General features: G+C 34.8%; 3 protein-coding genes and 1 pseudogene across 4 annotated transcripts; 1 reads left to right on the forward strand and 3 right to left on the reverse strand.

Annotated features, from left to right (window-relative positions):
* Positions 1–1,786: 1,786 nt before the first annotated feature.
* Positions 1,787–8,659, forward strand: LOC102667144 (glycosyltransferase BC10). The gene is made up of 2 exons (XM_006605650.4): positions 1,787–3,376; positions 8,359–8,659. Exon 1 carries the CDS (start codon positions 2,365–2,367, stop codon positions 3,364–3,366), a length of 1,002 nt encoding a protein of 333 aa, XP_006605713.1. The 5' UTR covers positions 1,787–2,364; the 3' UTR covers positions 3,367–3,376; positions 8,359–8,659.
* Positions 5,132–34,495, reverse strand: LOC121174341 (phosphatidylinositol-3-phosphatase SAC1-like; annotated as a pseudogene). The gene is made up of 15 exons (XR_005890387.1): positions 34,429–34,495; positions 32,678–32,766; positions 32,347–32,440; positions 31,232–31,332; positions 26,635–26,867; positions 26,358–26,519; positions 25,429–25,616; positions 24,553–24,665; positions 23,749–23,973; positions 23,505–23,626; positions 23,205–23,315; positions 22,837–23,049; positions 22,051–22,230; positions 21,363–21,474; positions 5,132–8,909 (listed from the first exon to the last, which is right to left on the reverse strand). The product of XR_005890387.1 is annotated as a phosphatidylinositol-3-phosphatase SAC1-like (transcript).
* Positions 34,496–45,693: 11,198 nt separating this feature from the next.
* LOC102662241 (protein SMAX1-LIKE 3) lies at positions 45,694–49,432 on the reverse strand. The gene is made up of 4 exons (XM_006606737.2): positions 48,663–49,432; positions 48,290–48,518; positions 48,096–48,194; positions 45,694–45,837 (listed from the first exon to the last, which is right to left on the reverse strand). Exons 1-4 carry the CDS (start codon positions 49,430–49,432, stop codon positions 45,694–45,696), a joined length of 1,242 nt encoding a protein of 413 aa, XP_006606800.2.
* Positions 49,433–54,439: 5,007 nt separating this feature from the next.
* On the reverse strand, positions 54,440–56,019 carry LOC102667284 (CENP-B homolog protein 2-like). The gene has a single exon (XM_006605651.2). It carries the CDS (start codon positions 56,003–56,005, stop codon positions 54,440–54,442), a length of 1,566 nt encoding a protein of 521 aa, XP_006605714.1. The 5' UTR covers positions 56,006–56,019.
* Between the last annotated feature and the right edge of the window lie 9,418 nt (positions 56,020–65,437).

Below are 65,437 nucleotides of genomic sequence, written 5' to 3' on the forward strand. Positions count from 1 at the left end.
GTTAAGCCTTTCTCAACCAACCAGAATTGTTTTTAAAAAAATAGAACTGAAAAAAAAAAACATGTTAATAATTTCATATTTTTAAAACGAATTGACTACTTTTTAATTTCTTTCCTTTTAATACGTTCTCTTCTAAAGCACCAATCAATTCCATCTCAGTCCCCACTATCAACTGCCCACCACCCTCCTCCCCTTTTCCCTTCCTGTCACTCATGCTAAAAAAAAGCACTTGTTCTTGTCGTTCCACACTCTTTTCTTGCATTTCACTTCTCTATTCCAAGAAAGCAAAAAAGAGAGAACAGAGACACAGCAGAACCTCACGCTTTTATAAAGAAAACTTTCCTTATTTTACTCCTCTCTCTCATCCCAACACCTTCATATATGTGTCTTATATATTCATCACACTTTGTTCCCTTGCATTATTCTAATTGGTTCCCCAATATCATTATTTTATTCGTACACCCCAACACACTTATCCACTTACCCTAGAATAATTGTGGTCCTGTTTTGATTTATGTGCATTATGGTAACACTATTCTAGTAAAACTGCATCATATCTTTGAAAATCAGCACTCCTACTACCCATAAATTTTCTCCAAAAAGAATCCGTGTAGCGGTGTTCAGTAGGATGAAAGGCTAATCTAATCTAATCTAGTCCTTTAATTTAGCATCATTGATTCATTTTGCTTTTACATTATAAAAAAGGAATCTAGCTTTAATTTTGACAACTTTTGATTAATCTATAACTGCAATCTTTCCTGCAAGAGGGTAAGTAAGCGAGATAATGAATTTATTAATTCAGTTTTTAGCATTAATGCCTATTTCGGTTTTTTTTCTTAGGTAACATTACCTATTTTAAAAAAATTAGATAAAATTTACAAAATTTAAAAACTAATTAAGAGCATGTGAAATTTTTTTGGACGATTTCTTAAATGAAAAAATTGATTTTTATAATTTATTTTTCATTAGAACAAATCTACATGACAATGAGGGTTTTTCAAAAATAAAATTTATATTTTTTACAAAAAATTTTCTTATCAATAAAAAAAAATATTTATCTAATTATTTTTTCTTTAATATCATTGTGTTTAATTATTTAATAATTCAAAAAATATAAAAGTATGAATTTTTTTAAATTTCTTATCATTGAAACAAAATTGTCTTATCATTGAAATAAAATTGTATATAAATTTTTTTATGAATGACATGAGATTCTAAGAATAAAAAGTAACTTAATAAATTCTAATGCTTCAAGTCTTTTTAATTTTAGGAATTAATTTGATTAGTTATTATAATTTTATGAACTAAATTAATTAATTTAGAGTTTTAATACATTATACCATTTATTTATTTTAAGAACTAAATTAATAATTTGATAAATAATTTTTAAAAGAAAATTTTTAATCTTTAGAATAAAAAGATAAAATTGTTTGTAGTCAAAATTTAAAGAATTCTTAATTTTTTTCCTCACAAATTTAAAATCTCCATAATTTTAATTTTGTAATTTTAGTCTATTTAGTAATTTAACATCTAATTACTAGTATTTAATAAATAAATAAAAACGAATGAACTTATGACTAAAATGAGAACTTAAGACTCAAAATGTCCTTCGATTTCAATCTGGCATGTGTTGATCTTAAAAAATAAAATTTTTTGACAAAATAAATAAATCAAAGTATTGAACATCAAACTAGTGAATATATCCAATTTTTTTGAGGCGGTAGATATGTCAAAATTAAACAATGAAAAGTAATAAATAAACTAAATACATAAAAAATAAGGAAGCAAAACTTGAGTTTTTATTGTAATAAGAAGTAAAAAAATGTAATTAAATCCACAATTAAATTGACATTATAAAGCATCTAATCTTACCTTTTTTGTTTTGCACCAAAAATAAAATCCTATCCTACAGTTTCTTCTTCAGTCCCCCTCCATTCTATCAGATTCAGCAAAAACGTCATTTCTTGTCCAAACACAGACCCACTGACACCATCATCACCAATGTTCTCATCGACACAACAATTGTCCTTATCCTCTCCTCCCCCATTCTCCATCCCCAATTTCCTCCATCTCTTCTCCCACCACCATAAAAAATGAGAGAAATCTGAAAACCAAATTCGAACGCACGTTACCATACTAGTTTCATCAAAATGAGAAGAAACTAAAATTCCAAAACCAAATTCGAAAGCACGAGCACAACCAACTTTATTATAATCATATGAGTCGATAATCAAATTGTACCATCGACTATCGACTATACCAATTGTTATACAATCTAGGAGTAAACAAGTTTCATCAAAATGAATAGAAACTGAAAATCCCAAACCAAACCAAAGCAAACATTTCTCTCGTTGTATTGCACTCATGGTTTCATCTCCATTGCTAGTATCCCTCACTCTTTTCCTTTCTCTCCCTCTCTTGTTGTTTCTATCTCCTCATATTTTGTCCCCTCCCGACGCCGACGACCTCACCCTCTTCCGCCGCGCCGCCGCCCCCCACACCACCTCCCACCTCTCCGCCACCCCTAAAATCGCCTTCCTCTTCCTCACCAATTCCAATCTCACCTTCTCCCCCCTCTGGGAAAAATTCTTCTCTTCCTCCGACCACCACCACCGCCTCTTCAACATCTACATCCACGCGGATCCCACCCAAAACATCGCTTTCCCCGGCGGCGGCGTCTTCCATCACCGCTCCCGCCTCGTCCCCGCGAAACCCACCGCCCGCGCCTCCCCCTCCCTCATCTCCGCCGCCCGCCGCCTCCTCGCCGCCGCCCTCCTCGACGACCCCCTCAACCACTACTTCGCCCTTCTCTCCCAACACTGCATCCCTCTTCACTCCCTTCAATTCACTCACAACTTTCTCTTCAAAAACCCCACTCACCCACATAAAAGCTTCATTGAGATTCTCTCCAACGAACCCAACCTCTTCGACCGCTACACCGCGCGTGGCGAACACGCGATGCTCCCAGAAGTACCCTTCTCCTCCTTCCGCGTGGGGTCGCAGTTCTTCATCCTCACTCGCCGCCACGCGCGCACGGTGGTGCGTGATATAAAGCTTTGGAACAAGTTTCGGCTTCCGTGTGTCACAGAAGAACCTTGTTACCCCGAAGAGCATTATTTTCCCACCCTTTTGTCCATGCAGGATCCGAATGGGTGTAGCGGGTTTACACTGACCCGGGTCAACTGGACCGGGTGCTGGGACGGGCACCCGCATCTGTACACCGCTCCGGAGGTGTCTCCGGAGCTGGTTCGCCGTCTGAGGGAATCGAATTCGAGCAGCTACCTGTATCTCTTCGCGAGGAAGTTCGCGCCTGAGTGTCTTCGGCCGTTGATGGAGATCGCCGATGACGTCATTTTCCGGGAGTGAGAGTGAGCCGGTGAGTGAGGACTTACTTTCTGGTTTCTGTTCTAAACACACACTCTACAGTGACGTCACTTTTTCTTTTTCTGGAAAGCAGGAAAAAAACCTTTTTTTTTATCTATTTTTATTTTTATGGACCTTAATTATGCCTTATGGTGATGTCGTGTCGCTGTAGAACTTTAGCTGGGTTTTGGTTTTCGCTGGTTATAATTTTATCTTTGACATTTTTGTGAAGGGATAAGGGAAATTCCACGAGATTGAGTGTAGGGGTCATGTATATCTCAACTCTCAACTTTGCTCTGGGAAGGAGGAAATTTTCAATTAGGATTTTGAAATTAACACCACTTATCAAGTTGGCCATGGTATTAGAGGATAATAATTTAGTTGGAATAGGGTAAACATCTAACTATTGAAAATTATTAGTTTCTATAACAATAATAATTATTATTCCTCTAAAAAGTGTATTTAGACTGAAGTCTAGTTAGTTAACATAGGTCCTTTATTGATAAAATTCTCTAGAAGCATATGAGAAGAAAATGAAAAAAAAGTAAAATAAATTGAATAATTGGTACCTCTAACTTTTGAAAAAATAGGATGAGAGAAGTTATGTGCATAGGTTGATTTTATGAAAGTTCAGATTTTTTTTATTTTTTCTATTTTCTTTTACTGTATGTAGTTGATCTCATTTGGTGGGAGAAGATTTTGTTGTTGTTTTCTTGTAATTGTTTACGGAGTAGTTTATAGTGTATAATTAGGCACCCCCATCACCAAGTTTATGAGTAAAATACGTTATCCTTATGTCAAGAATAAATTGACTCATAGAGAGTAAATAATGTAATTAGAACTTATTGAAAGTGTAAATATTTTCTTTATATTGTCATCTAATAATAGATTGTAATGTTAGATAAAATTGTTTATTTCTACAATAATTACCTAAATTATCATATTTAGGGTGATTTCAATAGAAATAAAATTGAATTAATGTTTTATTCAATAGGAGCCGTATGGTGTATATATAAAAATAGAAAAGGATCAGTTTTTCTTCAGATTTTTATCCAATCCAAATAAGTTTTTGAAGTTTAAGGGTTACCTAACTGACTAATGTGACCTGCAGTGTGGTTTAGTAAAACCCCTCCAGTCAACTCCTTCACAATTTATTTGGTTCCACCATTTTAGCTTTATTAAGCTTTCATGGTCGGGCAATGTACATTCAATTAATTTGAAGTGATTCAGAATGTAGAACCTTATAGTTTGATAGATAGCAATTAACAAGTCTTTTAAGGTATCAACTCTTATTCTTGTAGAATTGTGTGAATAATATTACTTTATTTAGTGGCAAAAGCTGGTCACTAATTATACTTATTGGAGAAAGCCATAAGGGGAGTATGTTAGACACGACTGATCCACTTATCAATTATAATTTATATTGAATAGTTGGTACTTGGTTGCTGTGATGTGACCAATTTTACTCATTCTCTATTTTTGCTTTTCATGTTTGTTACAAGTAATGGGTTAGGGGAACCTTATTTAATTTTTCAAGGGTTACTTTGTGGCTAAAAAAGTGTTTTTGTTGGTGTGATTGAGATCTAAGATTAGTGATGGGGTAGGTATTGAGCATTTGTTTTATTGCCAGTCATGATCTAGCCTGAAGAGGCGTGGTTCAATAATTAGTAGAGAAAAAGACACCAAGGAGAATTTTTAACATCCGAATAGGGAGATGTTCATTTAAAAGATGTTCACCATTTGTTTGTTACATGGGGTACATACATGCTTGTTGTTCCTGATATGCTGTGTGATCCTGTCTTTCTATTCATAATGTAAGGTTTCTTTCAGTTAGTTGGAACATGGGACAAGTTGTCTCGTAGTAACTTTGATCTTAATATAATAATAAGAGAATCCTACAGAAAAATTCTGTAATGTCATATAAGTCACTTTCTCCCTGGTTACTCCTGCCTCATATAATTACTAGATTTTAGTACAGCTATGCACAAATTTGGTTAGCATAAATTAGACCGGGACCACCAGTTTTAGCTAATTAAAAAATGTGAGCAAAATTATGAGTATGTTACCTTTACCACTCTTATAATAAAAGAAGATCAGACAAGCTGCAAATGTGAGTTTGATTATAACATCTTTCTTGTTTTTATTTACATGATAAAGAATAATTCTAGTTTTCTTTTAAAAAAAAAACAAAAACTGAATACTGTATATGTTGAGGTGGAGTCCTATGTTTCACTGAAATTACCAAAGAAATATCGTGTACAGGCACCCCTGGCCCCCAATAAAAAAATCACAAGTCTTAAAAACTAAAGGGTAATGAGTCCATTTTCCCTGCAATAAAATCAATAGAGGCCCTTAGATTGGATCTTTATTTTGCATTTTAATTTCACCTATAATGTTAGGAATAGTATTATGTGCCCAATAGAGTATTAATAGTGTTATGCAATCTTAGGTCCATTGTTAGTATTAATATCCTTTATTTGTCTTTTAACAATAATAGATAAATGTAGATAATAGTATTTTATTTAGGTAGATTCTAGAAGGAGTTTGTTATAATTCTGTTAGAAGAGATTATGAGTATCTCTATGTATATACTACGTAATCATCACGAAAGGATATCAATGAACAATGAGAAATATTATGTTTATCTCTTTTAGTCCTAGAATTAGGAGTAACGGTAGAATAGCTCTTCTCTTGATAATGGTGCTTTTGTTAGCCCACTCCCCTCCCAGGTACACCCCACTATCTCCTATGGACATTCCGATGTCTAACAATTGGTCTGACCTGCTTGCCTCTCGTGGCTGCTTCCCACCTCTCTCCCTGGTGGCCACCACAATCGCCGTTGCAGCCTCTCAAAACAGCTATCCACCACCAACCACCCTTGCAACACCTTTTCCCTGCGCTATTGTGCCCACTCCCATCATTACCTTCTCCGTTCAATGCTTACTGTGACCCATTCCTTTCGCTTCAGCACCCATGTTCTTCTTATGTACATCTAGCTCTATACTATGGGGTTGATTTTTAGAGCACCTGGAACCGATTGCTAAGCTTGTTCGGTATCGTGGAAACTCTTCATCCATCATCTCCCAAATCACTCCCGCTTCACTTACACGTCAATAACACGAATCTGCCACCTGTGGAGACCATGAAGTCCCCACCAACAAATGAATCTCAAAGGTCACCTATGGCTTCCACAACGACAACGACAACGATGGAGCATCAAAGTACAGAAACCATGCCGCCAATATCTTTAGAGAAGAAGTTGGCGGCAAAACTCACTCCAATGAAGTCACAACCATTGTCAGAGTCGTCATGGTAAATTATCGCCACTTCTACGATGTGCTCTACAACCCCTTCTTCGGTGTCGCCAATGGCCTTCAAATTGCCCTAGTTGTCAGAGCCGTCCAGAAAACCACCCACAATACCTCTTTCGTCCTTCAAAAGCATTCCAATAGCATCAACCAGATTTCTTTTGCATCCGCTGGAATCACAAACAGCCTTGCATGACTCTGAATCCTTACTATGCGCGTAAGAGCACCCGCCATGATTGGGGTCACATTTGCCATCGCCGTCGTAATCATGGGGATAAGCCCTCTACAACATCCTTCTCCAAACGAGGGTCGTCCAACTTCACAGTGTTCGTGTGGTGCACCTCTTCCCACACGACATCATCTCCGTCCTTTGCTTTTGAAATCTTCCCTTGTTTTGAATCTCAGTCGTTGCTTTAAAGCGCAGTCTGTGTCAATCCAATCCTCCAATCACCATTTGCCACGTTAACCCCATTCACTCCTCCAATCACACTTTCACGTTTTATTTTTTTATTCCTCAACAGAGACCACACACTCCAATGCCCACCAAATTTCCAAAGCTCCATCTACATCATTCAATACCCACTTTCTCATGCCTTTGGATCCCACTTTGTTAGCACGTTGCACATGCACTTGCAAGTGCCTTTTCATCTCTCTTGCACCTTTAAAAACAAAAAAGTCCAAGTCTCACATAGCCTACAATAATTCCCCAGCCCAATTCTCAAACTTTATCCTTTTAAATTTGCTCTCCAATTACTTTCGATACCCTTTTTTCTTGCTATGGATCCAGATCCTACTTTTGAAGCCTCCTTGAAACCATGGTTTGAAGTCCCTCTACAACCTTGAGGACAAGGTTGATTTTGGACGGGGATAGTATTGTTACAAATAGTTTTATGTGGCCCAATAGAGTATTAATAGTGTTGTGCACTCTTAGGTCCATTGTTAGTATTAATATCCTTTATTTTTCTTTTAACAATATTAGATAAATATGGATAATAGTAGTATTTCATTCAGGTAGATTCTAGGAGTTTGTTATAATTCTATTAGAGAAGACTGTGAGTATCTCTATATATATATACTATGTAATCATCATGAAAGGATATCAATGAACAATTAGAAATACTATCTTTATCTCTTTTAGTTGTAAAATTAGGAGTAATGGTAGAATAGCTCTTCCCTTACTTGGCAATGGTGCTTTCGTTAGCCCACACCCCTGCCACATACACTCGACCACCTCCCATGGACATTCCGATGTCTAACATATAACCTCTTTGTATCATCTAATGAAACTATTGTGATGACTTGGAAGTCATCCTAGGGAATGTCAATGACTTGTCCATGATAATCTTAGTTTAGTCCCTTGAAGCCATGCTATTTGCAAGGTTCCTGCAGGTACAGGATATGGCCAAATCTTAAGATACCGGTCACAAAATTCTAGCAACTTGCATCTAAATAGAGCATATTTTCTGCATTGGTCATTTTCATTTCTATAATACTGCCAAATGGTTGAAATTCTGTATTAAGGTCACGTGGTAGAGAATGTGATCTTCATTACATGCAGCCATAAAAAAATATGCTAGTGATTGATATAATATATACACTGTGCATTTATGTGCCTTCTTAACTGGACCTAACCACTGCATTGGACTATTTCTCTCACGTGAATTTCTGTTTTATATTCTTTCTTCAGGGCATCTTTGATGATGATATTGGGAAGAGGAAACCTTGTGTTGATGTTCAATGCAAATGTGTACAGAAATTCTGATTTCTTTAATTGTAAATTTTAGTATGTAGTACAAAAGTCAAAGGTGGTTTCCAAAGGAGGCCACAGGTCGAATATTGAGAATTGTAGTTTGAAAAGTCTCATGCAAAAGTTCCACTATGAAGGGAGTTGAAAAGTTGTAAGATGGATAAATAGATTATGTATGATGTGCTAGCCAAATTTTGAGTGCAACACAAAGAAAACAAGCAATAGTCAATTTTTTTTCCCAGTTCTTTCCCTCTTTTTTTTCGTCTTGTCTTGAGGACTTTCAACTTCAATGTAATTCCCAAAAGGTTTGAAAAACAAAAAACATGCTTGGAAAACGAAAAATCATTTATGCAAAATGCATAACCAGTTCTTGCAGTTGATGTTGTATCTCCCCTTCTCATCACTTTTCTTTCTCATCCGAGAATTATGTTATGTGGCAACTTTTTTTCTCTGTTCCTCTTATACTGTGTAAACTGCCACATCATTTCACCCTATGAATTATGAAAGTGCGATTAGATGAACCATATAATTAAGCATTTATTCAAAACTTTGATCAGAAAGCTTAACAGAGTAGTAAAATATTTTAATTAGCATTTTTATGAAGTTTATTTCAATAAGCAGACTTGTTATCAAGTCGTTGGTGAGTATTGGATTCGATTTTTTTTTTAATGTAAAGTCTTGAGTTGAATGGAAAAAAATGTGATAGGAAGAAAAAAAATTATTAAAGGTTATCAATTAGATTCTCTAATAAAGATTGATTATCCATAAAGTCTATTGATATTCTATATCCATGGAGAATTATGTGGTGAAATTTAAGGGTATATATAGGGAATGGTGACATGGAGCTATTTACGGATATAGTTCTCATTAGCAAGACTAGTTAATTTACATTTACCTTAGGCTTTGTTTTGTGCACTCAACTATCTTGTGCATCCAGTAAATTTTTGAAATTCTAAAAATATCCCTGGTGACTTTTTCCTTTTGCTTTCTTCACGCACCATTCATTTTGTTGTTTTCTTCTTTGCATTCATTCATTTTTGTGAGAGGTGGTCCTTCGTTGTTGTGTCCGTTTTGGTCAAGGTGCATTGGTTATAGTGGTGGTTGGTGTGGTGGTTAACGACAGAGGTAAGATACTACAACTTCGATCTAGTTTGCATTCTGTATAAAACTTACGGATTGATAATCCGTAAGTTATATAAAATTTATGAATATAAATCCATAAGAAACTAACGGATTGACAATCCGTATGTTTCTTATGGATTGACAATCTATATGGTTCTTATGGATTGTCAATTCGGAAGAATCTTACATATTACCAATTCATATAGTTCTTACGGATTGTCATTCCGTAAGAACATTTTTTTCAATTTTTTAAAAAATTTGTTTTATTGTTTTTTTGTAATATAATTAGTTTTATTATTTAAAATGTTTTTAAAATACATGTAGTTTTATAATTTGTACCTTTTAGTTTTTATAGGTTGAGAGTGGTATTTATTTTTAAACAATTTATACTTTTATTTTATTTTAGTCGTTTTATTTTAAATTTATTTTTTTAGTCCTTATAATTTTATGAATTACAATTAAGTACAAAAATATTAGCAACACATTCGTAGGTAATTTATCGCAATAAATTTGTAATAAAAAAGTTGATATTTATAACTAATTTGTAGGTAATTATTTATTTATATTTTTTGTAACAAGGACTAAAATGTAAGTCCCTAAAAGAGTTGATAATTTTTTTGGTAGCTAATACTTGATGAATATTTAAACATTTATAATATTTGTGTAAATATTATTAAGTTAACTACTTTTTGGAAGTCAAAAAATAATTATATTGTGTCATATTAGTTTATGCATGTCTAAATTTTAATATATGTGGTTATGAATTTTAATGTAATATATTATTAAATGCAGTAAAAAAATTAAAAAAAATTGTGTGATAGTATATGTAAGGTGTTGTTAGGGGTCGTTTGTTTGTCATTGAATTTTTTAATGTTTTGTTAAGATGTACGAAGATTAGTGGATATATGATAACATAATGTTTGAAGAAATTGATATGAATGAAGAAAATGAAGAGAAACCTGGTGTGAATGAAGAAAATGGAGAGAAACCTGGTGTGCATCAACATGTTGATTGTTCGGATGCCTTCAATACTTCTCATGTATTAATATGATTTTTTTGTTAAAGTAAGTAAATGAATGTCCCTTGAATACTAAACATGTATGAATTGCATTGCAGGTGTTTGCTACCCCTGATGATGTTTTGCATTAGGCTCGACTTGTTGCGTATGATATTAGTTTTGTGGCAGTGATTATGAGATCAAACACAAATACTGGAATTAAAGGAAGGATCTCATTTGTTTTAATTGATTGTGAAAGGAGTGAAAAATATAGGGCCACAAAGAAAGATTTAGTACAAATAGATTGACAGTAGAAAATGTAGGTGTTCCTTTAAGCTGTGAGTGAAACCAATGGTGGGAGGTGAATGATGGATGTTGAAGTTAATATGTGGGGATCATAATCATGCATTGGTTAAGTCATTAGTTGGACATTCATATGTCAGTTAACTGACTAAGGATATGAAGATTATTATTGGTGATACGCCAAAGTCAATGGTCAAATCAAGAAATATTCTTTTAACATTGAAGAAGCACAATGACAACAATCCAGTAAGTATACAGTGCAAGATATGTATACTGTTCTTCTACAAGAGGCAATAATACTAAAATTCAACAACTAATGAAACTTCTTGAACGGGATCAGTATATTCATTGGCATAGATTGAAGGATGAAGATGTTGTATGTGATATATTTTGGAGTCATCCTGATACAGTTAAATTATCCAATGCATATAATTTGGTATTTATCATAAATAGTACATACAAAACAAACAGGTACAGGTTGTCGTTACTTGACATTGTTGGTGTGACACCAACAGGGATGACATTTTCTACTACTTTTGCCTATTTGGAGGGAGAACGTCTAAATAATGTTGTTTGGGCTCTAGAATGGTTTCAAGGTATTTTTCTGATACGTGATGCACTCCTTGGAGTTATTGTTACCAACATAGATCTAACATTGATGAAGGCAATGAAAACTATTTTTCCCGAGTCAAACAATTTGTTGTGTCGGTTTCACATTGATAAGAATGTGAAGGCAAAATGTAAAACCCTTGTTGGTAAAAAAAAAGTGTGGGATTATGTCATGGAAGTCTAAGGAAGTCTGGTGGATTGTCCTTCTGAGCAAGAGTTTGATGACTGCCTTATGAATTTTGAAATTGCTTGCTCACTATGGCCAATGCATGTTGATTACGTGAAGCAAACATGGTTGATTCCCTATAAAGAAATATTTGTTATAGCCTGGACGAATAAGGTGATGCATTTAGGAAACACAACAACTAACAAGTATGAAAATTGTAAATATATTTTGGTGTTAGAGTTTAAGGTTTAATGGATAAAAATAATTGGGTTTGTTTACTTGTTTGTGTATTTCAAATTCAGGATTGAGTCTGATCATTGGGTCTTAAAGAGACTACTGCAAAATAGTCTTGGAGACCTATGCAGTGTTTGGAAAGCCATGAACAACATAATCACACTACAACACACTGAAATTAAGACATCTTTTGAGACAAGTACACATGTGGTTGGACATGTTTTTAAAGTTACCTTATACAAGAAACTACTTGGCATGGTATCAAGGTATGCTTTTAAACTAAATTTTTGTTGAGTTTGAGCGTGTAAATTATGTTGGTATTGGCAGCTTTCCTTGTGGATGTGTAATGAGAACTACTCACGATCTTCCTTATGCATGTGACTTAGCTAGATATGTTGTCGGTAGTATACCACTTAACGTAACTCATATGTTTTGGCGGAGGCTAAGTTTTTCACACCAAGGGTTATCTGAGCCTGAAGTCAGCATTACCGAAGAGATGAAAACCATATCCAAACGGTTTGAAGAGCTTGATGTTTGTGGCGAAGTTACTCTAAAGAGTAAACTTTCGGAAATTACTTACCTTGAACAAAAGGTGCTCAAAAGAAATCAATGACCAAACATCAAAGATCAACAAAGCGTGATCTATCTTACTGAGAGTATATTGATGCATTACATTTTGTGCAAAATAGTAATTCTTTAGTCAAACGTAATGCATCATCATTTGAACAACCAAAACCAAGGAACATGTCGATGCTGGATCAATTTCATCCATGCACTTATGATTTCATTGAAAATATTGTTGATGTCAAACTTGATGGTAACTGTGGATATCATGCAATTGCTACGTTATTAGGTATGGCTAAAAATTCATTGTCTTTCATAACCATTTGCTTAAAGAACTTGCAAAATGGTCTAATGCGTATATCAACCTGCTTGGTGGCATAGACAGATTTGAGGAATTAAAGCGGTTGCTACTTGTTGATGGATTATCCATGGTATATAAGTTTTTTTATTACGTTTTCATGATTAATTTTGCCTTAAATAAATGTAATTAAAACTTTTATATGCAGGTTACCATGGATAAATGGATGAATATAACCGACATGGGATATGTAATTGCATCAAGGTATAATGTCATCCTTATTTCTCTTTCTCTCCAACAAAGCATGATGTTTTTTCCTCTTATAAGTCAACCACCAAGAGATTGTTTTGTACATCGCGTTATATGTATCGTCCATGTGTGTGACAATCATTTTGTTCAGGTAAAATCATGATCATCTTGTTTGTATAATTTATGTAATAAAATGTGTTATGATAATTTAAATGTGTATGCCCCTATGTAACAGGTATTTCTAAGAGACGATTGTCCTTTATTGCCAATGGCTTTGTTATGGTCTATACATTGTCATTATCAAGCAAAGCAGTGGTCTACATCATATATTAGTAGAATGCAATTGTATACAAATTTGATAAGGTTGACAACACACTTTGTTGATTTAGGGGAAGATTGAACATTTAGTTACTATTAAGCCAATATTTGTAACGTGCATAGTTGTAACAAACTTATAGGGTTATCATGTAATATGATAATTAACACATGTTTCATTGGACGTTCATATAATTATTTATTTTAATTAATTATCGACTGTGCAAATAATCATTTTAGAAAAAAAAAACAAAACATTGAGGAGCGTAGTCTCCTTTTCCGCTAACATCGCGCCTGCTTCTTCTTCATTTTTTGTTGCTTTTCTCCTCGTGGTTTCCTCCGTCGTTGTTGAGTGCTTCTGTTGTCGGCATTGAGGACGTCTCCATTCATCTTTACCGCTTCCGTTGTCGAGGTAAGCTTTGTGGTCTTCGTTATTTTCGTTAATGGCTACTTCTGGTGTTTGGGGTGTTCTGATTTCATACGGATCATATGATCTGTATCCATTACATGATCTATGTAACACATACGGATCAGATGATCCAAATGAGTCATACGGATCAGATGATCCGTATCAGTCATAAGGATCATCTGATCCGTATGACTCATAAGGATCATCCCATCCGTATGTAATTTTTTTAATTAATTAAAAAAATGAAAATTAGTTTGTAATAGAAAAAAATTTATGTAAAAAGTGTTATTTTGTTTTTGTTTTTAAATATTTTTTTATGAAATATAAATATATTATTATGTTTTGATTGTAAATAGTTATTGTTATTTTTTGAAATAATAAATAGTTTATTGTTAATTATGTGTTTAAATAGTTAATTTATTTGTAATTGTAAATATAAAAATATAATTTAGTTTTAAAAATAGGTATTGTTTGAAAAATTATGTAACTAAATAGTTAGTTTATTTGTTAGTTTAGTTTTAAAAATAGGTATTGTTTGTGTTTTAAACAAAAATACTTTATATTGAATTAAGTTATGAAATAGTTATTAATTTTAATTGTAAATATATTAATTTTGTATTTGTTTATAAATATTTTATTTGTATGAAATATAAATATATTACTTGATTATTTGTTTGTAAATAGTTATTGTTTATTAGATAAATAAATAAATATTTTATTTTGTATTATGTTTTTAAATAGTTAATTATTTTAATTCTAAATACAATGAATTTGTTTTTCTTTTAACTATAAAATATTTTTTTATTAGGAATGATTGTATTGTAATTGATTTAAGTATTGTTTGAATTTTGACAAAAATAATATATGTATGTGGAAATTTGCAGATTATGGTTAGAACTAGAGATTTAGAGCATGTCTTAGGCAGAGTTATAGGAAGAGCCTTTGGGAGAGGGGATAATCGTGATTTTGATGATGTTCCCTAGTGGCGAAGGCCCACAGCATCCGTACATAGGCAACGGGAAACTGCCGCTGTTGCCGAGAATGTTCCTCACGTGGATAACACAACTGAAGAGCTATTCCAACATGCTGAAGAAACTGTTGATGATGCCGAGGGTTTTCCAGCCGAGCATCGTGACACATTAGTGCTGACTGCCTATGCTGATCACGTTGCAATCATTATTTGGAATGGAGAGGTATTTATAGTTTTTAATAAATATTATTTCAACAAGTATTTGTTATTATTGTTAAAATTATTTTTTTTAGGAACGTCTTGAATTGAAGTTATCCTCTCATGGAAGGAAGGTTCATAAATTCTGGAGGTCTACTGTTGAGATTGAAGGCTTGATCAATGTATAGAAAGCGGCTTGATCGACTGACGACTGCTAATGTTTGCTGGATGCCTTACGGTGACCACCGTGCAGTTCAGGAGTTTGACCTCATTTCATGATTTTCGGGACATATCCGATGGGGTCCTATTATCGTCATACACCGACCAGAGAGGGTGGTGCAACAATTTGGATATGTTCAGACGATTCCTCCACACTGTGCGTGTCCAAGATTGTTCTTTGAAGACATTGATGATAGATTGATGCATTTCTCTAACTACCTAGCACCGGTGGACCAAATTTGTGTTGTACTTGGACAATGTGCAGACGACTACATGGAATGGCTCTACCTAATTTCACATCCATTCAAGAGGCCGACATAGCCCGGTGATCCACCCAGACATCCACCTATCATGCAAGATGGGACATATGTGGAACCAGAGATGCCTAAGATCCTGGTGGCGCCAACATCTGTGGAGGAAGCACTTGCACAAGGACCTTCTAATGTGGAGCAGCCTAGACATGCAGCAGTAACATTTTAATTCATGTTATTCTTAATTTATTTTCATTTAATTATGAAATATGGAAATACCTTATCCGTTGTTGTTAATGTCATAGGATGCTTGTCAAACAATTGTAGAAAGGTTGGAACGATTGCTCAACCTAAGGATAGTCACTGAAGGCACAAAAGCACATGATGTGATGCAAGGCTGTATACGCATTGCTAGGAGTGTCACTATGGATGGCAATGTATATGTTAGGTCGTAATGAAGGCGGCGCATGGATCCCGCATGAACACTATGTTAATCATTTATAGACTATGTTTATCATTTAAAGCTATGTTTATCATTTATAGATTATGTTTATCATTTTATTTTGTCAATTTTATTTTGTTGCTCCTTCTCAGGGTCATTTTGGAAAAGTTCCAAGGTAGGTCCTTGCATGTATGCCAAGGATGATGAGGGTAAAAACTACATTTTGGTAGCAAACATGCATAGACAAGAATAACATAAGACATCTGTACAGTATACAATAGGTTGATCAGTCACACAACTGAGTTTTTACCCCCACCAACATGATCTGCAACAAAAAAGATAGAGACAACTGATGGGCCCACAACAACTGGGACTCCAATTAATGTATACAAGAGAAAGAAGAAAAGGATTAGTGCTTAATTGGGAATAGGAACTCTTTTTGAGAGTCAGTGGAGGCTTCTAACAGAATGGATGCAAAGGAGCGTATCAAGAATGAAAGAAATGAACGATAGTTTTCAAATTCATTCATCAAAGTATTACAAAGGTGGCTTATTTATACAAATATAGAGAATAACCAACTTGAGCAACCAACTTCTCGTAACTCCTAGTAACTAACTTCAATAACTTCTAGTAACTAAGTAACTATCATAACTAAGTAACTATTCACCTAACTTCTAATAACTCCTAGTAACTAACTTCAACCGCTTAATCATGATACCCCCCTCAAGTTGGCGAATAGATGTTAATCATTCCCAACTTGACAATGAATTTACCAAAAATCAGGCTTGAAAGTGCTTTTGTAAAAACATTTGCAACCTGGTGTTGGCTCTTGACATGGACAAACTTGACTACTTTGAACTGAACATATTCTCTAATGAAATGATGATCAATGTCAATGTGCTTGGATCGTTCATGATGAGCAGGGTTTGAAGCAAGACTTATAGCAGATTTATTATCACAAAATAACATCACAGAGGGCACATCAACTTCAAAGTGAAGAAGTAACTTGCTTAACCAAACAATTTCACTAGTAACAGAAGACAAGACACGATATTCAGCTTCAATGGATGATTTTGAAACAGTGGGTTGTTTCTTATGACACCAAGAAAGAAGGTTGTTTCCCAAAAAGACACAAAAGTCAGAAGTGGATCTTCTGGTATCAACACAACTGACCCAATCAGCATCTGCAAAGGCAGTGAGGTTGAGAAAGTTCTGAGCAGGGAAAAACAAACATGTAGGTGAGGAACTCTAGGTGCTTTCATAAACTGACTTAATTGATTCACAACAAAGGTGATATCAGGCCGTGAGATGGTCAAATAAAGCAATCTACCAATTAATCTTTTGTACATTGATGGATCAGAGAGTAAGTCTCCATCATGAAGATTGAGTTTCAGATTGGGATCCATTGGTAAATTGGAAGGTTTGCAGGCCAAGAAACTTGTATCTTCCAAAAGAGATAGAGCATACTTTTGCTGGGATAGTGAGATACCTCTGCTGGATTTGGCTATTTCTAAGCCAAGAAAATATTTCAAAGGGCCAAGGATCTTCAATTGAAACAAAGACTGTAATTTGGTCTGAACAGCTTGTACGGAGGCAATATTGGGCCTTGACAGGTTGATGTCATCTACATATACTAGTAAAATGACTAAGGAATTGCCTGAGCCAATGGTAAAAAGGGAGTAATCATGTTTGGATTGATGGAATTCATGACTAAGAAGAGTAGTGGAGAACTTACAGAACCATTGTCTAGAGGCTTGTTTTAGGCCATATAATGATTTGTTCAATTTGCATACCAATGAAGGATTGGATGACTTGTATCCCTTGGGAAGTTCCATATAAACTTCTTCAAACAAATCGCCATTCAAAAAAGCATTGTTAACATCCAATTGTAGAAGGCACCAGTTTCTAGCAGCAGCAACACAAAGTAGAACTCTCACAGTGGTAAGTTTGGCTACTGGAGAGAATGTATCAGAGAAATCGTTCCCAACTTGTTGTGTATAACCTTTGGCAACCAATTGAGCTTTGTATCTATCTACAGAGACATCCATTTTGTTTTTAACTTTATACACCCATCGACATCCTATACAATGCTTACCAAGTGGTAATGGAACAAGTGTCCAAGTGGAATTTGCTTCAAGAGCTTGGATTTCCTCATGCATTGCTCGACGCCATTCAGGATAAAGAACAACTTGATGATAGAACTAAGGTTCATAGATAAAGGAGATGTGATTAATGAAAGTTCTGTAAGGAGGGCTAAGAGGCAATAGGGAACAATGATGTTGGATGGGATATGCAGCCTGAGATTGTGATATTACATAATCAGACAAGTATAAGGGATGCTTAGAGTGGTGTGTACTCCTTCTTAAGGTGACAGAGGGAAAAGTGTGAGGATGATCTGAGCCAGGGATTGAGGATGAATCAGTTGGGTCATGGTTAAAGCGATTGGTTGGTTGTGGTGATTGGCTACTAGTCTGGTCAAGGTTAGGTAAGGTATTAGTTATGGGATTGAGAATAACCAAATCAAGTAAAGGATCCGGAATGACTTGAGGCTATGAAATGGTTTGAAAAGGAAAAATGGATTCATGAAAACAACATCTTTGGACACAAAAGATTTATTAGTGTCTAGGCTATACAATTTGTATCCTTTATAACCTTGGGGATAACCAACAAAAATGGCAGGCACTGCTCGAGGAGAAAACTTGTTCCTTGATGATGGAAGAATGGAAGAAAATGCTAAACAACCAAAACTTCTTAAGGCATGATAGTCAGGTTCCTTTTTGAACAAAATATTGTAGGGTGAGCAGTGTTGCAGTAATGGTGAAGGGTTTCTGTTGATAAGAAAACATGCAGTGGTAACACAATCACCCCAGAATGAGATAAGAACTTTAGACGGAAAAAACAAAGCTCTTGCTACATTGAGCAGATGTTGATGCTTCCTTTCCACTATTGAATTTTGTTATGGCCTTTCAACACAGGAAAATTGATGAAGAGTGCCCATGGAAGCCAAAAATTGAGTGAGGGCAAGTTCCCTAGCATTATCAGACCTGAGGCATTTGATAGATACACCAAACTGAGTCTGAACGATGGTGAAAAATTGTTGCACATAGATTGAAGCTTCAGATTTGTTCTTAAGCAGAAATAATCAAGTGAATCTTGAGCAATCATCAACCAATGTAAGGAAAAATCTCCTTCCCTCATTCGTAGGGTGAGCATAGGGACCCCATATATCACAGTGAATTAAATCAAATGGTAATTTAGATAAATGGTTAGAGTTAGGAAAAGATAATCTTCTAAATTTAGCAAGAGGACAAACAAAACAATTAGAAGAAGAGAAATTAGGAGAAAGGTGCATACCAATTTTATTATTCAAATGTTTGAAAACTTTGTCTGAGATATGACCAAATCTAGAATGCCAAATATGAGCATTTTTACAAGGAATGGAATTTGAATGGGAATTGATAATAGGAAAAGTAAATTTGCAATCAAGAGTGTCCTTGAGATCTAAGACATAAAGGCCTTGGATGAAAGCCCCTTTACCAATCCTCTTGCAAGCTTGCTTCTCCTGAATATCAAATGCATTTTGAGAAAAAGAAATGGACAAATAAGGATTGGTTAGAAGAGCACTAACTAAAATTAAATTGAATTTGAATTTAGGAATGTAGGCAACATTATGCAAGAGTGAGGTATTGGTTAAGCAAATCGAACCAATGGCAATGATAGGTATAACATCATTGTTAGGAAGAGTGACGGTTTTATCATAAACAAGTTGGTAAGATCGAAAATGATGAAGGGAACAAGAAATATGAATGTTGGCACCAGAATCTAAAAGCCAACAATCATGAAGAAAATTAGAAGTGGATGTAAAAAGGATCATACCACTGGCAGAAGAAACACCTTGAGGGATGACAACATTGGAAGCATGACTTTCTAAAAGATTCATCAATTGGCTATATTGTTGGGCAGTAAGTTGAAACTGGGAACCCGAGTCACCAGAGGAAGATGGTGAGTAAGACATATCAACAGATACTTGAGCAACCTTGTGTGGTGATTCAGAAGATGAAGAATGTTTCTTGACTTCTGAGGAAAAACTAGTCCTCTTATAATTTGGAGGATAGCCATGCAACTTGAAGCAACGATCCTGAGTATGATCCAGCATACCACAATGAGCACACAAGGGGCGATTCTTGGAAGATCCTTTGAAGCGATTGGTAGGATGATTGCGTGCAACAGAAGAAGGCTTCAAGGCAAAAGCATGTGAAACTTCACTAGCAGAGGAGGAAGCACCAACTTCCTTTTGCTTTTCTTCTTGAACTAAGGAAAAAACCTTAGTTACTGAGGAAAAGGGATCCATGGATAAAATTTGACCTCTAATAGTAGAGAAGGATTCGTTCAACCCCATCAAGAACTGCATAGCATACTCCATTTGTTCAAAATTGCGCCAAGGTTTAATTGCTCCACATGTGCAACTAGGTGAGGGCTTCAGTTTTGATAATGACTCCCACAAAGAACGAAGCTTGGAGTAGAAAGAGGAAACAAACATGGAACCTTGTTGCAGAGTGATCAATTCATGCTTAAGTTGAAAAATTAAAGGACCATTTCGTGGCTCGAAACATTCTTGAAGATCATCCCAGATTGCTTTGGCAGAAGAACAATGTAAGATACTGACTTGCATTTCTTTGGATAAAGAATTAAGGAGCCAGGAAGAAACGATATTATCGTTGCGATGCCACAAAGCATGAGTGGAGTGACCCAAAGCAGGTTCAGGAATTGAACCATCGACAAACCCATATTTGTTCTTCCCATGAAGAGCCATGTGCATTGTTTTCTTCCAAGAATTGTAGTTGTCACCGATAAGAGGATGAGAAACTAAGGCAATGCCAGGATGGTCGAAAGAATGAAGAATGAAGGGGTTAAAATCATCAATGGCAGCCATGGCCATGAGAGAAAAAATAAATAACTTCAATAGGAAGAAAGAGGTACGGAAGCAAAAAATTCTGATACCATATCAAGAATGAAAGAAATGAGCGATAGTTTTCGAATTCATTCATCAAAGTATTACAAAGGTGGTTTATTTATACAAATATAGAGAATAACCAACTTGAGTAACCAACTTCTAGTAACTCCTAGTAACTAACTTCAATAATTTCTAGTAACTAAGTAACTATCATAACTAAGTAACTATTCACCTAACTTCTAATAACTCCTAGTAACTAACTTCAACCGCTTAATCGTGATAGAGCGCGAGTATGAAGGGGAGAGGGGGGTATTTTGTCGCTCTGGGTGACAATTGCCATTGGGCAGAGTAGTCTCTCTTCTTCTAGATATTTCTTTCTTTTACAGTTTCCACAATTTTTTGCTCATTACATTTAATCAAAGCTCAATTTTCTGTTCACCGACTTCCCTATATCATTTCAATAGAAGTTTCAGTTCCTATTAAAAACATAACATACCAATTAACCCAACAGGTAGTTAAACTAAAGTAGAGGTTTGTGAGTCTACTATAGTGCCTTGTTTGAAGCAAGCAATGGTGTGTTTCTTCAATTAAGTCTAGATTCAAAGTAATGTATGCATTATCATTATTCATGTTAAATTGCATACCTGACATAACTCAGCATAATGTTTATATATCTCACTGCTTTCATCTTGATCGCCTAGGAGACTACCTCCATACCAACCGTTGGCCTCATTTGTTGAGGTCATTGTAAGGTACCTACAAAATCAAGATTATAAAAGGAGGATCATCTGTAAACTGAAAAAACTAAAAACATCAAATGAGAATGAAGAATGTGGGACTACAGTGGCCATATGCCTCCAAACGGACACCACCGGATTCTCAACCGATTAAAAATATTTAGTGGTAATAAAACAATTTTGTTGTCTGGTAAGTTTTGAATATAGTAGATCCCAGAGTTGCACTTACTAAACTTTTAAAGGAAATTCTTTCATGAATCATAATTTAAATCAACTGTAACATGGTTATTGCTAATTGCAGAAAATTAACTAAGTTTAGAATTATATATAGCCATTTAAAATTTTAACAGCTCTAGCTCCACTTAACAGATCAGATTCGAATGCACTAAGCTTGGTCAGTTAATCAGCATATCTCTGCTCTGTCTAAAGCTAACAAATCACAATGCCCTAAGTAAACATACAAATGAGTTAGTGGTGACCTAAAGTGAAAATGTTTGCCGATAGAAAAATGACCAAATAGGATACTGAACATCAAAGGAAAAAATGGAACGTGCATCAAAGTCTTGAAAGGATAATGCACTTTTCAGATACATACCTTTGGAAAACATCCTCTTCATTCATATCATTGCCAGAGGAAAGCCAATTCAAGTCACAAAAGCCATTAGCTTGAGATCCTTCAACGTCAGATTCACGAGAAGCAACTTTTGCAGCAGAGGAACCCTCTTCATACTTTCTCTGGCCGAAAAGCCAATTTGGGCTTTTGAGCTGTATCTCACTGGGAATCAACAAACAATCAGTTACTCAACAAAATTACCTCAAGTTACCTATAGCACAAAATAGCTTTTGCTTTCACACTAGTCAGCCAAACTGCCCACATTTTCCCATCCAAAATGAGAATATACATGGTTATCGGTTAGGGTGGAAGGGGTGGCTGACACAGCAACTAAGTTTAAGCAAGGAATTTACATTGATCTATAAAAGGAGGCTCTAACCTTACAGATAAGAGAGATCTTCTACCAATCATGGTACTGAAAGTAACAAACTAATTAATGGTTTGTTTATATTAGATGTTGTTCAAAGCCAGTGGGAGTTGAGCAAAAGGAATAATAAGCTCCTACAAATGCTACTGAAAAAGTGTGAAAAGTGCATTGGGAATCAAAGTTTTCCCTGTTTGTTTTAGTGAAAATCTTAGCCAAACACACTGCAAGTTGTTCATAATTACAAAATATAATAGGCAAGCGGAAAACAACCAAACAAAAACTATGTAGTGTAGGGACATAACTAAAAATTTGGTAAAAGTTCAGGGACCTGCAGAGTAATTAAACCGAAATAAAATTCAGAAGTAAAAAAATTAAACAACAACTCAGAAAAGAGAAATTACGCTGCATCAGGTGCTACACCACTGTTTCCAGAAACCCCACCTGGTCTCTGATCAGGCTCACAACATAGTCTTACATTTTTTATTTTACTGCAGGTCTTTTCAATTAACTTGTCAAATGATGTCTACTTTATGCGAGAGAAGTCATCTCTACAAGCTGGTATAGGCATGAATACCATTCCACCTCTTCCAGAAGGACTGATATTTGGTTCAGAACTGCAAAATTCAGGAAGAAATTGAAGATTGATAGGGAAGTAAACAATAAAAATATATGTACATACAAAAAATTAGAAAAACCAATGCCGAATGTAACATATCATAGTAGCATGTCACCAATTTTAATACCAGCCATTTTTATAAGGAGGACTCACCACTTCTCAGGAATTAGATCATCCCCAATCCCAGATTCATGGATATAATAATCTGAATCCAGCTCCCAGAGAGCAGGTTTCCCTTCATGTGGTTGGAAGTAACCTAAAAACCTGGCAATGGAACAATGTCTTAAATATTTAAAATTATTTATTATTTATTCAAGACATGATTAATTAAGGGAAAGAGTATTTGAACATTAGAAACCTAAAAATATAAAATCTTACTAAAGATGAACTATGAATTCCATCTAGGAAAGGAAAAGAAAATTATTGAGATAAAATAGGTGGATGGAATAATACTAGTTTATTGCATCTTGTTTTTCACCATCTGTGTAAGCATTGCTATAGTATCGTTTTATAGATTTTAAAAACTCTCTTGATTGTGTTGTTGCTTTCCACTTTCCCTGCCTCTCTGGAAACACCTGTCATTCACCTAAATATATGTTACATATATCACAACAGCTGCAGAAGAAGATGCAAATAAGCAGATTAGATATTTGTCGGCAGATTAAATAAATTTAGAATCCCAGAAAATATGTCCTACAGTATTGTGAGCATCAGAGCCACCGTATTGCTGAGCAAGAGCATCTCCCATACTTTGATACATATCCAGTAGAGCTACAGCAATACTACTATCAGGATCCACTTTTGGAACATCAGTCAAACCCATTGCATGGAGCTGGCGTCCTAAAGCTTGAAGACCATATGCATACTGGGCAACATTTGTACGGTCCAAGCAGTCAATGCAGTTGGTGCGGAGAACTCCACTCTGAAAATGTGGTGCATCACTACTAAATTATTATCTTTTTTATTCTGATGGTTCATTTCAGTCTCTTTGTCTTGATTAACCACAGAATTTAGCATTTCATTACTGTTCCCAATCCTCACAAGATCCCCAGAACTAGCTCTAGCTCTCATCTCTCAGTGAAGTATCCCTCTAAAAATACACAATGAGTTGAAAGTAAAAATAGAACTTCCTATCTCTAAATCTTGCACTTTTACAATTATAAAATAGAACTGCAATAATATTAAGTAAAAAAAAAAATCACCCGGAAATAACACTGGCATCAATGATTTTTTATTAAATCTCTAACATTTTCCATTTTTCACTAGAGCCTCTACTGAAATAGCCACAAGTGTTGTTACCTTACCACCATCAAAATAAAATAGTCTTTGAATTATATTATGCATTTAAGTTTAAAGTTATGATAACGATATTATGTGTTTATAAACTCTAAACCATACATCTAATCAACAACATAGACTTAAATGTAGAATTACAATTTATTTTATAAATCCTTGTGCAATACAAATATAAAACCAGAATCAAGTTACAGTTCTAAATTACATTTTCCCCCGCAAAATGGAGCCTAGTCTTAAATGCCCTAATAGGAGAGATAACATAGACATTTGACGACTGGTATGATGCTATTATTTCTTGGGAAGCATTGATACGAATACCTAGCAGTCCATTATTGTCAGCAATCATCATTATTCATTACAGATTAAGTCAAGTTTTCCCTCAATCATCTAAAACTGATCATCCAAAGCAATCTTCCAGTTCAAAGTCCAAAAATAGATAACACAGGAAATCTTAAGAATTATAAGATCAAAAAATGAAAAGAAAGGATATGAACTTATTCTATCATTTTATGATTTTAACGGAGACTACTAGTTCTATATCTCCCTAAATTGTGGAAAGAGCATACATAACAGTGAGTATGTCTCTATAACAGCAGGTGGTCAAACCTCACAACAAAAGTTATGAGGGGGAAAAGGTCACAGACCCCTCATTTTTCATATCATTGCTTTCTTTCAAGTTAAGAGTTATGATTCAACTAAAACTTACATGAAAAAAACAAGAAAAAGGCTGTTTTGAATGTTAAGTAATAATTTCAATGATGGACATACCTCCCTGTGCTTGTTCTATTGCTCTTGTTGGCTCTCTTAATGATGTTGGTTTTACCACTGTAGTAAAACCCAGTTAAATCAAGCGCTTCACTAGCTACACCTCCTAAATCAAGTTAAGAACAATAATTGGATTGCCATATCTCTTAGCTAGGTCTTCAAAATGCAATTTTGTTGCTTGGTGTGTTGGATCATACCTCTGCACTGGAAGTCAAAACAGGGGGGGCGGGGGACATTAAAAGAGAGCTAGATCTATTATAACTTCATAAAATTTAATAATGAACAGGATAAATATTAATCTCAACTGTTTTCATACAAATTATGTCAGGCTTGGGGCTAAATGTTGATGCTTCTTGTGACCAGAAAAGCGCTATTGATCCACGTATTTGCACAACTGAACTCATCTTCCCCTTGCAAGAGCCTGATTCTTCATCAAGGACAATCTGCTCTGTCTCAACATCATTACCAACCCTCCCCCGATCATTCACACCCCTTTTCAAGTACCTGCAGAAACAATTCATGACAAAGAAAAATAGTCCAACCGTTACTATTTTAGCCGGATAGACACAATATAGAACCAAATATCATTGCAAATTACAAAATACAGATAATTCCTGATATCAAAGAATATTGCCATGTTTAATCACTGCTATATAACCAGCACAAATTTGCTAAATATGAAGAAAAAAAGCATCAACAAGCAAATGTTCAATCAATAAGTGTACAATGGACTCTCTGCTCTAGATGAAGGCCACAATAGAAAAAGCTTTTGTTCAGCAACCACTGTAAAAAGTAAAATAAACTATCCTATAGAATACAACACTCGAGAGCAATTAAAATATGATAAAAAAAATTATACTTCTGGGGCAACTTATTTACACCAACAAAATAAAATAATCTTTGAATTTATTATGCATTTAAGTTTAAAGTTATGGTAACGATATTATGTGTTTATAAACTCTAAACCATACATCTAATCTAAAAACAGAAATTATTTATCATATTATAAATGTATAATTTAAAAATAATAATTACGGTTTATAAATATAAGATGTTGGAATTGGCATTCCAACGATGTCAATCTATTATTTTTAAAATAAAGTTTTCAAAATTAAAAAAATAATTATTTTTTTATCAAGTAGAAATGGAAAAAAGTACAGCCTCTCGGTAAATTGAATGGTGTAATTAAACATTAAAAAAAATAGAGAAAAAACAAAAAAATTAAGAAGAAAAAACGAAAGGCACAGTTTCTGGTACTCGCTCTCTGGAAATGCACTAAGCACCTCTTTCAGCCTTGGAATATCTGAAACATCCACCTGCACTGAAAACGACTCCCATCGCAGTACATCACTGAAGGGAAGCGTATAATTCTGGCTGCTGCACAAACCCTCGTCCAATTCCTGGCTGCTGCACAAGCTCAATCCTTTTTAAACTTTGGCGCAACCAAACCCTTGTCCAATTCATCTTCACTCAGTACTCTCTATCCCAATGCCCCACATTGTAAATTTTCGGCTTTTCTTACCCTTCCACACACTCAAAACCAAAGTCCTTCCTTTCTCCACCCTCGTTGATATCCTCTGTTTCCATCTCCACCAAAGCAATGGTAGTGTTGATATCCCAATGGTAGTGTTCCCATCTCCACCAAAGCAAAACCCAAATGGCTACCAAGCTCTTCTTCCACAGGCAAACGACGTCGTTGTGGAAGCCCGTCGTCAGAGCACTATGCAACTCCTTCACGAGTTCTGCTCCCTGCACCTAAACGACTTGTCGGTCGAACACGTCCTGTCACAACTCACCGACGCAAAATGCAACAACGACAACAACATCACCACCACCACTCGCTCGTACATCATCACTATAAACCTCTTACTAACGTGAAACCTCTTACTCTAGACCTATATTTAGATTCTCAAGTTTATTATTATTATTATTATTATAGATTTGATATCAACATGCATATACCATTCTTTTTTGTGGATGCATATGATTCCCTTTAATTATAAATGATTTGTAGAATATTTTAGTTGATTGTGTTTTACCAAGCATTTCAATTAGTTTTTTTACTCTATTTCTAACATATTTATTACTTGGAAATGTGTTTGACTATTTAGTAAATGATAGGTAAAAACAGTAATAATTGAAAATAATAATTACAAGTGTTTAAAATTAAATTAATAAATGCCCACAACATATATTTTTAGTTGTAAAACAAAATTGAAATATATAAAAAATCACATACAAATGTTCATTGTTGTCATTTTATATTTTTAGCTACTTCCATATATAATTTTATCAAATACTTATATGTTAAGTTAACAACTTTCAACTATCAAGTACAAGAATTTTAGTCATCAATTAATTTTTTAATTTTTAATTAATTATTTCAACTAATTTTGTTAAACATTATCTTTGTAATTTTTTTAATTTTTTTATTCATGTAATCCAACTCAAGTATGAAGGAGTTTACACTCACACAATGCTTACCCAATTAAACTAAACCCTTGGTAGAATGTTTTGTAGTTTAAAACTCAAAACTCAGCTCCGAAAATATAATAAAGTTTAATTACACTTTTGATAAGTAATTTAAGGAATTGAATTAGTTGAATCACTTGAATCACTTGGTGCTAAATTTATAATAATTAAATACTTTGTTATTTTACGATTTTTTTTTTTTACACGTAGTTGAACATAAGATTGATTATGGCATGAGAAACACATATCCCGTCTCGAGCGGTTAGATCAAAAGTTTAGTTTAGTTTAATTTAACAACAGTAGTTGATTAAAGAGACTTGAATATTTGTGAACCATTACATCAAGATTTAATTTGACACCATCCATTGATTTTAATTTGAATAAAATTAATTTAAAAAATAAATTATACTCACATATACATACATACATATATATATATATATATATATATATATATATATATATATATATATATTATATGTAAAAAAATATTTGATCATTTTAGAACCATCAAAAATTTGTTTATAATCCTACAACACCTGTTGATTTCATGAAAAGTTATACATAACGTAAGAACCAAATTTACGTCCGTTGATTTTATAATTAGAAATAATATTATATTTTACATGAACAGTCTTAATATACTTTCAAATTTATCTCATGAAAAATAATAATTAAAAATAATAATTTTATAAATATGTGACTAAATTTAAAAGAAGTCATAATATTTTATTTTAATTAACAATTAAAAGTAAAAATTGCAAGAAATAAAATATTACGTGTGCATAAAAAGTATAGTTTTTTTTTTAATTTACTCTATCGATAATTAGTTAAATTTAAAATGATATTTTTAGGAAGGAAAATATATTTTATTGATATCACTTAGTTTTGTACTAGAAGTGCCTAACCAGGCCAAATTTAAAATAATAATTAAAAACATCAATCAATTAATTAATATTAAAACCCACAAATAATTAAATATATTTTTAATTATTATAGTTCATAAAGCGGTTTTATTTTGTTACTATTAAATAACACATTTATATATTATATTATACTACATTTTAAACTAATGCAAAATAAAATATATAAAAAAATTCATGAATTATTATAACTTTATCGAGGCATACAAGAGAATTGCGAAAATACAAAAAAAGTGTAAATGTACTAAAATAACAAAATTATGGAACAAATTGAATATTTAACCAAAAATATTTAGTTTAAATAGTATTGAATATTTAACCAAAAAATATTTAGTTTAAATTGAGCAATTTAATCATATATTAAGTGATTTTTTTCTGTTAAATATGTACAACAGTACCATTTTTAAAATATCTTATATATATACATTTAAAATAGCATTAAGGTGAGAAATTCAATTCTCCATTAAATATGATTAAATTAAATTCTACATTGTATCTAATCTAGGGTTTCTATGATTATGTTCTACTGAGTTGCCAATAGACATGGCAATGGGACAGGGTGAGGATGGTGAGGACGGGGACGGGTATTGTCTTCCCAATCTTCGACCCCGACTCCCCAACATATCTATATACTCGATACCCGACGGATTAAAATTTATTATCCTATCCTCGTACCCGTTGGATATCGAGTATCTTCGACCCCGTCCTGTACCCGATTTAAATTAGAAAAATAATTTTTTTTGTAAAGAAAATAGTAAAAATTTAATTTAGAAAAAAATTGATTGTTAAATATTTATTTTTAACTACTTATATATCAATAAATTTGTTATAACGCATGTGTCTACAAAAATCGTTAAGAAAAGAATATTAAATTATGTAAAAAAATTAAAATAAAATTAACTAGTAATAAAAATTCTAGGCCTTTTGATTAAATTATACAAAAGTTTTAAGTGGCGGGGCGGGTTCAGGTTCGGGGTCGGGGTAGATGTAGTAATCCCAAACCCATATCCGAACCCGAACCCATATCCATACCCGGTCAACTCAAATATTATCCGTTAAAGTGGAACAAATTCAAACGGGTACTCATGGATACGAGTTTTCTTGTCATGTCTGGTCATCATGATGTCGCAGATGTATATAAAAAAAATACAAACACGATAGAATTATCAAAATATATGGTATACCGATCTCTTAAGATCCATTCAGACTATATTATAAAACTAAATTTGAGTGTTGATTTTTATAATTAATAATTTAGTTTATAAAGAAAAAGTAAAAAATTCAATTCATAATAAAAAAAATTGAGTAATAACTTAAAAAAGTTAACTTGTTTTACAGAAAGAAAATAAGTTAACTATTAATGAATAATATATATATATATATATATATATATATATATATATATATATATTAATTCTAAATTTATTAAATTCAAATTATTATTATTTTTATTAAAAATAGTTATTTCCTAAAAAATAAACTAGGAACCAATTTACTAGACTTTAATTAACGGTTTCCATTTATACAAATCTGATTGCGTTTCTTTTGGTATTATTCAGTTACATTTTTTATATTTATATATAATTCAATTACTTTGTTTAGTCTTTTTACAGAATTTGTTTAGGTATATCAATTCAATGTTTTGCATAAATAGAATATATCACGATTTATTATTTAAGCTCTGTTATTGCTCATCACAATATTAATGAATTTTGCTTCCTGTAAGCTCAATGTATTTTGCCTCCAACATTTTTTCTCTTTCTTAGTTCTACTCCCTCAATTTGTCTTCGTTGACTTACAACCAATTAAATGACATTTTTTTTTGGCATGTTTGAGTTCTTACATCAATACAATGCATCATCTTGACGCAAGATGGAAAATGAAGATTGACAACCAATACATACTTCAACACACATCTAACAATTGATTATGAGGTCATCATTTTTTAACATGGTTTCTCTACTTTTGATAGATAATATTTATTGACTTTGTAAAGCTTAATGTGTTGTTTTTAGGTCTAATTAATTCTATTATTGTGTTACAAATTGAATCATCATCATGTCTATGTTCTCTCTCACATGCATACTTTTCCATGTTTTTATTTTCTCACCAATTTTTTTTTGGGCCACTACTAGAAAATGTAGATTTAACATCGCCAGCTTAACATTGAATTTTGACAAAACTGATGTGAACATAAATGCGGTGACATAATTATAAATAATGTGTATTTGTTCACATATGTTTTCTGAAAACCTGATGTTAATGAACTGACGTTAACATCGGTTCTTAAAAAACAGATGTTAATGAAGTCATGTTAACATCGGTTTTTCAAGAACCAATGTTGATGTCAGTTCATTAACATCAAGTTTTTAAAAAATCGATGTTGACGTTAGTTTATTAACATCGGGTTTTCATAAAAAACGATGTTAACGTATGATATTTTAACATCGGTTTCTTTCAGAAAACTGATGTTAACGTTAACATCATTTGGTTAAATCAGTTTTCTATAGAAAATCGATGTTGAACCTACATTTAAAAATATTGGAACATGAGCCCTATTTTGCTCGCACTCGCTTCTTCTTCGTCTAAGTTTATTCCTCGCGACTGTATCTCTCTCTCGACAACCTTATCGCCATCGTGACACCTCATCACCGTACCCAGGTATTTTTCTACAACCTTACTTTTCGCGACTCAGTCTTCTCTGAAACATATTGTATTGAATACCATGGGTGAGTTTGGCTCACCTCGCATGACTGAGTTTTTGCCAAGTGTCATGGCGGAGTGGCATGGCATGGCCTCAACTATGGTGGCCACATGGTTGAGTTCTGATAATAACATTTAGCAGGTTAATGTGCTAGAGTTGCTGTAGTAGCAATGTTTAGGGAATGGAAACTTTTGCGCAATGACATGTTTAGGCTTTAGAACTTGTTTTTGTGGCTCAACTAGTGGAACTAGGCTTATTTACTAGCCAGAGAGTCAAATGAAGCATTTTCTTTAAGGCCCATTCTTTGAAGCCCCACTGTTGTTACTAGTTGCCTTGTTGGTAGACCTTCTTGTGTCAAGTTCTATTTTTTCTCTTTGAAGAACTTGTTTGCCAATGTTTTTGTATGTTGCAGGTCAAAGAATTGCTCTACCCAAGCAATCCACTCTAATGGGTAACTACAATTGAAGCTTATCAATTCATGCTTTGTTGCCCATGTCTAGCTTTCCTCCACAATGGCCTCCAAATGACCATCTAGCTGCATTTGTGTACTCTTAGATATGAGACATTGTAAATTGAAATTTGATTTCCTATTTCTTTTTTAATATACAAGTTGGCATTCAAACAACACTTAGGAGTTTGTTTCCTGAAGATTTTTCCACTAGAGTACAGTCCCAACAAATTGATCAAAACCCTCATGCATCATCTTTATATTCTCTGAAATCAATATCCATAGGTAGCCCTAAATACTCATGACTTATATGCAGTATTTTAATTTGATAAGATTCAGCATGTTGACATTAAGTGTTTTAATTTGATATTATATATAGTTGGTACCTAGCCATCATGTTAAATTATATGTGCAGCCATCATCAGTACAAAATATCAATGGTATCGATCTCCCATACATGAATAAACTATACTAATCACTAATCAATGTCCACTATGACTAGCCCAAATTGCAAACCATTCTTTGAGAAAAGTGTTGTTGTCATCACATTTCACAAATAGTAGTAACCTATATATATAAACCATATAAGGAAAGTAAATTAGGACTATAAAGTTGTTCGATTATAGATTTGCTAGAGCAACAATCAAGTTCTCCCCCCTAGATCAGAAAACGTTCATCAATTTGTACCTTTAAGCACCTTCCTCTGTTGAAAGATTGAAAATAACCCAAATAGGTCAAATAGCTGCTCCAAAGTTGTCTCTAAGGTAGACCTTTTGGAAGACTGCAATCAGAAACAAAGGAAAAAGAATCAAATACCAGTGTTCAGTAAAAAAAAGCATGACATCCTCATCTATAATGCTTAGAAGTAAAAGCAATAAAAGATAAACTAAAAAGAGCATATAGATTCTTTGTTGGCAGAACCATATCTACTCTGAATCTACACAGATGACAAACCAACCATTATGGACATAATTGACTTGAGAAAGTATTAAATGACAACAAAACTTTTCATACCCACCTTCAGTGAAAAGTCAGTTAAATCTAACAGAAGCAACTTTGCCTCAAAGTAGTGAGCTAAAGCCTTGGCAAGCACTTGTTGGTAAAGTTCTGTAAGACAGTACTAGTGCTAATCTAGCAGAAACAAGTTCAAGCATTGGAACAGATTCAAATGGTATATTTTCATTCACGAAGTTTGTCACTTTTGGACCAAGCATTGATGCACACACATACACACCCTTCAAGGCTGACTTCTCACATGCTACATGTTGGTGAAATTCAGATAGGTTGTTCCCTATGCAATAGAATTATAGAGCATCGAGCAAAATGGGTTTTGCCCCATCAATTTTAAAATTGGAAGACACATTAATCCCTATGAGAAATAATATAAGAAACCCATAACATCAAACAAAAGAGAATCCAGTTAAAATCCTGGCTGGCATAAGCCAAAATCCATTTTTATTACATGATAATGATAATAGATAGTGTTATTGTATCTTGAGATTGAGGTTGTTCTCTTTCATAATTGATTTGGTTATACTGTACGGACTATAAGACAAGATCAAACTGGTTCTTATTGACCTTCAAAATAGGCCTGGTTGGTATAACTTCTTGCACAAGTGCTATTGTCCCAAATCACCAATGTGGACTCTTTTTTTGCTTATAATATGTTTTCATGCTATGAACTTATGATTTCATTTGCATAATGTCAATTGTTTGTTGTGTTGTTATTGCATTGTAAGACTTGATGCCTAAATTGGTTTGGTAAGGACACGAAAGATATTCACTCGGTCCTACTCGAGGTATGCTAAATGTTGATTTGATAGCCATTGTCCTTTTTGAGGTACTAGAATCAGTAGATCTACTGAAATTGCTCATGAACTTGTTTATGGGTGCATTATTATTTAGTGTAAATGCAACCAAATATGAGAGACAAAAATCATATTGTAGTACTTTACATATCATATTTATACTTTTTAAGTTACTATAGCTATTTATCTTATTCAGAAGCACCAATCAAATATATAAATGAGACAAAATCGAAGTGTTGTCTTATGAAAAATAATAGAAACACATTTTCTTACATACAATTTACTATCAAGTAAAATTCCCATGAGTATCATTCCACATGTAGTGAGTCTTACTCTCAAACTAGTGGAAGCCACATGAAATTCAGCCAATAAAAAATAATGTAAATGAAGACTATTAAAGAATATGTCATTAGCATTTCTAGTTTAATACACCACTACTTTCTTTCATTTGTTTTTGTTTTATATTTTCAATCCAAGAACCACATATCAGTACTTACAATTAAGCACAGCTTGTCCAAAAATGCATTGGCCAAGAATGTGAGGTTCATGAGAAACTTTGGAAATCATCATTTTGTTACCATTAAGCCTTGGCATGACAGTCACAAAATGCTGAATCAACGTATAGAAATGGAGCCTATAGAAGTAATAATTGAATACCTGAAGGAGAAGGCTCTTGGTTTTTTCAAACATAGACATTAATCACTTGCCAAATGGCCACAGTTCCTCTGACACTAGGAGTTTGTTATAATTGGCCGCAATCCCGGGGTCTCACTTGGTGAACACCATGTCAACCAAGTCAAGGTTGACCCTGAAGAAACCAAGTTGATATATCCAAGTCGTTTTTAACTATTTTTTTAGCTGTTATTTAGCTATAACCATGACCAAGCTTTTGATTTAACTATTTTTTAGATATGAGCATGACCAAGTTGATATATACAAGTTTCTCATATATCTGACTTACCATTCAAATTGTAGGCACTATTTGTGTTGTTGTTTGCATCGTCATCACGACATTTGTTGTTGGACATTATATTGATCATCATTACTGGTACGAAAGTTTTTCATAAACTTTTGATGCTAATTTTTGTTACTAATGCTTTTCTACATTGTTGTCTATGATTAATGACCAGTGTTTTAATACAAGTTTTGTTCATCATGAGTGAATCTTAGATTCCTGTTTGAGATTGAATACAATGATTCTTACAAACAGTTTGCATTAATTGTTGAATTGAGTCTTGAATTGTCTGTTTGGACAGTTTGGGAAGAGTCATATTTTTATGGTAGATTCATGCATTAAGGTTAAGATTATTTTGTTGAATTTGATGAAATTTCGGTACGATGCATTTCTAGTTGTTCTCTGAGTGCACACTTGATTGTCGGGTAGTTAATGTCACCGCTTTCATGTCGTGTACTTGGAGATCAATGCGAAATGTTGTCAAAATTTTGTCAAATTTAACAAAAGAGACTTAACCTTGACGTATAAATCTACCATAAAAAATATATTCCTGAATGGGATAGGGCCACACCTTTAATGAAAAAGTCAAATTTTCATGCATCAAATAACTTTATGAGTATCATAGAATTACTATTTAGATGGATCGAAGTTGGATGAATGAAACTCGTATGAGCCCTGCATATAAGGAAGGCATGGAACAATTCTTGCAATTTTCTTTTGAAAGAAGTCGACCAGATGAGGACGAATTTTTTTTTGTCCTTGAATAAATTGTTTGAACGGGAGATGACAAATACTCGACGACATACAGGAGCATCTGCTGTGTGATGGGATTAAGAAAAATTATACAACATGGATATGACATAGTGAATTGAAAGACTTGCAAAGTAGGTCCCAATCTGAATCGTTTGATGTAGAAATGGGAAATCACTTAGAGGATATGATTCATGATCTTGGACAAGAGTATTTTCAGCAAGCACATGCCCCTATGTATGATACATTGCAAATTGATTCAAAGAAACCTTTGTATCCGGGGTGCAACAATTCCTCGACGTTGTTGTCAGTGATGTTAAGTCTGGTTAATATGAAGGCCAGATATGGGTGGAGTGACAAAAGCTTTAGTTCACTGCTTCAAGTAGTGCACGATATACTTCCAAACGAAAACATGTTGCCAAAAAGTTATTATTAGGCCAAGAAGATATTGTGTCCGATGGGTATGGAGTATATAAAGATTCATACTTACTCCAATGATTGCATACTGTACTAACATGAATTTGAAGAAATGCACAGATGCCTTAGGTGTGGGGTATCACCGTACAAAGTGAAGGATGATGACGAGTGTAGTAGTGACAAAAACTCAAAGAACGGCCCCCCAACAAAGGTGTTGTGGTATCTTTTGATTATTCCAAGGTTTAAGCATCTGCTTGCTAATGGAAATGACACAAAAGACCTTACATGACATGCAAATGGGAGAAACTGCAATGGAATGCTTCGTCACCCGACTAATTCCTCCTAGTGGAAGAAGATTGATCGTTTGTATCCGGATTTCGACATAGAGGCAAGAAATCTTAGGCTTGGACTTGCCACTAATGGAATGAGTCCATATGGCAGTTTAAGCACTCAACACGGTTTTTGGTCAGTTTTGCTAGTAATTTACAATTTTGCCTCCTTGGTTGTGCATGAAGCGAAAATACATGATGTTGTCTATGATGATATCAGGCCCAAGACAGCCAGGAAATGACATCGATGTTTATCTTGGTTCATTGATTGAAGACTTGAAAAAGTTATGGGATGAGGGGGTTTCAGTGTTTGATGGGTTTCGAAATGAGACTTATGATTTGCGTGCAATGCTTTTTTGTACCATTAATGACTTTCCAGCATATGGGAATTTGAGTAGGTTAGTGTTAAGGGCCATCGTGCGTGCCCTATCTGTGAAGAAGACACAAGCTATATACAACTAAAACATGGTAGAAAAGCAGTATACACTAGGCATCAACGTTTTTTGAAACCTTTTCACCCTTACCGGCGATTGAAAAAAGCATTTAATGGAAGTCAAGAGCATGAAACTGCGCCGATACTGTTAACTGGTCACTAGGTCTTTCATTGGGTTCAAGACTTGAATACTATATTTGGAAAGACCCAAAAGAAGGATAAAAGTAAGAGTTGCATATGGAAGAAAAGGTGTATTTTGTTTGATCTTCCCTATTGGTCCGACCTAGATGTTAGACATTGTATTGTTGTTATGCATATAGAGAAAACTGTTTGTGATAGTGTCATTAGGACGCTACTTAGCATTCAAGGCAAGACAAAAAATGGTTTGAATACTCATCGAGATCTAGCTGAGATGGGTATACGAGCCCAGTTACACCCAAGGTCTGATGGTAAAAAAATATACCTGCCTCCAGCTTGTCATACTTTGTCCAGAAAGGAGAAGATGAGTTTTTGCCAGTGTCTGCATCGTATAAAAGTCCCACAAGGATACTCTTCAAATATTAAGAGTCTTGTGCAGTTGAAAGATCTTAAGTTGGTAGGCTTAAAGTCTCACGATTGTCATGTCTTGATGCAACAATTGTTAGTTGTGCCCATATGAGACATTTTTCCTGACAAAGTTAGGCTTGCCATAACTCGGCTGTGCTTATTCTTCAATGCCATATGTAGCAAAGTCCTTGATCTTGTCAAGTTAGACAAGCTAGAAAACGAGGCTGCCATTATATTGTGTCAGTTGGAGATATATCTTCCTCCTGCTTTCTTGGACAACATGGTTCACTTAATTGTTCATCTTGTCAGAGAAATCAAATGTTGTGGTCCTGTTTATTTGCGGTGGATGTACCCGGTTGAGCGATACATGAAGATCTTAAAATGGTATACAAAGAATCTACACCATCTGGAAGCTTCTATTGTGGAAAGGTACATTGTAGAAGAAGTTATTGAAATTTATTCAGAGTACCTAGAAAAGGCAAAACCTATTGGGCTTCCTAAGTCTCGCCATGATGAAAGAGTGAGAGGTAAGGGTTCAAAAGGACTACATGTTATCACTCCAAGTTTAGAAGATTTGCAAGTAGCTCATTTGTATGTATCGAATAACAGTAACGAAGTTTTGTCATACATGCTTTATCATGAAGGTTTTGTGAAGGAAAGTAATTCAAAAATATCAAAGAACAAAGTGTTGAAAGAGCATAACAAGACTTTCCTAAATTGGTTTAAAGATACAATCTTTGGTTAAGAAAGCTAGCAGATGGGCCCAAAAGAAATATTATCACTTGGCAAGGATATGATATAAACAAGTATTTCTTTTATACAAAAGCACAAGATGAGAAAAGTACAATGCAAAACAGTGGGGTTACCCTAAGGGCTAAATCTCAACACTTCGCTAGTGTACATGATGACAATCCCTGTGTAGCTTCCATCCCTTACTTTGGTTTCATAGAAGAAATTTTGGAGCTTAACTATGTCAAATTTATTGTCTTTGTTTTCAAATGTAAGTGGGTTGACAACAATACCGGTGTGCAAACTGATGATGTAGGATTTATGATAGTAGATCTTAAGAAACTCGCTTACCAAAATGACCCTTTCATCATGGCAGAACAAGCTAAACATGTATTTTATGTTCAAGACCCTTGTGATGAAAGGTGGTCAGTGGTTCTACACGGGATTCACACATTGATACTTATGATAGTCCTTTGTCCACACAAATGTCGCCTAACATCGTTAGAGAAGAAGAAGCTGATGACGTTCATGCAAATCGTAATGATCACCATGAAGGAGAATTAATTAACATCACCTAATGTAATTTTTTTATTATGTACTTCATTTCAGTCCATTAAATTACATAAGCTATTGAGTTTTGTGATAATGCTGAAAATTAATTAATGTTTTCTTCTTTATAGGGAAATGACTACACCACCCAACTCTCCTCCTCCTCCTCCTACTGATGCAACATCACATTCCCCCTACCTTAAAGCGGACAAGAAAAGCCACACTCCTGAGATCATTGGCTACTAGACCAGTTGGGGCAAAGAGACCCCTGGTCCATGTGGATCCTGTGACCGAGAAAACCGATGGTCCCCATAGAAAGAAGTTAAGAACATATTTGAGGATTGTTGCTCATGATAATGTGGATGTGACATATGAGAATTGGAAATAAGTCCTTGTTGCCTGGAAGGATTTGATATGGGAAGATATTCAAGTATTTTACTTAAGTGTTGCATGTTGTTGATTAACAATAAAATTTAATTTTCGTTTGTCAGGCTGAATTTGATATCCCTGAAGCATCTGATATGAGGACAAAAAAGAAAATACTTCAAACTGTGGGGGAGCGGTGGAGACAGTTTAAGTCTGATTTGACGTCGAATTGGGCACTTGCAGTTGACAAGGGCAATGTCGATGACACTGTATGCATAAAGTACGACAATAGCAAGGAGAATTGGACCCAATTTTGTCAGAGCCGCAGAGACCCTTCGTGGGTGGTAACTTTGTGATTTTCATTGTTTTAAACTTTAAATTTACTTATTATTGTAAGTAATCATAATGTTCGATAATCTTTAATTTTTATAGGATGTGCGAAAGAAGACACAGACCATCTAGAAACAAAACATTGCCCTTCACGGGTTATCTCGTGGGGGTTATGAATTTCTAGAAAACAAGTTGATGGAGGAGAAGAAAAAGAAAAAAACTGGAGGAAGCTTCTAAATTTGGAAGCACTGACACTGTCATTGATCCTCGATCTCCCATCAGACAACACGTGAAGTGAAAGATGACCCGCACCAAGAAAACTGGGCAAATGACTTCTGAGGCAGCAAAAGAAATTGCTGACAAGATTGTAAGTCACTTTCAATTGTGAATTGTAATTATTTATGTTTATTGTTTGATTGACTAAATGAATAAATGTGTTTGTTACATGATTCCTTGGAGGAGCATGCCTCACTGGGTTCCTTTGTCGCCCATGGACGTCAGGATATACAGACTGCTGCCATTGGGCGACTATAACACCCTAGTTGTGTGCGTGCTGCCGGTGTCACGATTAAACAATACTTTGGACCAACTCCAAGGACCTCTTGCACATCTTCATCCATGACTCCTGAAGACCTAGAGCAGCTGACACAAAAAATCATGGACCAGCTGGAGGAGTCAATCACAGAAAAAGTGACTCGATAACTAATGTTGGCCTTTAGCAAGATGCAACCCTTGTTTCAATCGTAGATGCAATCACAGGGACTCGCATTGCCTCCTGAGTCTGAGGTTGGTCCTTCAACTGCTCGTGTCAGCATAAAAGAGAGTCGTGTTGATTCCTCAGGGAACGATCTAGACATGGGTGACTCAGAGAAATGCGGGTTGTACGTCGAAGAAAATCCTCCCGCCTGGTTGCCCTAGGAAGACTTTATGAAGGATCAACAACCATTCACAACATCCCTTTGCACCATGATCAATTCAAGGTTGGTGTTAAGGAAGTTAGAGATGTAGATCCTCCCATTCCTGTACCCATTGAAGAGGTTTAGTTAGTGGGGCAGACACTTAACACCTTCGTTGCTTGGCTGACACATCTTGTCAAGCGTTTATCATAACAAGTATTTCACTATCATTAATTTTTTTTCAATTAAAGTGTTCACTATAATTAAATTATGTTAATTACCTGTGTTGGATAAACAGGGAGCTATGGGACTGGCGAAACCTCCAGATAGGCCGAATCATGATGTCGATGATCCCCTATATCTAATGACATTGACCATCACACAACTTTTTCTTAAGTCATTGCAGGTTATGTGGGATGTTATTGTGTTTGGGGTGTTTAATGAAAATTTCCCCTTGTACATAAAGCATGAAGATCTATCTGAAATAGCACACGGTGGTCAATGTCTCAGCAACTCTGTTATACAATTGTGGATTCTGTAAGTTAGTTTACATTATTGTTTATTACCTAACTTATGATTTTAAATTCATACATAATTTAATTTATTTTAACAACAATAAGCATATGACTGAGACAAGTATGTGAGCAGGGAATATCGATGTGTATAGATTACTCGAGCCATAGTTCATATAGAGATCTGGGCAATCACAATTTGAATCAGAAAGTTATATTAAGAACTGGATGCAGAAATCAAAGAGAGATGTGTACCTAGGAGCCTACTTGAATGGGTAAGTTAAATTGAACAAATGAATTTAAGTAATGTATAATAGTATAATAACTTATATTTTTCTCCACTGCAGTGCACATTGGCAAATGGTCGTCATTTTGCCTAAGGAAAATGTTTTCATTTGGTTTTGTTCATTGCATAATAGGTCAGACAACTACCTCAAAGGAATAATTAACAAGTCAGTTCTATTTTTCAATACATTTGCATTAGCACTAGTCGGGAACATCAATATTTTAATTGTACAATATGAATCCATGTTTGCATTGAACAATTCTTTGAAAGGTCTTGACGATACTCCACAAAGTAAATCCAAGGCTGCTGCTAGGTGGATTGTTGTTAAAGTAAGTCATTTAAACAATGCTTCTAGTTATATTTTAATATTGTGTAGACTAATTTGTACTTAACATTGAATACCTAAATTTCATAATGTATTTAGTGGAATAGACAAAAAGGAAGCACTGAGTATGTGATGCAATCCTACCCCCCAAGGGCATTGGATAGAAGACTCCAAGAAAATTGGACTAAAGATGCAGGAGAAGGCCCTAGGATTCTCATGAGCATTAGGGTAGATTTTGGATCCATGGGCTAAGTATGAACCCACTTTTCTTTGTAAATATTAGAATAAGTTTTCTTTCTTTTGGGCCATGTATTTTGGTCATTTTAGGTTTGTAGGGTACCCAACAAATTAAGGACACCTTATCCTACAAGTTAAAGGTACCCTAGTAGTATAGGGTTTTAGCCTGATATTTTAGGGCATTTTGAGTAGCCTTTGTAATAGGGACTTTTTTGTATTTTCATGCATTTTAGGGGGGGTGAGCTTAGCTATTAGAGGGTTGTGTGTTCTCATGGGGGTGAGCTTAGCTATTGGAGGGGTGTAACACTTGCTTCCTAAAGAAGCTTCTCAAGGAAGCTTTATTCCTTCATGTATTTTGGCTTGGAGGTGAGTTTAGCTATTGGAGGGATGTAACACTTGCTTCTTAAGGAAGTTTCTCAAGGAAGCTACCTAGGCTATAAATAGAAGCATGTGTAACATTTCTTATAACTTTGATGAATGAGAGTCTTGTGAGACACACTTCAAAGTTCAACTTCTCTCCCTATATTTCCTTCATTCCTACGCCACTTTTTCTCTCTCTCATTCTCTTTCTCCATTGAAGCTTCCTCTCTAAGCTTCTTATCCAAGACACTCTCTTGGTGGTGAAGCTTCTTCTTCCACGGCTTATTCCCTAGTGGATGACGCCTCCTATCACCTCTTTTCCTTTATCTTCGTTTGCAACTCCAGTCCCCATAGAAGCTTCTCAAGCAAGCTTTCATCAAGTGGTATTAGAGCACAAGAGCTTCAAGTAGGTGCTCCTTAAACCTCCATTAATTTTCAGCTTTACCTTCTCCTCCATTATTGTTTCTTCATTTTTTTCTCCATGTATTTCCTCGCATGTCTTGTGTTGAATGTTGTTAACATGATTCTTTAGAATTTCCACCAATTAAATTTGCTATAGAATCTAGATTTGATTTTCTATGGTTCAAATTTCTTGTTCTTGTTCTTGAACCATGAATTATGTTGAGTTTTGTCTTGCTATTTTTGTGGCTGAAACCTAAACCATAAAATTCTTAAAAAAACATTAAAGTAGAATAAAACCTCAAAAATCTAGAGTGACATGTTCACTCATTGTAGTTTTGTCATAGAAGTCATGTTTAGTCATTAAACTTGTCACATAAGATTCCTTATCTTGTGTTGAATTTTATTTTCTTGTTTCTTTGTCTAACTCATTTGTTCATGAGTGGATGAAATTTTTTTTAGCCTATTATTTGAGTTGAGTCAAATCTTGCATGTTAATTAGTCTTTAACATGTTCATGAATAATTCTTAGAGAGTCTTTGATTGTGAACCTTTTCTTGAACTTTTAGGTTTTCTTATGATTGTGTCTATTTTGATTTTGAGTTTTGGTGATTGAATTGTTGACTGAAATTTTGATCCTAAGTGAATGTTGAACTCCTAAAACCGTGGTAAACAAGCCTAGTGAGTTTAACATACATAGGAAAGTTGAAAGTAAGCCTACGACAATCAATATACCTTGCTTAAAAAAATTTGAAGTCTGAAATTGCTAGTGATGGCAACTTGAACATACAAACTTGTATAAATTACTAGGAATTGGTCACTGCGAATTTACTAAAAATCGATGTTCTATGTATATATTAACATCGGTTTTGTTAAAAACTGATATTGATATGAAGATATATGACTTTTTTTTTTATAATTTTTACTATGTTGTCATTTTTATATTAACATCGGTTTTACAAAACTGATATTAACGATATTACTTTCAACGTCGGTACTTTCAACATCGGTTAATAACCGATGTTGAAAGTCCTTAATAACCAATGTTAAAACCCTATTTTCTAGTAGTGGGTTTATCATTTTCTTTTTCACCTTTTGCTCTTGCTCAATATGAGAAAAATGGAATCACCACTATTAAAAAAATTGGATTCAATGATGGTTTTTAGGATAATATAAAAACGATTTTGAACCATCTTTGAAGTCAACGTCTTGACTTTTCATGACGATTCTAAAAAAAAGTCTTACAAAAGCTACAATTTTAAGACGATTTTTAGAAAAATAACCGTCTTAGAATGTATTTTAAAAAAATTGACAATTCTAAGATGATTTTTGAAAGAATCGTCTTAGTATGTATTTCTTTTAAACAAAATTAAAATAAATTGAAGATTCTAAGACTATTTTTTCAAAAATTATCTTAGAATGTATGGTCTTTGAAAAATTGTTATAGAATGTTTTTTTTTACAAAAAAAATTTAATATTTAAAATTTAAAATTGTCTTAGACATTCTAAAACAGATTTTCAAAGAACCGTTTTAAAATATATTTTTTTTCAAAAATTTGCTTGACAACCCTATGAATAACTCCAGCTCCCAAAGGCAACTCTCCATTGGGACCACTCTGTAGTACAATACTCAAATAAAGTCACTAACATAACTTGTTAATTTGTGTGTGCATAACATCAAAACACTAAAGCATACCTTGGCTTTCTTGCATTCCCTTTCCATTGTGTAGGTTTTTCTCGTACCAGTTTGACAATATGCGAATATAGTGCAATCAAATCCCTCTAGAACTTCACTAACTATCGGAGTAATAGCTTGTTCATAAAGATCCCTTTGTTGTGAAAAAGGACTAAAAACCTTCACAAAATAAAATGAACACATTTCAGATTTGAAATTGAAATCCCCCTAAAACTATAATCCAACCTATTCCTTTCTAATCCAATAAGGAATGCAGCTTCAGCCACTGCAGCCAAAAGTGTTCCATTTCCGACATCACCCTGCCAAACAACGTACTCACTAACAAATGCCTAGAAAGAAAAATATAATGTTAGGCATTTATTAGAGCGCAAGCAATACATGCAATGTATAAATATTTTAATGAAAAAATCATTAAGTAATCAAACCTTTGGACCATATCGTGATACATTATTGAGCTTAGTAGACTTGGAAAACATGTCCTTAGCATTTGTATAATTCCATATATCTCCAAAGTGTCACGGTCTCTCTTCCCAGAGTCCAATAATGTCTTTCCACCTAAATGCATTTCTTAATTAGTCTCCTTCAACATAAGACCCACCTAATCAAAACAGAAATTTAATGTACTAGGGATTCTTAAAAATTTTGGTTTCAAATCTATGATCATTTGGAAAATATCCTTTCGGAAACCATGGCGTTGTGCCAAGAGGAGATTAATTAATTAAGTGGAAACCTTATTAGAAAAGAATGAAAAAAAAATACATTGTCAATACTATCATGCATACCTTATACATGTCTAAGGGCATTGCCACTACTAAAAAAAAGCCATTTTACGACACGCTATCCACATCGTTCCCGCCATACCCGTCGTAGTAGGAGTAGTAGTGGCAATTTTGTAAATATGTTACCATTTTATGTGCCATGTGCATGGCGCGTGACACATTCAACAACGTTGACCGGGGTGCCTGTCTTTGTAGGTTGCGCAGCAGGTAAGTTAAGACGGTGCTTTTGAAAACACCATCGTTGAAATTTTGAATGTCAATGACGTTGTTCTTGAGCCACCCTAATTAACATTGAGGTTTATAAGGTTTTTTGCGCTAATTCATGAACACTCGCGCTCGAGCTCTCGCTTCCCTGTTTCTCTGAGATTTCGATCTACCGTGACCTCGCCGTGACCTCTGCCATTTGCCTGCATCTCCGTCGCACCCCCGTGACCTCGGCCGAAGGGCGTAGTGCATTTTCGCGTGTCCGGCATCTCGTCTTGTGGCGCCACCGTACAAGCCAATGAGTTTTCCTTTTCAGAGTTGTCGTGCCCTACAACTTGTCTTCAAGGTAAGCTTGTCGATGTTTGAAATTTCTTGTTTGGTGTTGAAGAAGTAATTATTAACGGTTTAGTGAACTTGGAATGTTGTTGTAACTAGGTTGTTGTGCAAATGTTGCCTTGCCCTAACAAAGTATTGTTTGAATGTATGCGTTTAGGAACCCATTAAGATAATGTTTTTGTGTTTATGCTCCCTAGTTTGGTTTGGTTTTAATCTTGACCATGTCTCGAACCTGAAACCATTTACATGGTAAAATGGAACAATAAATACTCTACAAATTTTTTACTGTTCTATACTCTTTTATATGAGGGGACAATGGCTCATTGAGAGGGGTAGCAGTCATGAAGAAGAACAACATTACAACAACTTCGATCCCTAGTGAAAAGGAGAGTATGTAGGAGACCATTCTTCACACAACATAGACCTGAGTTAGATTCTAAGGACAACAAGCGAACGAGTTGATGCCTATGTGGTGCATCCACCTGAACTTTATCTCTGTTTTATTTTGTTGTATTTAATTTCAACACTTTTAAGATAAGAATGGTGGAGCTAGTAGTAGCACTAACAGACAGTAGCAGAATCGGATAGGCCCCTTTCTTCTACTATAGCTTTTTGTAGTGACCAATGTCATCTGAATTCTCATCCTTCACACCTTCTTCTTCATATATCGTTCACTAGCTAACTCAAGTAAACTGAAAACTTCTAGTCTCTATTTCTATTCCCCACAACATTTCATCTATATATGGGTCCCCATTTTTTTTTGTAGACCAACAACAAAATTCATTTATATTTTTCAAGGGTCCTCAACCAGCTTTGGAGAACAATATGCAACAACCTCTGCAACAGTGAGGAAGATCTTGTCCTCGCCAATCGTGTTGGCAAAACTGGATTCATAAAGCTTGTCTATCACTGCTGGCCCAGGATTTGCCAAAAGAAGCTTGTACAAAAGGAACAACTTATGGTAAGATACTATAATATGCTATAGTTACATAATAATATCAGTTACATATAAATTTTTGCATTGCATCACTGCATGGGAGAATTTATAATTGCATTATACAGTTGTACATTCTTCCAATAATAAAGAAAATGATAAAACCCAGACTCCAAATACATGGCAGCAGGCTTGAGATAGCTCCCAATTCCTAAATAATACTTTCAACCATTTTTTCTGGCTAAACTTTAGTAGGTCTAGATCCCAATTCAAATGTCCAACTCTTCACTCTATTTATTTATCACTAATTGATAAATGGTACCACATCCTAATAACTTTATTCGTGCGGCTTTGCTTGTTCGCAAGGTACAGATATTTACAAATAGAAGCACAATTCCATAACCTTAAAGAGCTACATCATCAGAGACCCGACTTTGAAGTCCATTGTGCCCTACAGAAGCAGAGATAATTATCAAATTTATAAATTGCAATGGATTCTTGTAATCAAATGTAATGATTATTGTTTCACACAATTTTCTGACAAATTCACCCGATAATAAAATTATCATAATAAAAACTATGTTCAAACAAAACAGAAATCTCAAAAACTAAGTAAAATACTTAGCAATAGGCAGTAACGTATACAACCATAAAATAGTAGCAGATTACCAATTATAGACTAAATAGACTGAAACAGAAACAAAAGCAGCTCCTTCTATTAAAGAAAAGATCAGCTTTCTAATCACCTACAAGTCGATCTATTTTCCACTATGATTTTGAATTAGAGGTAAATTTATTTAGCAATTAAGTTAAACTCCATCTTAGAATCCCAGACATGTAAAAGATGCATGGATATTTAGGATTCTCCTCCTGTTAGACATATTGTTAGTCCCCTTACACTGGCCATGAGTTAAACCCCTGTTGTTAGGTATACTTAGCAATTTTAAAACATTAAACTTCGAATTTCGAAGATATATACCAGGCATGTTCCTCAGCCCCGAGATTCTCACTCCAATCCTCTAGTAGGCTTGAGCTAGTATTGACAAATTTGAGCAGTATTCAAACTAACCACCATGATTGCTATTATAGTATTATACCAACCAAAAACTTTCCAATTCTATTAGTTATTTTTCAGCCAGGTGATCTCCGTGAGAGAGTAAGGATTTTGGGGCAGTTGGAGAAGGACACAACTGTTTTAAAGTGATTTCTTTGCTCCCAAAACAGTTTCTTGCCTTCCTGTTGTTTTATGTACAGGACTACTTCAAGGGTGTTGCAATCTTGAATTTTCAAGGTTGGGGAAGCCTTGCTTCATACTTTGAGCATTATTTGGAGGATTCTTTATCACACCCCTAGTTGTACTATTTTTCTCTTCAATGAAATGTCTTCTGTCACAAGCAACAAAAAAAATTGCTTTCTTTGTCACTACTACAGATATCTAGAATGTTGGTGGAAAAGTGATATCAAGTTTCTTGCTCAGATGTTCCACTTGCAAAGGACAACCATTTGTATAAATCAAGTCACAATCAGCATGTTTCTTTTTTTTTTTGGTTCTACATAATCAGCATGTTGAAGTGCACATGTTGTTAATCAATCAAAAGGAAGAAAATCCATATAAACAAATCAATTTTTGTCCACCTGCCATTGCCAAGTGTAAATACTCAATAGTTTAAATCAATTGACATTAAATTAATCTGACCACTTCAATGTCTGAGGTGAACCAATTTCAGATTTAGCCACAAAGTTCACTATAATTGTAACCAGTTTCCAAACATATGCTTCATTACATGCTAACTAGAATGAAGTACAAACCATCCCTTCATCCTTAATCCATCAGTCATTAATATGTAACTTTTAGCAAACTATTTTGGTGGTTAAGAGAAACTAAAACAACAATATAGAAATACCAGTATAAAGATGAAACAATATTGAACTTACCCACTGATACAGATTCTAGCAAGTTTGGGACAAGATTTTTTTGAAGTAACCATGTTGATTTTAATGTCAGATCCAAGAGCACAATCTCGTGGCTGCCAAACAATAGACAATATTCTAGAATAATGATGGCCAAATTATTGTGTTTGAATAGGATACCATAACATGAAATCATAGAACTAATATATAATTTTAAAGTACAAAGTCATGGGGACTCTCTCATAATGCCCATGGAAGTTTGATTACCAGAAGGGTATTTCTTCATTTTCTAAAAATAAACCAAATTCCCAAAGCATTTATAAATATTAAGCTAAATGTCTCTGTCATACGGGTCTATAACAGAATTCCATAATGGAAGGGTGTCGTCTGTGTATTGAATTGCATAAGGAATTCCATTTCTTGCACAGATACTCAAGCCTTGAATTTTCCTGTTTAAGAAAGAAGAAAAAAAAATCAGAAATGTTACAAATAATTTTTAATATAGATATTTTTTTTAGTCAAATGTGACTATTAGTATAAAAACCTGATCTTCCATTATGTCACTTCTCTCTTCCTTACAATTTTGAAGCCACATTGGCAAGCTACTAGCAATGCAAACTTTATTGCTTATACAGTTAGTTATGCTCTGAGCTTCTTTTTCAAAATTTATCAAGAAATCCCTGCAGCAAGTTAGATGGTTTCTGACTCCTGTTCTATCTTCAAAAGCCACATCCTTGAAAAACACCTTGCTTTTCTCTTGAGCTTGAAAATCACTGAAAAATGTGACCCAACAAAGAAGTTAAGTTACAACAAAGCACACAATAGGACAAGGAAAGAGAGAAATTTTAAAAGCATAAAAAAATTCTAAACCAGACTAATAATTATAAATATAGAAGAATAACTAATTAATTAATTACCCATGAAAATTTAAACTTAGGCTGAGGCTGCCAACAGGAATTGTGAAGGGGTGCAGCTCCCAAATAGCTTCTAGGGATGGGTGACACATTTTACACTTCATGTATGCCTTAAAAGTTGCAATCCCCATAAGCCACAGTCTACTAGACTCCCCACTACCACATACCAATTTTTTAAGCTCCATGACCATTTGCTCTATAGAACAGTAGTAGTTTCTTTTTTGCTCACAAAAATTAGCCCAGAACTCAAACAACCATTTTAGATCACCCAAGTAAAGAACAACCCCTCTTCCCACATAGCTCTTCACAAGGTTTCTAATCTCCATAAGCTTCTGTTCAACCTCCTCCTTACTAATGTTTTTGAAGCACATGAGAGGAAGGCTCATAAATTGCACATACCTTAAGTCCTCAGGAACATTCCCTACCTCAAACCTCTCCATCACCTCCCTAGCTACTCCCTCAGCATTGGCCACACCCTCCCCTACAATAACTGTGTTTTTCCTCCTCACCAACTCACTCAGCACACTAGTTACATCATTATTGTTAACATGGTCTAAATTAGGCTTCGTGAAGGAGCCAGCAGCAACTTGACCAAAAGGTCCAGATGATGGAGACACATTATTACTACCACCAAGAACAACATGATGGGGCTTGGTGATATTTTCTTTGGCATGGCTCCTATCAGAAGAAGCCTTTTGTGAACAAGCTTCCATTGAAACAGCTTGTTCAACCCTTGTTTTCACAAGGGTGCTAGAGAAACCAGCTTCTCTCATGACCCTACTAACACTAGGGTCATCAAGGATTGAAATCACTGGGCCAATGCTGCCGAATTAAAAAATGATGTTCCTAAACAGGACCCCTTGCATGAGTTGATTAAGACCCTTGTTGAGATTTACGACAAGCCTGTTGAGTTTGTGTGGGATCTTATTGAATTTGGGATTCCAAATGTAAATTCATCGTTGTTCTTAACGTATACTGATGTCAGCGAAATAACATTAGGCGACAAATGCTTGAACATAGCCATACTTCAATTGTGGACCATGTAAGTAAAATCCATTCGTCACTATGAAATCCATATTGCTATGACATTTGCATGATCTTCAGTTATTTTATGACATGTGAAAATTAAGTATATGAATGAGTGGAGTAATGGATTGGGTCATCGATCGGTGTATGGATTCCTTGAGCCTCAATCTATACACAATGCAAAGGACAGACATGGGCAATGTGAAGAATATATTGAAAAATGGCTTAAGGAATCGCAACGACAACTGTACATAGGAGCTTATTTGAATGAGTAAGTCAAATTCATTTTGGCAATGCTCTAACTCATTTTGTCCTACTAATACATAACTGGTGTGCAAATTGCAACGCCCATTGGCAAATGGTTGTGTTGTGTCCTAAAGACAATGTGGTGGTCTGGTTTTGTTCAGTGCGTAGAAGACCTGATGTTCATATCAAAACTGCAATTAACAAGTTAAGTAATATATTTTTAGTCGTTTAACCTATTTTAAAGTTGGAGGCTGCGATTCTGAACATTATATTAACATCATATTAATCTTCCAATGCAGTGCATATAAGAAATTAAACACGAGTGCTGATGGGAAAGTTCCTAAAACTGGACCCCAGTGGCTTGAACTGAAGGTTAGTCGAACTACATACAATGTTTGCAACTTCAAATGTTATTAATCATGTTCAGCCCTACATTCAATAGTTAATTTGTTCTTCAGGTAGACTCACGTTCAACGTGGAAGCTATGAGTGTGGGTATTATGTGATGCATTGGATGTGGAACATAATTGGCGCAGAGTTGAAGAGTGATTGGAGTGTGGTAAATAATGTAGTCCAAAAACATTGACGGCAAATCGCCATATGTAGACTCATTTAAACTCATTTTCATTAATTGTTTGTGTTTGACAATGTGTAGTGGTTCGGTGATGGCTCGGCACTAGACCCAGAGGCGATCACAACATTACATAAAAAATGGGCATGAACTTTGTTTTACTGATGTAATTGTTTTGGTTGGGTTGAACAGTGTTGCTCCTTTAATGGTTATTATCTTTCAATTAAAATATGAATGTCTTAATTTCATTTTTGTATGCTCCAAAACACTTAAGTATGCGCGTTATATTTGCATTTGCTATTTTACAGGATATGAAGCGCCAAATGTAAGGTATGGTTAATTTTCATGTACGTTTTGTATGTGTAATTTGCTAGATTTGACAGTCTGCTTCATAATATTCTTTACATTTGTTCTTGTTTTCTAATCTTCTTTTATTCACTCATAATTGTATGGTTGTTGAAGCTTTCACATTGTTGGTATTGTTAGAAAAAATGGATGTAGGATTATGTCTTTGTAGATGCTATCTTCATGTATGAGAGGTCGCAAACATACAGTAGTTACTGCAGACACCATCAAGGTAGAACATTTAAGTGCTTCAAAGTACTTGTGTGCAAATATGCTTAAATCCAATTTTGTGCTGATTGCTTAGTTGCGTAAGATTTATAGGCTTGGCTTAAGTTTTGGATTTTCCAATTAAACCACGTTAGAAGCCATTATTAGGGGTTGTGTTGTAAAACCAGGTCCTTGGCCAGTCCACTTAAACACGCTGACTCATTTTCAGTCAAACTCTTAACCCAGTAGATGGATTACACTAGATATTTCAAAATCCCATTAAAAGCAAATGCCAAATTTTATATTTATTGGTTCTGATTCATTCATGTGAAAACTATAAGTCATGATCTCATTTTTCTTCTAGGAGATTTGAATATCAGTATTGCTATCCAATTAAAATATGCTGAAAATAGAAACAAGCATGGGAAAGACAAGGGTATGTGGTTTATATCAGTTTCTTAAGATGATTACCTAAATGCAATATTTAAAAGCAGGTTTGTTTGTCTTTTAGTCCCATTCTTCAGCTAGGCTTCATAGCCAAATGAAATAACTAAACCATATAGAATGATGCATAGTGGAAAATGATTTACTCAATCAGAAAACATGTACAAATTTAAGCATTGGAATTCCGCAGTTTCGAGTTATGCAGGTGGCAATTGGAGTATTGGTATTTGCCAGTGACTGGTGGAAATGGCAATTGGTTAGATGGCAAAGTCACCTAGAGCTAACTGATCCCCTTTGCTTCAGTCTCTGTAGTGGAAGAACTGGTTGACCAGTGACCACTCCTAGCAGCAACAGCAGGTATAAATTGATTGATCCAGCCAGCCAAAAGCATAATTGATCCAGCCAGCCAAAAAATTTAACAGTTATTTGTGTTTCATTACCCAAATGCTGATCATCATGACTAGAGTAGACATTGTTACCTGGATTTTTTTTTTATGTTTATATTTTATCTCAATGGACTAGCAAAGGGTTCAGTTGAAGATAGAAACCAATGGTGTCTTTTGATTTATGCAGCTAGCCTCACCTAGTGAAAAATACTTGATGTCTGCTTCATCATAAAAGATACAAGCTTTAGATACACAACTCAACTCTTAAAACAAAAAGAAGAGAACTTCCCTTCTATCAATGTTAATGTAGTTCATGTCATCTCTAGACAATTATTATCCTCAGAATGTCCTTATTCTTGATCACTTAAATTTGTTATTTGTGTTTATATCTATCATAGGGAAAATGAGGCATCACTTGCTATTCTACCTGATTTGTAGATGGAGCTTGATAGTATAGATGAGGTATGCCTTACTATTACTATAATCCTCTGCATTTAACATGGTGGGAGGAGTCAATATTTGTTCCTTTTCGTGTAGTACATGAGATGCTATATGCAACTAATACATTATTCCTTTTTCAAGTCAATATATGTAAAGTCAGTAGAAGTGACAATGTACCGGTGAGTTTCATTTTGATGCCATGCAGAGTTTAAATTCAATATGTTAGTAGTCCTTTTTGCATTTTGGTTCATAGCGCCCCTATGCCACTCTAGTTTCTCATAAATCATGTTGGCTATTAATCTGAAAGCCTCATTTCTTTCAGGAAACAACACTACTTACTCTCATTGAAGGTGTTCTTGTTGCAAACATTTTTTATTGGGGATCTCGTGCATGTGTGGATCTCTATCATATAGGAACTATTATTGAAATTTACAGAATTAGTCGCAACAAAATGCAGAGACCTTGGCGAGTAGGTGTAGTTCAACATATTCACGATGAGGGTATTGATCTCGTGCATGCTTGATAGTTGAATACTGACCTAATTTTTTGCCATTCAGGTGGATGATTTTGATGCCTTTAAACAAAGAATGTTAGGAACTGGGGACAAGAAACCACCCCCACATAGAAGAGCTTTACTTTTTGTGGACAATGCTGGTGCTGACACAATTTGGATTTTGTTTAAAAAGAAACAATATTTAAGGATAGAAATTATTATGACCAATTAACTTAACCTTTCTTCAGGTTGTGTGACAAAAGTTACCTGTTAAATATAATTATGTTAATTATTAATATAAATAAGTTACATGTTAAATCTAATTATGTTTATTGTTAATATAATTAAGTTACCTGTTAAATCTAATTATGTTTATTGTTAATTGTTAATATAATTAAGTTACAATATTTTAACAACTATTAAATGACTATTTGTATTCATAATCATTATTTATCATTTTGTTGCTTAAGATTAATATAAATTTAAATTAAGTAAAATGATAATATATACTACACAAATTTATATACTTTCAACTTATTAGTAGATTTTACTTTATTTATTATTATATTATATTATGTTTAATTATTGTTATTTATTAATCTCATCAGGTTACATTTCAAATACTGGTTGATAATGATTTATCATTATCTTGCTTATTTATATAATATTAAATTAAGTAAAACCATAATTTATAACACAAAAATTATATTTACTTATCATAATAATTTGTTGACAATAATAATTTATAAATTTCGAGCTTATATTAATTACGTTTATATTTAATTTGTAATACAATAATCAACATTTTTAATAGAAAAAAAAATCTACGTCGGTGCTTACGACAGCAACGACGTAGTTGGCCATGCATTCAACGGCGATCGTTGTCGGTGCAACAATGTAGTAAAGGGTACCTTTCGACGTCGTTGCTGACGTCGACAACGTCTTTGAACGTTATATATTACTACGTCAGTTCCGCCATAGCCCGACCTTAAAAGCTTACGTTTCAACGTCATTGCTGACGTCGACAACGTCTTCGAAGGCGAAGCTGCAACTTCGGCCGTGAAGTCATCTTCGTCGCAGGAATTGCGTCCTTCTAAAAAGGTGTTTAGAGACCGTCGTAGATTGGCCGGGGTCTACGACGACGTCGCCTTTAAAGACGGTTGTGCACCATCGTTGAACACCGACAAGGACTGACGTTGAACGACTTTTTTCTAGCGGTGTGCATACACTTGGTCTAACCACATAACTCCACCTTTGCTTGTTGTTATTTGAAGACTTGCATTATGATTAGCAGCATTGGCTTCTATCATAGTCTCCATCCTTCTCCAGTTTGTATTATCATGTCCATAAGCCCTGCCACGATTGACCAATAATTAATCAATCAATTAGTTTTATAAATACAAATGTGGTCTCTATATACAGTAGAAACTCTTTAAATTAATACTCGATAAATTAATAAACTCTCTAAAATAATAAATTTGTCCGGTCCCGACTTGGGCCAATGTAAAAAATTGAAAAACTCGATAAAATAATAAGATAATAATTTTTCATGAGATCCCTTTATAATTTTCGGTCCCAAGAAAATCATAAATTAATAATTCATAGAAACTAAAAAAAATATATTACACTTTATTGAAATATGATTCAATAGTTGTCTGTTTTCCTTTAAAGTTCAAGTCTATTTGGAGCTCATCTCTAACTTTTCTTATTGCATCCAATGGCTCAGGTGTTGTATTTTTGTATTGTATCATAAAGTTATGAAGAGTGTTCAATGCCATAAGTGCTTCCTTTCGCGTAACAGGCTCCAAAGACACCGTATCATCTTCGCCATCATCCTCTACATTGTTCTCAATGATAGTACCCACAATATCTTCTAAACTATGAACCTCCAAACATGCTTCATTTTCACCTGGGTAGTTCATTAGATTGTCGATATCCATCTTATTACGATAGCCACATTGATTGATCATAGTCTCGAGGTCTTGAGTTTCTTCATCAAAAGTGGATTCATCCAAATTTCTTGCAATGTCACTAGCTGAACGAATTTTACAGTGTCGAAAGAAATTCGCTATTGTTTCTTTTCGAACATCTATCGTCCAAGCTAGGATTTCCAAATTGATAGCATCAAGGACATTTATCTTCCCTGGATCAGATTGTCCCACCTCATAACCTTCCAATATTTTGCGGTAAAACCTTCTACGGTAATGCATCTTGAAAGCTCTTATTATCCCAGCATTGCAAGGTTGAATCTTTGATGTCATGTTGGGTGGCAAGAAGAACAACTCAATGTTTCTTAGCCCTTCAATATTTCTTGGATGTGCTGGACAATTATCCACCACAAGTAGAACTCTTCTACCATGCATCATTTGGTCAAATGAACGAACATATTCATCAAAAAGCACACTAGTCATCCATGCTTTTTTGTTAGCTCGATACTGACAATCCAAGCTATTCATGTTGACATTCTTGAAGCAACGAGGCTTTGCATATTTCCCAATAATCCATAGAGGGATTTTTTCAGAGCCATCTTCATTACAACAAATAACTACCGTCAACCTTTCTTTATCTTGTTTTCTTCCTTCAAGTTGTTTTGTTGCCAGTGAATGATCAGCTTGTAGCCTATAAAACAACCAAGTTTCATCCATATTGAAAACATCTTTCATAGGGAACTGATCAATTTTCTCCCGAATCAATACCAATTTCTGCTCCATGTCATGTACATCAACAGACCCACTCTCGCCAAAATGACGAAATGACTTTATGCCATGTCGGTGCTTGAATTTCCCAAGCCATCCTATAGAGAAGTTAAAATCTGAATCATCATGAGGGTACATGAGTTTCATTGTATCTCTTGTCTTCTGCAAAATTAATTCTCCTGTGATATTCACACGATCTTGATGCTGGAGAAAGCACTCATAAACAACCTTCTCCATGTCAGGATATTTTGCTGGTTTGTGTCTTTTGATCTCTGCTCTTCCCTTTTCTATTTCAGCAGAGAGATAGTCATCTGACCGCTTAAGTGTGTTTGATATTGTTCCTTGACTAACTTTCAACTCAAATTTTCCCTCAAGCCATCTCTGCAAGTCTTTTTGTGTGCTTGCAGGATTATCTCTCTTGTACTCACACAACTCCTTACGTATTTGATCTAACATAGTTGATTTTGCAACACCTTTTAGATGAAAAGCCATCTTGTGAGATATGGTTTGAATACTCCAACACATTCATGTAATTTATATATGCCAAACTTGATTAAGAATACATTGAACACATTTGTTCCTCTTGTTTACATTTATTGTACTTCAAAAGTCATTATTGATTTCCAATGCATATGAACACAGTAGTTACTAATTTACGTTGAGTCTCAAGGTTCGCTGCAACGTAATTCTAAGAGGCATAGACTAATTTGCCTTTTTGTTTGGTATGTACAGTATAATTACTTAAAAACTCTTTAAATTAATAATTATTAATTTATCGATAAATTAATAACTCTCTAAATTAATAAATTTCTCCGGTCCTGACATTGTTAATTTATAGAGTTTTAACTGTATATGTTCTAATTGATTGAAAAACTTACCTAATGTTATTTGAAGCCAACTTTTCACCTTTCTCCGATCCAACAAATGAAACTTCTAGATTAATTGCACCATCTGCTTTAGCATAGAAGACTACTTTATACTTCTACCCTTTCTCAATATTTTGTTTACAATAATTAGAAATGATCAGAAATATTATTCACTCTTTAAACAATATTTTGTACTTACCATGCCCCAATAACTAGGATTTGAGATGCCAACACCACCCGATGGGCAAGGATTAGATTCATTACAAAGAACTTTCATACTTAGTGCGACTTTATTTCGCTCAAAGCAAGAGGTACAATCAGTTGAGACGAATATGGTTGAATCATCTCCAATAATAGACCATGGATAAATATTTAAGGGATCACTAGAGCCTCCAGCTTCAAAACCTAAGAAAGAAATTTATAATAAACAAAAATAAAACTTTCTTAGAAAAATGTCTAAATCTCGTGCGCATTAGTGGCCAAACAACATGAAGGAAATTTTAAGAACATAAGATTGACCACTATTCCTCACAAGCTCAGCCCACAATCCCCTAGCACCAGCATGATTGATCTCGTGTGAAAGATTGAACAGTTTTTTAAATGCATTAAAACAAACTAAAATGTTCATGGACTTCATAAAACAATTGTTCAAAATCTACAAAATAAAAAGTAATTAGACTACCTCAAAAAATGCTCCAAGGAAAGTATTTGGAATTTTTATTGTAGGTCCTTTAGCATCAACAATCAAGGGTGAAGTTTGTTTTGCAAAGCAATAGACTATGAAGCAGGTTATAAGAAAAATCTTAAAAGAAAGAGACATGTTGCTTGCTGCTTTCTATTCTGAACAACTCTAAATGTGCAAGTGTTTCTTTTAATGTGTTTTTATAGAGGAAAAGTGAGAAAGATAACAAACGAGATAGATAAGACTAAATCTTAACAAATTAAATTAACTTAAGTGTTGGTTGTAGGCCATGATACCACAACTATATTAACTCTGTTGGTTGCAGAGAAAAAGATAAACAATTGAAGGACAATATAATTAACTCTATTGGTTGCAGGCCATGATACCACAACTACTCTCATACATAGCTCACCAAATTTCTTGATGAAAATCCAATTGTTCTGGAACAATTGAGAGTAAATATTAAGAAACTATAATCTTTATCCTTTACATGGTTGAAGATTGTAAAAACTACCTTTGTTGGTCCTTCACAAAATTTAGAGCAAGCCCCTCAATAGGTCCTTCCTCCATTGTAGCATATCAGCCCACATATGCTTTACGATCTCTTTCAATATCAAACTTCCTCGCTTTCAGAAACCGATAAAATGTATAAAAAAATGAAGCAAAAATTCCATTTTAGGAAATGAAGAAAATTATCAAAGGCGGCACACCTTAACATGACGTGGTAATCATCGTGTTTCTCAAGAAGCAATTATTCCATGATTAAGGCTTGGCAAAATGCATCAACACCCTACTACTCCTCAAAATTTTGAACATCTTCGACCGAAACAGAGCTAACTCGACCATTGCTTTTCCTTCTGTTGCTCTTTTTCTTTAGCGAATGCTTAAACTTGGAGGACACATTGATCATTTTCTTCTTGAGAGATCCAATTCTCGTTCTTCATTCATCTTCGGGGTTCTCAAAATCATATCTCCCTTCTTTCTTTTCATCTCTCCTAGAGAATCCTTCGAAACCTACCATAATAACCAAAACGAAACGCATAAGGGAAGAGAAAAAAACTAAAACCCTATGAGAGAGAGTGTATGTTAGATAGAAAAGGAAGTTAAGGGTCTAGAGAAAGGCTTGACCCTAGCGTGAATGACCCGCAAGAGACCTTTAATAATCACTTATAGTTCTTCGCAAACGCTTCCATTTCTGAATCGGACATGACCAAGAGCAAGGACAAGGATCCACTTGAAGGACTTGGAAGACCTATGACAAGGGCTAGAGCAAGGAAAGCAAAGGAAGCTCTTCAACAAGTGTTGTCCATACTATTTGAATACAAGCCCAAGTTTCAAGGAGAAAAGTCCAAGGTTGTGAGTTGTATCATGGCCCAAATGGAGGAGGACTAAAAATGGCCCAATTTTAAAGTGTATAGTTTGTCTAAATAATGGTCCAATCCTTGTAAAGTTGGTTGACCAAAAATATGTTTTGGGTTAATCAACTAAAGAAGCTTTAGTTTCGTTTAGTTCAAGTTGTAATAAGGGTCCAATTGGCAGCTTAGGCATCAGCCTTTGGGAGACCAAATGGTGATTGGCTCGATGGCTTTTGGAGTGACTTTTGGTTGCCACAATTTCAGTTACACTCAACCATTAAGTTCTTTTAATTCCCTAGGTTATTGGATCATTACTAAATCTAAGTGGATTGTAATTGCCTTTAATGAAACATATGTAAAATCTGATGGTAAATCTTCTTTATAAGCTGAACCATTTTATCAATAAAGACAAGTTGAGTTTTATTTAGAAAAATTAGAGTTTATCTTTTTTATCTTAGTGAGAGTGATTCTCCTAAGTTCTTGAGTGATTCAAGAACACCCTGGTTATATCAAAGGTCTTTCACATCCTTTGTGTGTTGCCCTCGCCGGAAAGAATGATTCTTTCCTTCCACCATTTCATCTTCAACCTTGTTCTTTCAAACCACAATTCCAGAAAATCCAATTCTGCCCAGAATTATCTCGTGACCATAACTCTCGGTTTACCCATTCGAATTAAGTGATTCTTGAGCCTAAATTGAAATTCAAAACGAGATCTTTCACCTCGCTTTGAAATCACCTCATTTGGAGCCCTGTAGCTTGAGTTATAACCATTTCTACATTTCTGTTCAGCCACCACTTAACCTACATTTTTACCATCCCATTCATCCATTTTATGCCGAGATCCACCTTATTAAGACCCAGGAAATTAGTCACTGCCCAACCCTTGAATCTTGCCAATTTCCCATCCTTTTCTTAATCAATTTCCAAATTTTCCATCAAGGTTTAATCCTAGACAATCTTAAGTCAGCTCTTATGCAATGAAGGTTCATATCATTTGGTTATCAGAGCTCCGACTCTAGGATCATCACTTCTTTTGCTGGAAATATTGGGTAACATCCTTCTTTATTTTTTCTTTGCCACTTATATTACCTTCTTGTTCATGTTCTTTTTTTCTTTTAGGCTGAACCATTGCAAAAGTAAGCCTTTTGATCTCTTTGTTATATATAAAAAAAAAAACAGAAATTCTTATAAGCAAAATTAAAAAAAAATAAAAGAAAATTTGGGCTGAATGGTTCATGCTTGAAGAACTTTTTTTAAAAAAAAAATCTCTTTAGGGTAATATATTGGTTGTATGAAGGATTGTTACTTGAATTCCTAAATTCTGAATTTTATTTCCTTCAATTGTGCCTAAAAACATTGTTAGCCTTTTTCTTGGTTAACCTTTTCCTTGTCTCTCTAGCCTTACCTTACACATATTGGTGAATTGTTCTTTGTTGTGGCCATAATCTCTTGAATTGCCTAAGAACTCAAGGAGAATTAGAGTGGTAAAAGGCAAGAGTGTTATCATTAGAGAAAAGCCATAATTGTGTGATACACTTGAGTGGGTGAGGTATTCAGACAACAACTATAAGTGTCTTGTTACGTTTGATTTGTTTGTTTGAGATGGCAGGTAATAATCCTAATGATGGAGTGGGGCTTTCACAAGTCCAAATGCAAGCTTTGACGCAACATTTGGAGAGGTTAATGAAGAAACGAGATGATGCGCTCCATGAGAGGTTGGATCAAATGGAGAATAGAGATCATAATGAAGAAGAAAGGAGGAGAAAAGGGAATGATGGTGTTCCTAGATAAAACCAAATTGATGGTATTAAACTCAACATTCCTCCCTTTAAAGGAAAGAATGATCCGGAGGCCTACTTGTAGTGGGTGATTAAAATAGAGCATGTTTTCTCATGCAACAACTATGAGGAGGACCAAAAGGTTAAGCCTTCCACCACGGAGTTTTCCAACTATGCTCTTGTGTGGTGGAACAAGCTACAAAATGAGAGAGCAAGAAATGAAGAGCCAATGGTTGATACATGGGCGGAGATGAAAAGGATCATGAGGAAGCGGTATGTGTCGGCTAGTTACTCAAGGGACTTGAAATTCAAGCTCCAAAAACTAACCCAAGGAAACAAAGGGGTTGAGGAGTATTTCAAGGAAACGGATGTGCTCATGATTCAAGCAAAGATTGAAGAAGATGAGGAGGTAACTATGGCTCGATTTCTTAATGGTTTGACTAATGATATCCGTGATATTGTTGAGTTGCAGGAGTTTGTTGAAATGGATGATTTGCTTCACAAAGCAATCCAAGTAGAGCAACAATTAAAAAGGAAAGGAGTGGCTAAGAGGAGTTCTACCAACTTTGGTTCTTCTAGTTGGAAAGACAAAGGCAAGAAAGATAGGGCTGCTACTTCTAGTAGTTCCACACCTACCCCATCAAAAACTCATTCGAAGTCCTAAGAGGAACCCTCTAAAAGGAGTAGAGATGTGAAGTGTTTCAAGTGCCAAGGCCTAGGACACTATGCTTATGAGTGCCCTAACAAAAGGTCCATGGTTCTTAGAGATGGAGAATATATAAGTGAATCCGATGTTGAAGAGGAAGAAGAGAGTGAGTACATAGAGGAAGAGGAGACTCCAGAGGGAGATTTGTTGATGATTAGCCGATTACTTGGTGGTCAATTGAAGCCTATGGAGGAGAGCCAAAGAGAAAACATCTTTCACACTAGATGTTTAATCAATGGCAAGGTGTGCATGGTGATCATTGATGGAGGTAGTTGTACCAATATGGCTAGTGCTATATTAGTGTCAAAGCTAAATTTAGCTACTAAACCAAATCATAGGCCATACAAACTTCAATGGCTTAGTAAGGATGGGGGGGTGCAAGTGAGGCAGCAAGTTGAAGTGGACATTTCCATTGGGAAATACAATGATAAGGTACTTTGTGATGTTGTTCCTATGGAGGCCAGTCACTTACTTTTGGGGAGACCATGGCAATTTGATAAAAGAGCCAATCATGACGGTTACACCAACAAGATCTCTTTCATGCACCAAGACAAAAAGATTGTGCTCAAACCATTGAGTCGACAAGAAGTGTGTGAGGAACAAAATAAAATGAGAGAAAAACTTCTTCAAGAGAAGAGAGAAAAAGAAAAAGTGATCAAAACACTTGAGAGTGAGAAAAAGAGGGAAACACTTGAGAGGAAAAAGAGTGAACAAAAGAAGAATGAAACACTTGAAGTGAGGGAGAGCTATTTAGCCACAAAAAGTGACGTCAAGAGGTTGTTTCATGCTAAATAGTCACTATACATCTTGCTTTTGCAAAAATCAGATTTTGACCACTAACACTTTTGATGATTTTGAAGTGCCTTCTAGTGTTAAATCCCTTTTGTAGGATTTTCAAGACATGTTTCCATCAAGTGTGCCAAGTAGACTACCACCTTTGAGGGGAATTAAGCATCGAATTGATCTCATTCCGGGTGCTTCTTTGCCCAATAGGCCAGCCTATAGAAGTAATCCATAAGAAACCAAAGAGATTCAAAGACAAGTGGATGAAATAATTAGCAAAGGTTGGGTAAGAGATAGTATGAGTCCTTGTGCTGTCTCGATGGTTTTGGTCCCTAAAAAGGATGGGACGTGGCACATGTGTTCTGATTGTAGAGCCCTTAATAACATCACCATTAAATATAGGCATCCTATACCTAGGCTTGATGAATTGCATGGTGCATGCTACTTCTCTAAAATTGATTTAAAAAGTGGATACAATCAAATTAGGATTAGAGAAGAGGATGAATGGAAAACCGCTTTTAAAACAAAATATGATTTGTATGAATGGTTGGTTATACCTTTTGGCCTAACTAACGCTCCTAGCACTTTCATGAGATTAATGAACCATATCTTGAGAGAGTTCATAGGAAAGTTCGTTGTGGTGTACTTTGATGATATTCTTATATATAGCACTTCACTTGATTTGCATGTTGATCATTTAAAATTTTTCTTGTGTGTGCTTAGAGAAGAACAATTGTATGCCAATCTTGAAAATGCATCTTTTGTACTAACCATGCTGTGTTTCTTGGTTTTGTTGTGAGTTCAAAAGGAGTGCAAGTTGATGAGGAAAAGGTTAGGACTATTCAAGAATGGCCTACACCTCAGTCCGTGACCGAGGTGAGGAGTTTTCATGGCTTAGCAAGTTTCTATAGACGATTTGTGAAGGATTTTATCACATTGGCAGCACCTCTCAATGAAGTGCTCAAGAAAAATGTGGGTTTCAAATGGGGAGAGAAACAAGAAGAAGCTTTCAATGTTCTTAAGCAAAATCTAACTAATGTCCCCATACTTGCGTTGCCAAACTTTCAAAAATCTTTTGAAATTGAGTGTGATGCTTCAAATGTTGGGATTGGGGTTGTGTTGTTGCAAGAAGGCCACCCAATTGCTTATTTTAGTGAAAAGTTAAGTGGTCCTACTCTTAACTATTCAACTTATGATAAGGAGTTATATGCCTTAGTGTGGGCTTTGAAAACATGGCAACACTACCTTTATCCCAAGGAATTTTTCATTCATAGTGACCATGAGTCCCTCAAATATATCAAGGGACAAGGCAAGCTTAATAAAAGGTATGCCAAGTGGGTGGAATTCCTAGAGCAATTCCCTTATGTTATCAAACATAAAAAGGGAAAAGGTAATATTGTGGCTGATGCTCTTTCTCGCCGTCATGCACTACTTTCTATGCTTGAAACAAAATTGATTGGTCTTGAATGTTTGAAAAGAATGTATGAAAGTGATGAAACTTTTGGTGAAATTTTTAAAAATTGTGAAATTTTTTCAGAAAATGGTTTCTTTAGACATGAAGGCTTTCTTTTCAAAGAAAACAAATTGTGTGTGCCTAAATGTTCTACAAGAAACTTGCTTGTTTGTGAAGCACATGAAAGAGGTTTAATGGGGCATTTTGGGGTCCAAAAGACTCTAGAAACATTACAAGAACATTTTTATTGGCCTCATATGAAAAAGGATGTGCAGAAATTTTGTGAACATTGCATTGTATGTAAAAAGGAAAAGTCAAAGGTAAAGCCTCAAGGATTTTATACTCCATTGTCAATTCCGGAGTATCCTTGGATTGATTTATCCATGGATTTTGTTTTGGGGCTGCCAAAAACAAGCAGTGGTAGAGACTCCATTTTTGTGGTCGTTGATAGGTTTTCTAAAATGGCTCATTTTATTCCATGTAAAAAAGTTGATGATGCTTCCCATGTGACTGATTTGTTTTTCAAGGAGATTGTGAGACTCCATGGTTTGCCAAGGAGCATTGTTAGTGATAGGGACTCTAAGTTCCTAAGCCATTTTTGGAGGACTTTGTGGGGCAAGTTGGGCACTAAATTATTATTTTCAACCACTTGTCACCCACAAACCGATGGGCAAATGAAAGTTGTTACTAAGACATTGGGAACTTTGCTTAGGACAGTTTTGAGGAAGAACTTAAAAACTTTGGAAGCTTGTTTACCCCATGTTGAGTTTTCATACAATAGAGTTTTTCATAGCACTACTAATTGTTCTCGTTTTGAAGTTGTTTATGGTTTTAACCCACTAACTCCTCTTGATCTTTTGGCTATGCCCAATATTTCTGTTTTTAAGCATAAAGAAGGTCAAGCAAAGGCGGACTATGTGAAGAAGCTTCATGAGAGAGTCAAAGATCAAATTGAGAGGAAAAATAAAAGCTATGCTAAACAAGCCAACAAAGGGAGAAAGAAGGTTGTCTTTGAACCCGAAGATTGGGTTTGGGTGCACATGAGAAAAGAAAGATTTCCAGAACAAAGGAAATCAAAGCTTCAACCAAGGGGAGATGAATCATTTCAAGTGCTTGAAAGAATCAATGACAATGCTTACAAAGTTGAGCTACCCGGTGAGTATAATGTTAGTTCCACCTTCAATGTATCTGACTTATCTCTTTTTGATGCAGATGGAGAATCCGATTTGAGGACAAATCCTTCTCAAGAGGGAGAGAATGATGAGGACATGACCAAGAGCAAAGGCAAGGATCCACTTGAAGGACTTGGAGGACCTATGACAAGGGCTAGAGCAAGGAAAGCAAAGGAAGATCTTCAACAAGTGTTGTCCATATTATTTGAATACAAGCCCAAACTTCAAGGAGAAAAGTCCAAGGTTGTGAGTTGTATCATGGCCCAAATGGAGGAGGACTAAAAATGGCCCAATTTTAGAGTGTTTAGTTTGTCTAAATAATGGCTCAATCCTTGTAAAGTTGGCTGACCAAAAATATGTTTTGGGTTAATAAACTAAAGGGACTTTAGTTTGGTTTAGTTCAAGTTGTAATAAGGGCCCAGTTGTTAGTTTAGGCATCAACCTTTGGGAGACCAAATGGTGATTGGCTCGATGGATTTTGGGGTGACTTTTGGTTGCCACAATTTCTGTTACACTCAGCCATTAAGTTCTTTTAATTCCCTAGGTTAGTGGATCATTACTAAATCTAAGTGGATTGTAATTGCCTTTAATGAAACATATGCAAAATCTGATGGTAAAGCATCTTTATAAGCTGAACCATTTTATCAATAAAGACAAGTTGAGTTTTATTCAGAAAAATTAGAGTTTATCTTTTCTATCTTAGTGAGAGTGATTCTCCTAAGTTCTTGAGTGATTCAAGAACACCCTAGCTATATCAAAGATCTTTCACATCCTTTGTGTGTTGCCCTCATCGGAAAGAGTGATTCTTTCCTTCCACCATTTCATCTTCAACCTTGTTCTTTCAAACCACAATTCCAGAAAATCCAATTCTACCCAGAATTATCTCGTGACCATAACTCTCAGTTTACCCATTCGAATTAAGTGATTCTTAAGCCTAAATTGAAATTCAAAATGAGGTCTTTCACCTCGTTTTGGAATCACCTCATTTGGAGTCCTGTAACTTGAGTTATAACCATTTCTACATTTCTGTTCAGCCACCACTTAACCTACGTTTTTACCATTCCATTCATCCATTTTATGCCAAGATCCACCTTATTAAGATTAGGGGTGGGAATAGGCCAGGTCGGCC

The sequence above is a fragment of the Glycine max genome, chromosome 20, assembly GCF_000004515.6.
Source record: "Glycine max cultivar Williams 82 chromosome 20, Glycine_max_v4.0, whole genome shotgun sequence".
Classification (NCBI taxonomy): Eukaryota; Viridiplantae; Streptophyta; class Magnoliopsida; order Fabales; family Fabaceae; genus Glycine; species Glycine max.

What these genes read in the sequence shown, in the direction of transcription:
- LOC102667144 (XM_006605650.4), top strand. Translation starts at nt 2,365, where the DNA reads ATGGTTTCATCTCCATTGCTAGTATCCCTCACTCTTTTCCTTTCTCTC.
- LOC102662241 (XM_006606737.2), bottom strand. Translation starts at nt 49,432, where the DNA reads ATGAGAGAAGCTGGTTTCTCTAGCACCCTTGTGAAAACAAGGGTTGAA. An exon ending in CTAAGTTTAAATTTTCATGG is followed by an intron (nt 48,519 to 48,662) that starts GTAATTAATTAA and finishes CACATTTTTCAG; the next exon opens with TGATTTTCAAGCTCAAGAGA. An exon ending in TGGAATTCTGTTATAGACCC is followed by an intron (nt 45,838 to 48,095) that starts GTATGACAGAGA and finishes CTTTTGTACAAG; the next exon opens with CTTCTTTTGGCAAATCCTGG.
- LOC102667284 (XM_006605651.2), bottom strand. Translation starts at nt 56,005, where the DNA reads ATGGCTTTTCATCTAAAAGGTGTTGCAAAATCAACTATGTTAGATCAA.